The sequence below is a fragment of the Coturnix japonica genome, unplaced genomic scaffold (assembly GCF_054131305.1).
Source record: "Coturnix japonica strain WE unplaced genomic scaffold, WE-NBRP24 Scf044, whole genome shotgun sequence".
NCBI classification, from domain to species: Eukaryota; Metazoa; Chordata; class Aves; order Galliformes; family Phasianidae; genus Coturnix; species Coturnix japonica.
In genome coordinates this window covers 1,439,701-1,510,822 of record NW_028188947.1, presented here as the reverse complement: position 1 = coordinate 1,510,822, position 71,122 = coordinate 1,439,701, and the positions used below count along the sequence as shown (strand labels likewise).

At 49.0% G+C, this 71,122-nt stretch overlaps 4 protein-coding genes across 4 annotated transcripts; 3 read left to right on the top strand and 1 right to left on the bottom strand.

Annotated features, from left to right (window-relative positions):
* Positions 1-8,761: 8,761 nt before the first annotated feature.
* Positions 8,762-9,727, top strand: LOC146752557 (olfactory receptor 14C36-like). Its single transcript, XM_085531765.1, has one exon. It carries the CDS (start codon positions 8,762-8,764, stop codon positions 9,725-9,727), a length of 966 nt encoding a protein of 321 aa, XP_085387891.1.
* Positions 9,728-13,799: 4,072 nt separating this feature from the next.
* On the top strand, positions 13,800-14,765 carry LOC146752556 (olfactory receptor 14C36-like). The gene has a single exon (XM_085531764.1). The coding sequence runs from the start codon at positions 13,800-13,802 to the stop codon at positions 14,763-14,765; it is 966 nt and encodes a 321-aa protein (XP_085387890.1).
* Positions 14,766-19,984: 5,219 nt separating this feature from the next.
* Positions 19,985-23,815, bottom strand: LOC146752555 (olfactory receptor 14J1-like). The gene is made up of 4 exons (XM_085531763.1): positions 22,874-23,815; positions 20,468-20,570; positions 20,070-20,158; positions 19,985-19,990 (listed from the first exon to the last, which is right to left on the bottom strand). Exons 1-4 carry the CDS (start codon positions 23,801-23,803, stop codon positions 19,985-19,987), a joined length of 1,128 nt encoding a protein of 375 aa, XP_085387889.1. The 5' UTR covers positions 23,804-23,815.
* A 15,990-nt stretch (positions 23,816-39,805) lies between these two features.
* On the top strand, positions 39,806-40,426 carry LOC146752554 (olfactory receptor 14J1-like). Its single transcript, XM_085531762.1, has one exon. The coding sequence runs from the start codon at positions 39,806-39,808 to the stop codon at positions 40,424-40,426; it is 621 nt and encodes a 206-aa protein (XP_085387888.1).
* Positions 40,427-71,122: the final 30,696 nt, after the last annotated feature.

Sequence of the window (71,122 nt, the reverse complement as noted above, 5' to 3'; positions counted from 1 at the left end):
TCCATGCTCAGAGGGCATCCTCAGCACGGCCATGAAGATCTGCGCATAGGACACAACAATGAAAACAAAACACCCAAAGGCTAAACTGACACTAAGAATGAGAAGCACAACTTCCCTGTGGTAGGAGGCTGAGCAAGAGAGCTTGAGAATCTGTGGGATTTCACAGAAAATCTGGTTCAAAACATTCCCTTGGCAGAGAGGCAGTGAAAATGTGTTGGTAGTGTGCAGCAGGGAATAGAGAGCCCCAGTGCCCCAGGCAGCTGCTGCCATGGTGGCACAAGCTCTGCTGTCCATCAAGGTCCTGTAGTGCAGGGGCTTGCAGATGGCAACATAGCGGTCATAGGACACGATGGTGAGAAGGGAATACTCTGCTGAGCTGAGGAAGACAAGGAAAAAGATCTGTGCAGCACATCCTGTGTAGGAGATGGCCCTGGTGTCCCTGAGAGCATTGGCCATGGCCTTGGGGAGAGTGGTGGAGATGCAGCCCAGGTCAAGGAGGGCCAGGTTGAGGAGGAAGAAGTACATGGGGGTGTGCAGGCACTGGTCGCATGCAACGGCTGTGCTGATGAGGCCGTTGCCCAGGAGGGCAGCCAGGTAGATGCCCAGGAAGAGCCAGAAGTGCAGGAGCTGCAGCTGCCACGTGTCTGCCAGCGGCAGGAGGAGGAACTCACTGATGGAGCTGCTGTTGGACATCTGCTGTTCCTGGGCTTGGAGTCAGGTTCAGAGAACAGAAGATAATGACAAGTTCAGATGGTTCTCAGAGACACTCCTTCTGCTATGCTACAAAATTTTCCGTTCCCTCTGGAAAACGATCATTTAACACCATAACTTGAATTTCTTTCCATGAACTTCACCATCCCTTAAGGAGAAGAAGATTAGGGATCTCTTTCTCTCTTCTCATTTCCTAATCATACCCCAGCCTTCTGGATATTTTCCTCTTTAATCCAGCTGCTCTTCGAGACCCCAGCCGCAGCATGTATGCACTTCAATTTGTCATAGAGAAATCTGCCTGTTTGCAGGACAAGGGAACTCTTAATGTCTGCAGAAAACAAAGTAATTATAACATAGCTCATTATATCTTTTACGTAGATGAGGCTGAAAGCACAACTTGTGTGACTGTTCACAAAACAGCTGACTGATTGGGGAAATACTGGGGAGTCTCCAAGCTGTGTTTTTAGATTTCTACCTTTCCCTCAGAAAAAAAATGGAAAATCTCTGCCTTGGCTCTCCTCTTACAAAGTACCCTTACAGACACTCAGTTCTGCAGTGGAGCTGTGATCCCCCTGCCCCAGGCAGCAGCTGTGGCAGCACAAGCCCTGCCGGGAGGCTCCTTCACCCCACACGTCTCCCCATAACACCCTGGGCAGCTCCCCGGGCAGGCTGAGTGCTGAGCCTGGCAGGCAGCAGAGTCCCATACCCGGCACACAGCCCCTGGGGCACAGCAGGGACCCTGCTCTACAGGACAGCCCTGGGCACCCGCCTGCAGCCCCGGCTGCACAGCCTGCAGCTGTGCTGGGACATGCAACCATTAGGGCTGGGCTCTGATGCTGCATGAACAGAAGCCCTCAGCTGGAGCAGAATTCCTTTTCCAGTGTAAAGAAACATGCAGTGCCTGAAGACAGATCTGCTATGGGATGTGTCAGACTTATTTATCCCTGTATTAAATGTAGCTGTATGGCCTGATGTGAGACTTACCATGTCATGGCATGCGATCAATGCTCCTCCAGTAAGCTCTCAGCTTGCTCACATTTTATACATCCCATAAGCTGCTTCTCCCTTCACTTCTATCCTCATATCACCTGCAGATCATGCTCCAGCCCTGCTATGCTGTGCACAAGAGTTGCTCCTGGGCACAGCTGTCTCCCTGCAGCACTACCCACTATTATGAGCTCTGTGTTTCCCAGGAGGCAAGCTCAGCTCATCCGCAGAGGATGTCAAGTTTGTCCTTCCCACTCATCTCCCCTGTGATGTCCCTGGGTTTTCATGGCCAACAGCTTCTGAAAGAGAATGGCATCATGACTGTTCTTGAAATTCCAGACATATGGTGAGTCCTACCTGAGGTTGTTTAAAGAAACTAAAAGAGCACACAGACAAGGACAGGGAGGGTTGGACTTTCCCTGTGAAGGGCAGTGATCCAGCTGAGGCTGGATCCCTCTCATCTGTAGAGGGAAACCCTGGGGCTGAAATGGGATTCAGCTCCCCATGGACCCACAGGAGCTGGGATCCCTCTGGTTCAGTTCAGATGTGCACAAGGAGTTGCCTGCGTGTGAGCTCCTGCTCTGAGTCCTCAGACCTTCAGCAGGGAAGCAGTTGCTCACACACACGGACACTGGGTGATGCCCAAGGTGCCTGGGGTGCTCCTGGATGTCTGCCAGTGTTTGTAAATCGTGTGGGAAATCCCTGAGATAGACACCTCCTTTCTGAGCACCATCTGAGGTCCAGAGGGGGGCAAGAGGTATTCTTGGCCATCCTAATTACAACAGATCCCAGCAATTAGGGCATCTCAAATTGCTTTTTTTACATCTCCATGGAGCAAGCAGAGTTACTCAGGTGACTAAATGGATGAGCTTTGTGTTGTGGGTTTGTGATTTTTGCCAGCAGTATTCCACATAACAACATCATGCAGAACAGTGGGAGTTATAGAGTTCACATTTTGCTTCCATGTTACCACCGTTTTGGGCATTTAGGGTTCCCAGAGGGTAGAGGAGGGGCAGCATCTCCGGAGGACTTGGTGCAAAGAGGAAGTGAGGTCAGACTTAGGACTAGATTCCAATGGCTTTTTGCCTTTGGCCATCTCAGCTAACAGCAGAGGAAAACACGAGCCTCCATTGCACTATTTGGTGTACTCTTGTCTCTCTCATTTTATCTGATTTGCATACATTTAATAATGTAACATCAGATTGTTGCCAGTGTGTTTTCTCTTTGTTAAAATGTTCTGTTTGCTCTCTGTCCTTCTCCCTTTCCTGGAGTGCTAGGCCCAGGTCTTGACGGGTCACGGGGCAAATTCTTTCCTTTCTTTCCATTCATTCCTTTGTCTCTCCTTTTTTTTTTTTTTCCGGGTGTCTTTGCCCCCCTGTTCCAGACTGGCATCAAGGGAAAAATCCCTAGACAAATCTCAACGAGGCAAAGTTTACATTGGATGTCAACGGGAAGTTCTTTACGAGTGGTGGAAATGCTGGGACAGGCTGCCCAGAGAGGTTGTGGATACTCCGTCCCCAGAGGTGTTCAACACCATCTTGGATAGGGTCCTGGGCAACCTGTTCTAGAGCCAAATCTCGAGGTTGGTGTCCCTGCCTATGGCAAAGGGATTGGAACTTGATGATCTTTGGGGTCCCTTCCAGCCCAAGCCATCCTATCATTCTGTCATCCTATCATTCAGAACAGGGACAGACATTATCGTGACCAAGAACAGCATCCACAACTGTTATCTTTTTCACGGCAAATAACACATTTTGAATCGACTGTTTTTACCTTAAGACAAAGTTACAGCAGGCAATGGTCAGAGAACAGCATACTTCAAGCATCAGGATCTCTTCCTCTTACACGTACAGCCCTTATTACAGTGAGGATGCCTAGAGTCTTGGCCACTAGATTCATGCAGCATGGCAAGTGGTACAATGAAATAACTGCTAAAAGAAGCCTTGCTGAACTCCTGTCCAACACAAGCATTAAATGCACCATTTATGCACTTTGTTTCCCCGTGTACTGATGTCCCTGTCACCCATCTGCTTCCATGTGTCCCATATCCCTACGTCCTCATATCACCATGATGTCTTCATCATCATATCGTCATAGTATCGTAGTCTTGTGCGGGTTGGAAGGGACCTTAGAGATCATCGAGTCCAACCCCCCGGGATTCGAGCCTCCTGTGTAGCAGAGTGGCACTTCTACCACTTGCGCCACAGGGGCACACTTCATGTTCCCATATTGCCACTGTCTTCATTTCTCCATATCTTGCTGTCCCCATGATGTACCTGTAGCACCACGATGTTGCCACAATCTTTTTCTCCATTGGCCTCTCACCTCTCAGTGTCCCCACAAGCCATGTTCCTAGGGCCACAAGAGATTAGCTTTTCACCTTGGTGCCTCACAGGACTCGAGAGGACTCAGCCTCCAGTCACAGAACCATTGTGTGAGGGGTTGGAGGTGGGGAAGGTGTGGGCACGACAGGGTCACGAGCCGGTGGGAGCTTGCTGAAGCGGCTGCTTCCAAAGCCAGTACACCCGTGTACATAGTGGGAACCCAAAACAGACTTTGAGGGTCTGCATGTCACGGCCCGGCAAGCAGACTGCAGCGCGGCCTGGTGAGGCTCAGACCTGACAGGCCTCTCCCTCTGGCCCTGAGGGTTTGTACAGCAGAGCTTCTGCCCAAAGGGACCACATCCATACAGCACAGCAGGCTTTGGTTGGTGAGGATGCGAGGCCGGGAAAGCTCCCAGGCTGTGGCCCCGGGGCAGGCAGAGGAAGTCCCAGTGCAGGTGACATCACTGGGGCTGCTTGAACATGTGTGTTGTCACACTGCGTTTCCATGCTGACAGCAGGCCCGACCCAAGGGAATCTTTGCTGCTATGTTTGTTACCTGACGTGATCCACTACAAAGACTTGCCAATCTTGGTGACATGCTGAGGTATCGTGGTCATGCGGAGTTGCCGGGATGCACGAAGGCGTCCGAGTGCACGACGAGGCACGGCCACATCGCTCTGATGATGGAGCGGGTGGTGAGTAGCCTTAAGGGCTTGGGGCAGCAAGTGGAGTGCCCGATCCAGAAGAAGGAGTTGGTCCCACTATTCCACTGGATGATGCGGACTGGCTCGGGCGATAGCCCTGCACACTGTGTGAGCAAGCAGGCCCTGAAGCGGGCTGGGGAGGAACTTATCCAGTGCATGTTTCAGGGGAATAAGGAGGCACTGGCTTTGCTGCCGGCCTTGAGGTCCCTTAGGAATCTTCTTGAGAATGCTAGGGAGACTCAGAACGTTTGGGAGACAACTTATGCTCTCCTGAGGTCAGAAGACTCTGTAATAGAGCCTGGACCTCCAAAGCAGGGGGAAGTGACTGACCAGCTGGGACAACAGGACAGGCCTCCGGAGATCAGGTAGATGGGGCAGTTGTTTCTGAGGTGGAGGAAGGGGGAGAAGTGAAGCACTCGGGGGTAGCCCTTGTCGCACTTCCTGCCTTCCCCTTCACAGCCCTCTGCCCCCTCTGTCCTGGGTTGCGTGGGGCAAAGTCCCGATGGGTCATTTTGGAGCATGGGAATACACAGTCTTATTCACTTCCCAATAGCCCCACAGGGGTCAGTGGCGATGTCAGGTGGCGAAGAGAGTGCCCCACCCTTTATCACTCCCCCACCATATGGAGCGGCAGAGGTTTTGAAGGAGGCAGCACGGGTAGAGAAGTTAAGTAAGTAAGGTAAGTTCCTTAGTTAAGTAAGCAGGTAAGTTCCCTTGCTGCCACAGATAGTAGATTTGCATGCAGCCGCTGTCCATTCTCACGAGCAGTTCCACCAGTCGGCGCTTGCCTTCCCACTAACAGCATGGGTCAGGCTATCGTAGAACATGCCCGTCAAACACTGAAAACCAGGCTTGATGCTTTTAGAGGGGGGAGAGATTACTGGGCTGGTCTTGTGCATGTTAATCATCAGGAGTGCATTTTTTACTGCCAGCAACACTGGTCTTCCCGCCTGCACAGTGGGTATCCTCTGAGATTCCCTGAGAAGAGGCGCAAATTGCTGTTTGGCAATTCTTGTTTTCATCCAGGCTCTGACAGACGATGGACTTGCATATGGCTTTGGGTAGCCTCAGTGGTCTGAAGGACAAGTCTACATCCGCAGCAAAGGGAGCAGGCCAAGGGGCACTGAACCACTCCCTCTGTCAATCATGGGGCGTGGGCATGCCTGCATCGCTACGCGTGAAGGGCCATGGTGGTTGCAGTAAGCTCAGCCTTGATGGATCCTGAGCCCTGTGTGGCACTGGGTTTTGATGGGACTGTCCAGCACTACATTAAGGAGAGCTGTGATCTGTCCAAGACCTCCCCACATCCTGGCCTGAATGGAAGGGTACATCAATTGCGACTGGTGGGGCAGAAAGCTGGGTATCCCTGACTTCTGGTACCAGTTGTGGTTCAGCGATATTCTTGGAACCATCCTCGCGTGGATTGTGATTATTCTACTGATCATCTGCTTCGCCCTTATGCTGCTCCAGATGGCTTCATGGACGGGGCAAAGAAAGCCACCCCCTCCCTTCTCAGAATGAGATCTCCCCCCCCAAGGAAGGGTGCCGGCTGGGACATGGCTGCAAGTATCAGTTCTAGGGAAGCACCTGTGGAAAACTGAATGTAGGATCAACTCCGATCCTCCTATTTTTCAGCCCTTAAGGAGGTGGAGCCCCTGAAATACTGCAAGGTGGCTGCTGTTGTCTCTGTGAGCTGGCAGAGAGGGAAGGCCTGCGTCCAAAAAACTGTGGCCCTCCTTTCCAGCTGCCTGCGGGACGAGGAGAACAATGCCTTTGTCCCGAAGGACACTGGAGTGCTCCTCTGTCAAGGAATGAACTTTGAACTGAAATACTACTACAACATCCTTGAGAAGCTCTGTGGGAAGGAGACGTTCAGAAAAGTTGAATTCAAGGTGAGCCATAGGTTTCTCCCTGGTCTGGGCAGCCCTGTCAGCCTTGCTCAGGACACACGTGGCCCACCAGGACCTGGCCAGCTGCTCAGTGCAGGTGCTGTGGTGCTGTCAGCTCCCCCTGCCGTGTTCTCCTCCAGTTCCCAGTGCCTCAGCCATGAACAGGCCATCCCACAACCTCCCCATTCCCCCTGCACAAGCCCCTTAGCTGCTGGACATTTTGGTGTCCCAGGTAGCACTGGTAGCCTCCCTGACTCTCCCTGGCCGGCTTGTGGTCCTTCCTATGTGAGTGTGGGCACCTTGAGCCCAGTTCCCATCTCCCAACCCCTTTCCCTTTTGACCTTCCCATTTGTCAGGGGTGGGGGGCCCAAAGGCCTACTGCCTCCCCTTGTCATGGACATAGATTGATCTAGATAACTCCATGAAAACTGTTTACAAGCCCTGGTACACTTCCAAGAGCACCCCAGGCACCTTGGGCATCACCCAGTGTACGTGTGTGTGAGCAACTGCCTCCCTGCTGAAGGACTGAAGACTCAGAGCAGGAGCTCACACACAGGCAACTCCTTGTGCACATCTGAACTGAATCAGAGGAATCCCAGCTCCTGTGGGTCCATGGGGAGCTGAATCCCATTTCAGCCCCAGGGTTTCCCTCTACAGATGAGAGGGATCCAGCCTCAGCTGGATCACTGCCCTTCACAGGGAAAGTCCAACCCTCCCTGTCCTTGTCTGTGTGCCCTTTTAGTTTCTTTAAACAACATCTGGAAGGACTCACCGTATGTCTGGAATTTCAAGTACAGTCATGATGCCGTTGTCTTTCAGGAGCTGTTGTCCATGAAGACCCAGAGACATCTCTTTGGAGACGAGTGGGAAGGATAACAATGACATCCTCTGCTGATGAGCTGAGCTTGCCTCTTGGGAAACACAGAGCTCATAAAAGTGGGGAGCGCTGCAGCGAGACAGCTGTGCCCGGGAGCCACTCTTGTGCAAAGCACAGCAGGGCTCGGATATGATCTGCAGGTGATATGAAGATAGAAGTGAAGGGAGAGACAGCTTACAGGATGCTTTAGGAGGGAGCAAGCTAAGAGCTTACTGGAGGAGCATTGATCGCATGCCATGACATGGTAAGTCTCACATCAGGCCATGCAGCTACATTTAATACAGGGATAAATAAGTCTGACACATCCCATAGCATATCTGTCTTCAGGCACTGCATGTTTCTTTACACTGGAAAAAGCCTTCTGCTCCAGCTGAGGGCTTCTGTGCTGCAACATCAGAGCACAGCCCTGAGAGCTGCATTTCCCAGCACAGCTGCAGGCTGTGCAGCCGGGGCTGCAGGCGGGTGCCCAGGGCTGTCCTGCAGAGCAGGGTCCCTGCTGTGCCCCAGGGGCTGTGTGCCGGGTATGGGACTCTGCTGCCTGCCAGGCTCAGCACTCAGCCTGCCCGGGGAGCTGCCCAGGGCGCTGCAGGGAGATGTGTGGGGAGAAGGAGCCTCCCAGCAGGGCTTGTGCTGCCACAGCTGCTGCCTGGGGCAGGGGGATCACAACTCCACTGCAGAACTGTGTGTCTGTAAGGGTACTTTGCAAGAGGAGAGCCAAGGCAAGGAATTTTAATTTCCTTTTCAGAGGGAAGGGAAGATTGGAGGCAGAAATATAAAAGGGGCTGTCAACTCTGAACACAGCTTGGAGACTCCCCAATATTTTTACAGTCAATTAGCTGTTTTGTAAACAGTCACACAAGTTGTGCTTTCAGCCTCATCTAGTTAAAAGGATATAATCAGCTTAAATTAGAGTTTCTTTTTTTTCTGCAAACATTAATAGTTCACTTTTCCTGCAAACAGGCAGATTTCTCAAAGACAAATTGAAGTGCAGAGGGTCTGGGGTCTCGAAGAGTAGCTGGAGTAAAGAGGAAAATATCCAGAAGGCTGGGATATGATTAGGAAATGAGAAGAGAGAAAGAGTTCCCTAATCTTCTTCTCCTTAAGGGATGGTGAAGTTCATGGAAATAAATTCAAGTTATGGTGTTAAATGATCATTTTTGAGAGGGAATGGAAAATTTAGTAGCATAGCAGAAGGAGTGTCTCTGAGAATCGTCTGAACTTGTCATTATCTTCTGCACCCTGAACAGGACTCCAAGCCCAGAACAGCAGATGTCCAACAGCAGCTCCCTCAGTGAGTTCCTCCTCCTGCCACTGGGAAACACACGGCAGCTGCAGCTCCTGCACTTCTGGCTCTTGCTGGGCATCTACCTCGCTGCCCTCCTGGGCAACGGCCTCATCAGCACAGCCGTAGCCTGTGACCAGAACCTGCACACACCCATGTACTTCTTCCTCCTCAACCTGGCCCTCCTCGACCTGGGCTACATCTCCACCACTCTCCCCAAAGCCATGGCCAACGCCCTCTGGGACACCAGGGCCATCTCCTACACAGGATGTGCTGCACAGCTCTTTTCCTTTGTCTTCTTCATCTCAGCAGAGTATTTCCATCTCACCATCATGTCCTATGACCGCTACGTTGCCATCTGCAAGCCCCTGCACTACGGGACCTTGATGGACAGCAGAGCTTGTGCCACCATGGCAGCAGCTGCCTGGGGAACTGGGGTTCTCAATTCCCTACTGCACACTGCCAGCACATTCTCACTGCCTCTCTGCCAAGGGAATGTTGTGAACCAGTTTTTCTGTGAAATCCCCCAGATCCTCAATCTCTCCTGCTCAGGCTCCAACCACAGGGAAGTTGTGCTTCTCATCTTTAGTGTCAGTTTATTCTTTGGGTGCTTTGTTTTCATTGTGGTTTCCTATGTGCAGATCTTCATGGCCGTGCTGAGGATGCCCTCTGAGCAGGGACGGTACAAAGCCTTCTCCACATGCCTCCCTCACCTGGCCGTGGTCTCCGTCTTTCTCAGCACTGCCTTTTTTGCCTACCTGAAGCCTTCCTCTGTCTCCTCCCCATCCATGGACCTGGTGTTGGCAATTCTGTACTCAGTGTTGCCTCCAGCAGTGAACCCCCTCATCTACAGCATGAGGAACAGGGAGGTCAAGGATGCAGTGAGGAAAGTGATGACTAAATGTGTTTCAAAAGCAGTGAACTGCCCATCTTTTGGAATTCATGGCTTGTAATGCAGCCCTTTACTGAATCATGCTGTCTTTTATTGTTTGTTCTGTGCCATTTTATCTGTGTAATTTATTCTTATTATATTATTATTATTCTCGATGATCTCTAGAGGTCCCTTCCAACCCCTACAATTCTGTGATTCTGTGATTCTGTGATTCTGTGCTCAACAAGACAGAGTCAGAGGTAACAGTGACGTTTCTTGGAGTATTAATGGCCCACTGAGGGCCTTTACAAACTAAGCTTCCCAAGGGACTTGTTAGAGAAGATAATTGGAAGCTATGACTACAGGCTGGCAAAGGCACTGGCATGGTGGCTCTGATTTTGAAAAACCCCTCCTTAGCCTTACGAAGCAGGCAGGCTAAGTCCTGATTTACAGACTCGTGGCAGGGAGATCCTGTCCTTCATGTTGGCTCAGGACCCTTCCTGGGCAGTGGATGGAGGTCTGTATGATGTCAAATGAAAGACATGGGGACAGAAGATCCCCAAGCTCTGCATGGGGTGCAAGGACACTGTAAGGTTCATGTTCCATGTGTGACCTGTGTTTCATCACAGGATGTGGAATGTAAGAAGGACCCTGTCTGAACAAGCAGTCAATCCCAATGAAACTCTGAACTTGAGATCTCTCAGTCCCTGTGACCTCCTTCCCACACACTGCCATAGTCTGATGTCCTTCATGTTCTGAGGTGCCCAGAAGTGCAGCCAGTGCTCCACGTGAGGCTGCAGCAGTGCAGAGCAGATAGGGATGATCCTTTCCCTCACCCAGCTGGCAATACCTTGCTTGATGCGCTACAGGGGACCGCTGGCCTTCCTGGCTGCCTGGGCACCCTGCTGACTCACGTTCAATTTGATGTTGACCAGGACCCCCAATCCTATTCAGTCAGATGGCTCACCGGTGTCCCATATCGAGTCTGTGTTTATGTCCAGGGTTGCCTCTACCTAGGTGCACAATCAGGCACTTGTTCTTGTTAAGCTTTATGCACTTGGTGCTTAGTGCCAACAGGTACCCAGTTCTCTGACTTGTCCACATCTCTCTGCAAGTCCTCTCCAGCCACAGTGGAGGCAGCAGCACCTGCTCATCTGGTATCATAAGCAAACTTGCTCAGAACATCTTCTAGTCCTGCATGCAAGTCATCCGCAAAAACATGAAAGAGAACTGGAGTGAGACTGACAGGTCCATAATTGCCCCTGTCATCTTTCTTGCTCTTCCTTACAATGAGACAACATTTGCCAGCTTCCCATCAACTGGTATGACCCTAGATTTACTTAGATGCAATTGAAATGCAAGCCCAGATCATACCAAAGTGTCATCATTACAAGAACGTAGATGTGCCACAGCTTTGCAATGCCTTGAACTCTGGAGTATGCCACAGAAGGAAGATAAAGACTGGCCTCTTCTGTTGGCAAGCAGAATAACACTACATGATACACGAGGACTGTGTCTCTGCTCTGCTCTGCTCTGCTCTGCTGGCAGGGGAAAGGTGCAGGGGGTTGCTCTCATGTCAGTGCTCATATCTGAGGTGTGGGGCCAAAGTGGGGTGACCAGGCTCTTTTCAGCAGTGTGTGAAGACAAGACAAGGGGAAAAACAGAAAGTGGAGCATAGGAATTTCTGCGCAAATGTGTGCAAGAACTTCTTTCCAGTGAGGGTGATAGAGCACAGGAACAGGCTGCCCTAGGGCATGGGAAGTCTCCTTCTCTGGAGATATTCAAGACCTGCCTGGACGCCTACCTGTGTGCCTACCTGGTGTTCCCCAGGGGTTTGTGCTGGGGCCTGTCCTCTACAATATCTTTATTGATGACCTGGATGAGGACATTGAGTGCATCCTTTGTAAGTTTGCAGTCTGCACCAAATTGACTGGGAGTGTGGATGTGCCTGGAGTTAGCAAGGTGCTACTGAGGGATCTGGACAGGCTGGAGAGCTGGGCTGAAGCCACTTCAATGAGGTTAACTGAGACCAAATGCCGCGTCCTGCTTTTCAGCTACAACAACTCCAGGTGACGCTATGCAGGCTTGGAGTGAAGTGGCTGGAAGACTGTGTAGAGGAAACGGACCTGTGGGTATTGATTGATGCTCGGCTGAACATGAGCCAACAGTGTGCCCAGGTGGCCAAGAAGGTCAACGGCATCCTGCCTTGCATCAGAAACAGGGTTGCCAGCAGGAGCAGAGAGGTGATTGTTCCCCTGTACTCAGCACTGGTGAGGCTGCACCTCAAGACCTGTGTCAAATTTTGGGCCCCTCACTGCAAGAAAGACACTGAGGCCCTTGAACATGTTCAAAGGAGGGCAACAAAGTTGGTGAGGGGTCATATGAGGAGAGGCTGAAGGGGCTGGGAATGTACAGCCTGGAGAATAAGAGGCTCAGAGGAGACGTTATTGCTCTCTGTAACTTCCCGAAGGGAGGTTGTAGTGAGCTGGGGGTCGGACTCTCATGTCATTTACGATAGGATTAGAGGGAATGACTTAAAGCTGCAGCAGGGGAGATTCTGGCTGGACAGTAGGAAATATTACTTCTCAGAATGGGTGGTCAGGCACTGGAATGGACTACCCAGGGAGGTGGTGGAGTCACCGACCCTGGGGGTGCTCAAGAAAGGATTGGATTTTGTGTTGAGGGACATGGTTTAGTGGAAGCTGTAGGTAACAGGTGAACGGTTGGACTGGGTGATCTTACAGGTCTTTTACAACCTTAGTGATTCTATGATTCCCTTGCCCTTTTTCCTTCAGCAAACACTCCCTGGGAGGTCTCAACACATATCTGGAATTGAAATCTGGTGTTTAATTCAACAGGTTTCAAAGTACAGTCATGATGCCGTTGTCTTTCAGGAGCTGTTGGCCACGAGGACCCAGGGACATCTCAGGGGAGGCGAGTGGGAAGGATAACAATGACATCCTCTGCTGCTGAGCTGGGCAAGGCTCATGGGACACAGGGAGCTCATACAAGTGGGCAGCCCTGCAGAGAGACAGCTGTGCCCAGGAGCAGCTCTTGTGCACAGCACATCCTGCAGCTAACAGAAGGAGAAGAGAGACAGGGGGGAGAGGATGAGTACAGTGTGAGCAGACTGTGAGCTCGCAACAGGAGCATTGCTCCCATGCCATGACATGGTAAGTCTCACTGCAGACCATGCAGCTGTTGTTCCTATAGGGTTAACTAAAACTGAGACATCCAATAGCAGATCCGGCTGCAGGCACTGCATGTTTCTTTCTTGTGGAAAAAGATTTCTGCTCCAGCTGAGGGCTTCCATGCTGCAGCACCAGAGCCCAGCCCTGAGGCTTGTGATACCCAGCACGGCTGCAGGCTGTGCAGCTGGGGCTGCAGGCAGGTGCCCATGGCTGTCCTGCAGAGCAGGGTCCCTGCTGTGCCCCAGGGGCTGTGAGCCGGGTATGGGACTCTGCTGCCTGCCAGGCTCAGCACTCAGCCTGCCCGGGGAGCTGCCCAGCATGTTATGGGGAGACATGTGGGGGGAAGAAGCCCCCCAGCAGTGCTTGTGCTGCCACAACTGCTGCCTGGGGCAGGGGGATCACAGCTCCACTGCAGAACTGAGTGTTTTTACGAGTACTTTGCAAGAGGAGAGCCAAGGCAAGGATTTTCCACTTCCTGTTCTGAGTGAAGGGAAGAGGATTAGGCGCAGAAATCTAATAGGGGTTCTCAACTTTGAACACAGCTCTGAGACTCCCCAGTTTCGGGAGCTCCCCATGCATTGTTTATTTTGTGGACAGTCACTCAGTTAGATTTTTTCTACAGACATTAGTAGTTCATATGTCCTGCAAACTGGCAGATTTGTCTTAGACGATTTCAAGTGCAGAGATGCTTGGGATGTGGTCTCTAAGAGCAGCTGCAATAAAGAGGAAAATATCCAGTATGGGGTATGATTAGGAAATGAGAAGAAAGTAAGACTTTCCTAATATTCTACTCTTGAAGGTATGGTTCATATTCATGAATATAAATTCAAGTTCTGGAGTTAAATGATCATTTTCCAAAGGAAAGGAAAGTTACAGTATAGCAGAAGGAGTGTCTCTGAGAATTGTCTGGACTTGTCATTATCTTCTGCACTCTGAGCAGGACTCCAAGCCCAGAACTAGAAGATGTCCAACAGCAGCTCCATCAGTGAGTTCCTCCTCCTGGTGTTGGGAGACACGCGGCAGCTGCAGCTCCTGCACTTCTGTTTCTTGCTGGGTATCTACTTGGCTGCCCTCCTGGTCAACGGCCTCATCAGCACAGTCGTAGCCTGCGACCAGTGCCTGCACACCCCCATGTACTTCTTCCTCTTCAACCTGGCCCTCCTTGACCTGGGATGCATCTCCACCACTCTCCCCAAAGCCATGGCCAACGCCTTCTGGGACACCAGGGCCATCTCCTACGCAGGATGTGTTGCACAGCTCTTTTTCTTTGTCTTCTTCCTCTCAGCAGAGTGTTCCCTTCTCACCATCATGTCCTATGACTGCTATGTTGCCATCTGCAAGCCCCTGCACTATGGGACCCTCCTGGACAGCAGAGCTTGTGCCACCATGGCAGCAGCTGCCTGGGGCACTGGAGTACTCTATTCCCTGCTGCACACTGTCAGTACGTTTTCACTGCCTCTCTGCAAAGGGAATGTTTTGAACCAGTTTTTCTGTGAAATCCCCCAGATCCTCAAGCTCTCCTGCTCAGCCTCCTACATCAGGGAAGTTGTTTTTCTCATTTTTAGTGTCAGTTTAGGCTTTGGGTGCTTTGTTTTCATAGTTGTGTCTTATGTGCAGATCTTCATGGCCGTGCTGAGGATGCCCTCTGAGCAAGGACGGCACAAAGCCTTCTCCACATGCCTCCCTCACTTGGCCGTCATCACCCTATTTGTCAGCACTGCCATTTTTGCCTACATGAAGCCCCACTCCATCTCCTCCCCATCCATGGACCTGATGTTGGCACTTCTGTACTCGGTGGTGTCTCCAGTAGTGAACCCGCTCATCTACAGCATGAGGAACAGGGAGGTGAAGGATGCAGTGAGGAAAGTGATGACCAAATTTCTTTCCAAAGCAGTGAACTGCCCATCTTTTGGAATTCATGGCTTGTAATGCAGCTCTTTACTGAATCAAGCACTCCTTTATTGTTTGTTTTGTGCCATTTTACCTGTGTAATTTATTCTTATTCTTCTTTAAAAATACTGTAATCTTTTCACTACTAAGTCATTATTGAAAGCAATTCCTGTTCACCTTGTACCATTGTAGTGTAGCCTAGACACACTGTACATAATGTACAAGGCTCTCTGTGAACCTTACCAGAATAAATGAAATGCCGTCACTCTCTCTGTTCTTCTTGTGAGACGTTTCAGGACCTGTACTGGTCAGACGTTCTCAGAAACCCACAGTCCAGCAGGAAGCACACGGATGTTCATCAAACTCTGCAATGGCTTCAGGCTGCAACAGCTGATGGGCCATCCCTGGGCTCCTGGACGGGGTCTGTGTTTTCAGGATCACGTGTCAGTGCCTCTGAGAGTCCAGCAGAAGCAGCTGGTTTGCACGTTGGTTGTCAGGTCCCTTCTCCTCATTTCCTGTGAGGAAATTCATTTCCCTGCACACAACAAGTTCTTGGATGTGTGTTATCATGTCAGAAGTTTCCAAGCTTCTTCCAGGGCTTCTTCCATTTTGTACACAGACATGATCACTGCCTCCAGGATGGTCTGTGGAGAGGGAAAGAAGTCACGGAAGGGATGCTCGCTCTCTCACTGACTGGATGTGGTTTTGGTGTTCTTCCAAGCCATGGCGCCTTCCATTTCAAAGTAGGCTTCTCAGGCTTCAGAAACCTATCTCTCTTATTTTTCTTGATTTATTAGCCTCAGTTTCAGTTAGATTGTATTATATTGTGTTATCTTGCATTCTGATATCATAGTTAGTAATATAAGTTTTTTCTCCTTAGATTGTTGCAGCTTCTCTGTTTGTCCCCTTGAGCCCAGTTCCCATCTCCCTACCCCCTTTCCCTTTTCCTTTCCCATTTTTCTGGTCAGGGGTCCCATGGGCCTACAGCCCCCCCTGTCATGGACACACATTGATCTAGAGAACGCCATGACACAGAGGCAGGTCATTGCTAGGAGAGATTGTTCTTTAAAGCATCATGTCATGTACAGAAGGTAATTCTAAAAGCAAGCTTGCCAGTTCTTTATTACCTAAGTGTTTTCTGAGCAAGGAAAGATTTGAGATGCTGATTTGAGTCTACTGCCATTGAGGCCATCCATCCTTCAGGCTGAGGAGTGAGAGTGCCAGGCCCCTATGGACTGAAGGCAGGCAAAGAAGTGGGGCTTGCTGGAGGAAAAGCCAAGAGCCAGCCCCGAGGACTCTGAGAGCAGCCTGGGGAAGGGTTTCAGGGTGGAGGTTCCTGCACAGAAGTGACTTAGTTCAGGGCAGAGGTGCCAGCCAGGAGAGGTGGGCTGTGCAGATGGTAATGACCATGACAAGCAGCCTTTAGAGGAGGAGCCAGAAAAGGAGATTTTAGGAGGGGGATGTCAAGGACAGAAAGTTGCCTGTCCTGTGACTGATTGTCACAGGTTTCCTAGATTTGTCTATGCCCGTGACAGGTGGAGCCACCCCATAGTGCCCCCCTAGACCCAGAAAGGAAGGGAAAAAGGGGGAATGGGATAAAAACAGCAGCAATCTAAGGAGGAAAACTTATTTTCTAAATATGATATTGGAATACAAGATAACACAATATAATAAAATATAATTGAGACTAATAAATCAAACGAAACAGAGAGTGTCCCCGAAAACCAAGAGGCCTACTCTGAACTCTAGGCGACACAGCTGGAACGCTTCCCACTCCCAGAGAAGTTCAAGAGAGAGAGAACTCCAGCTGGGAACAATATTATATAGTGTCCTGGTCCCGTGACTTATCCCTGACCGTGATGTTCTCTGGGATACGTAGTCTTCTTCTGTGAACTGCACATTCAGCAAAATCGTCCATGCTTTACATGATGTTATGATGTGGAATACTGATAGCGAAATTACAAAATTACAAAACAATGACAAACATGTTCATTGTTTTTCCTGGAACTCATTTCCATGCTGTCCCTCCTACTGCCGCGTGCGCAGTCCGTAGTGGGGGTCTCACTCCAGTGGTCATTGCGATGAATTCAGAAGTCTTCCTCAGGTTGCTTTGACCCAGCTCCTACAATCAATTCGTCAAAGCCATTTTCTTTGGCTACCTTTCCCTTCCAGCTGTATTGTCTTAAGTATAGACCCAGCTGTGTTATCCCAGCTGTACTGTAACTACAGCAACGTCTACATGTCCAACTAGTCCTATTCTTCTGACATTCCCCAAAGCCTAGGATACTTAATCTTCATGAAGGGCCTCTATTTTCTTGATTCTTATTTTCTGCTGTGACCAAAGACCCGTTGTGAATGAAGTTATCCCAGCTGGAGGCCATTCAGGACTGGTATTCCCCAGGTTTCAGTGCTGGGGCCACTTCTCTTTGCTATTTTCATCAGTGTTCCTCTGGGGTTGGTATTGGAGCCTGTAATGTTCAATATCTTTTTGATGACCTGGATGTATTGGAGTCTGTCCTGTTTAATACCTTTCTTGATGACCTGAATGAGGGGATTGAGTGCATGCTCAGTGAGTTTGCAGATGGCAGCAAACTGGGAGAAAGTTTTGGTCTGCCTGGGGGAAGGAACATCCTGCACAGGGATCTGGATTGCTGGGCTGAAGCCAATGGGATAAAGATCAGTAAGACCAAATGATGAGTCCTGCACTTTGGCCACAACAACTCCAGGCAGCGCTGCAGGCCTGTGGCAGAATGGGTAGAAGACTGCATGAAAGGAAAGGACTGGGGGTGTTGGCTGATACACAGCTGAATGTGAGTGTAGCCACGAAGACCAATGGCATTCTGGCTTGGATCAGAAATTGTGTAGTCAACTGGGCTATACAGCAACCCCAAACAAACCTACTGGCTTGGGGAGGTGTGGCTGGAAAGCTTCCAGATGGAAAGGGACCATGGTGTATGTGCTGATGGACAGTTGGCTGAATATGAGCCAGCAGTGTGCCCAGGTGGCCAAGAAGGCCAATGGCATCCTGGCTTGTATCAGAAATGGTGTGGTGAGCAGGACTAGGGAAGTCATCCTGCCCCTGTACTCGACATTGGTGAGGCCTCACATCAAGAGCTGAGTTCAGTTTTGGGCACCTCAGCACAGGAAAGACATGGAGGTGCTGCAGCAGGTCCAGAGAAGGGCAACGAGGCTTGTGAAGGGCTTGGAGAATCAGCCCTATGAGGAGAGGCTGAGGGAGCTGGGGCTGTTTAGTCTGGGGAAGAGGAGGCTGAGGGGAGACCTTATAGCCCTCTTCCAGTACCTGAAAGGTTCTTACAGTGAGAGTGGGGCAGGTCTCTTCTCACTGGTGACTGGTGACAAGTGACAGGACGAGGGGAAATGGCCTCAAGTTTCACCATGGCAAGTTTAGGTTGGATATTAGGAAGAACTTCTTTACAGAAAGGGTAGTTAGGTACTGGAATAGGCTCCCCAGGGAGGTGGTTGAATCGCCATCCCTGGTTGTGTTTAAGAGCTGTTTGGATGTGGTGCTCAAGGATATGATTTAGTGTAGGGTTTTTAGAGTTAGGGTACTATGGTTATAGTGTACTATGGGTATAGGATACTATGGTTATAGGGTACTACAGTTTATAGGGTTCTATGGTTATAGTGTTCTGGTTAGGCTGCGGTTGGACTTGATGATCTTCAAGGTCTTTTCCAACCTGGGTAATTCTATGATTCTATGGAGAAGATGATTCCCTTGTTCTTGGCACTGGTGAGGCCACACCTTGAGTACCGTGTTCAGTTTTGGGCTCCTCACTATAAGAAAGAGACTGAGGCTCTGGAGCGTGTTCAGAGGACAACAGAGCTGGTGAGGGGTCTGGAGCACAAGTCTTATGAGGAGCAGATCAGGTAATGGGTTGATTTGTCTGGAAAATGGGTGGCTCGTGGGATGTGGTTGTAGATGTAACTGTGAGCAAGTCATAGAATTTATAGAATTACCCAGGTTGGAAAAGACCTTGAAGATCATCAAGTCCAACCACAGCCTAACCAGAACCCTAACTCTAAAAACCCTACACAAAATCATATCCCTCACTGAGGAAACACTGCGAAATATAGCGACCCATAGAGACCAGTAGCGACACGTGGAGACCCATAGTGACCCCACAGAGATCCATAGTGGCCCATAGCGTCCCATAGAGACACATAGAGACCCATAGTGACCGATAGAGACCCATAGAATGAGAGAGAGCAGAGGGAGGGTATTGTGGCTGCTTGGCAGCAAGAGGAGCTCGATCATTTAGGGCTTCGGAGTAGATGGTGAGAAAGGGTGGGGAAGCCCACAGGGGGGCAGGACATGGTGCACATGGCACGGAGCTGGGGAAGCTTCCCAGCACTTTGAGGTGACCACTTCCAGGCAGGGACAAATCCCAGCAGTCCATGCTGAGCATGAGAACAAGGACACACAACAGACACACAGTGTGTAGCTTTGCTGAGGGATTTATTGATCATCAGGGGGAGTCATTCATCATCAGGGTCTTCATTATCAGAGGGCAAAGCTGGTCATCAGAGGGCAGCACTGGTCATCCGAGGGCAGCAGTGGTCATCAGAGGATGTCAGAGGGCATCACTGGCAAGGAGGAGCCTTGTCCCTGCAGGGTTTGTCCCCAAGGACTTAGGTCAGGAGAAAGACTGGCAGCAGCCAAGAGACCCAGGGCAGGATGTGGGTCCCATGGGGACAGAAGCCACAGCCCCTGTCCCAGCTGCATGGTGACTCTGGGCCATCCATAGGGCACCCTGAGCCTGCCCCCTCCAGATCCGTTCCTCTGCACAGCCCCATAGAGCGCAAGGGAAGGGCTGGAGGTGACAGTGCCCAGGTCCCCCTTGAACAGGCCACAGACAGTCCCCTCCATACCATCAGTTTCCACCACTGATGCCCAGTCCTCAGTGCTCCAGGTACACACAGGGTCCACCAAGTTCCATTTGGGTTTGTAAGCATTCCCATGCCACTCACCTAGACATGTAGATCCAGGGCCACACGTCTCACATGTGGGGGATTCTCCTCTGTCCTGCTGAGCACGTCCTGGGGAAAAAGGGGCTGTAAGGGACACACCGAGGCTATAGAGAAAGTGGAACGTGTTGGGGCAATAAGACACAGTGGGACACCATAAAGGTGCAGGGACCCATTGTGGGCACTAGAACAGAATGCCCAAGGCATGGTCCTGTAGCCAGCTCATCCCTCCTAACTAACCCCATTGCCTCCTTCCCCTGCCCATTGCCCTTTCACATCTGGAGGGAGCCCAACAGAGGCCTTGGGGCTGCAGGAGTGTCCCCAAATCCCAGGGAATGGGTGGGTCCCAGGGGTTACCCCCAACCTCATGGCTGCCAAGGACTGTGTGCGCCTCTGCCCATGGAGGTGCCCAGGGCTGGGGTTGGGTATAGATACCGGGTAGGGGTCTGGGGGGACCAAAGGAGGGGAATAGGGGTGCCAAGAGTCTTGGGGGTGCTAAACAGAGAGGAACGGAGAACAAGGGAAAATGAAACAAAAGGCATTGGGGACCTAAAGTGATAAGAATCAGGTTGCCAATTAAAGGAGATCTGTTGGTGCAAAAAGGATGGGATGTGGGGACCCGAAGAGAGGGCATTTGGAGCCAACAAGAGAAGGGATTTGGGGAACCCATAGAAAAGATGATGAGAATGCAAATGGAAGAAATTTGGATGTGCCAAATAGAGGGGCAGCCTCTGCCAGGCAGGGACAGACCCCACCTGCTCCTGCAGAGCTCCATGCAGGGCCACCCTTGGGCACAATCAATGTGTTTGCCCGGACACTCACCACAGTAACTTCCAAGTCCAGCACTTGCAAAAGTGGCTGTGGGGAGAGGAGTAGGAGAGAGCGTGAGAGAGATGCTCGCATCGGGGATCCCCAATGGCCCATCACCTCCAGCCCCAGTCCACATCCCCCACAGATGCTTCACCTGAGATTCCACTGTGCAGCACAGGGCAGTGAGGAGCATCACGAGGCTGAGCACAGCTGCCTTCATCTTCCTCTGTGCTCTGGGCACTGGGTGAGGCTGCAGGAGGCAAGGTCTGCATTTATCCTCCAGAGCCCCTCCCACTCCCCAGATGCCCCTGGGCTTGGCAGACTCCCCTGACATGGACTGAGCCCTGCATGCAGCCATCCCTTTCCTTGGCCCCAGGAAACATGAGGAAGCCTGGGATCAGAGGAAGAAGACTGAGTGCTGGGATCCCAATGTCACCGAGCCCAAATCCCCCAGGTCCCAGCACTCAGCACACACGGCATTTCTGTCCCCGAGGACCACCCAGAGATGACGCTGTCCCCATATCAAGGCTTTGTCCAAGGACTCATCACTGAGTCCTGTCCAGTCCTGTGAAGCTACAAGGTTTGAGGCTGATTTTATCAGGAACTAGGACACAGCATTTGGGGACACTGGGAGGTGTGAGGATATCAGGGACATGGGGAGTGTGGAACTTACGAAGATATTTCTAAGGCAAGGGTTCACAGGGAGATGGGGACATGAGGATATGGGAACATCATGGGGACATGAGTGTATCATGGCAGTATGGAGACATAATGGAAATATGGGGGAAAGGGGACATGCAGCCAAATGGGAACTTCTTGGTGACAGGGACACAGGAAGTTGTAGGTGGGGCCATCAAGGCCAGGCTGGATGTAGCTCTGGGCCACCTGCTCTGGTGCTTGGCAACCCTGCACTAATCAGGGGGATTAAACTAGATGATCATTGTAATACGATTCAACTCAGGCCATTCTATGATTCTGTGTGGGCAGTGGGGACAGTTGGGTGATGGGGACACATAGACACAGGGAGGTTGGCAGTGTTCACTCAGTGCCTTTGTCATCATGCTGGAGATCAAGAGTGAATAACAAAACTTGGCTGTGGCTGATGGGTTTCCTCCTCATTTATTGCTGAAAACTCCAAAGACCACAACTTTTAGAATTGTGGAATCTCAATATCATGGAATATCTGAACCACGAATTCACAGACTCATAGAACCAGTGAGTCATGGAATCACAGAAGCACAAAATCACAGCACCATAGAACTATAGAATCATGGCATCATTGAAACAGGACAAGACCTCTTCAGTCACATCAGGAGATGTGCCATATATATTCTGCTGTCTTTACACAGCCAAGAGCAGAAGTCCCCATGTGACATCCAGAAATCTGCATTGCATGTCTGAGATGGCAGTAGTATGGCCTCTGTCCATGAGGACAGTTTGCCATTAGGACACGCAGGCATGGAATCCAAGGTTTGGGGTGAAAATTGGCTGAAGGTACCTGATTCGGTTCTGAAGTCACTGGGCTGTCTGCCTGAGCTTCAGCAGAACAAAGGTGTCCTATGGGTTTTGTTCCCATGATGATCCAGCCTCCTGTCATGGCTTAAAGAAGGTGAGTCTTGTTTTATCCGGATGAAAGGAAAGAAATAATAGAGAGCTGATAAATGGCAGTGAGAGAGAGAGCGAGCATCCCTTCCGTGACTTCTTTCCCTCTCCACAGAGCATCCTGGAGGCAGTGACCACCTCTGTGTACAAAATGGAAGAAGCCCTAGAGGAAGCTTGGAAACTTCTGACATGATAACACACATCCAAGAACTTGTTGTGTGCAGGGTCTCACAGGGAATGAGGAAGAGGGGATCTGACAACCAACGTGCAAACCAGCTGCTGCTGCTGGACTCTCAGAGGCAATGACAGATGTGAACCTGAAAGCACAGACAACAGACAGGAGCCCAGGGTTGGCCTGTCAGCTGCTGAAGGGTGAAGCCATTGCACAGTTTGATGAACAGCCATGTGCTTCCTGCTGGACTGTGGGTTTCTGAGAACATCTGACCAGTACAGGTCCTGAAACGTCTCATAAGAGGGAGGGCAGAGAGAGTGACTGCATTTCCTTTATTCTGTTAAGGTTCACAGAGAGCCTGGTACATTATGTACAGTGTGTATGGGCTACACTACAAAGGTACAAGCTCAACAGGAATTGGTTTCAATAATGACTCAGTAATGAAAACAATACAGTATTTATTTATAGAAGAAAAAGAATAAATTACACAGATAAAATGGCACAAAACAAACAGTAAAGGACAGCATGATTCAGCAAAGGGCTGCATTAATAGCCATGAATTCCAAAAGCAGTTCACTGCTTTTAAAACACATTTAGTAATCACTTTCCTCACTGCATCCCTTACTTCCCTGTTCCTCATACTGTAGATGACGGGGTTCACTGCTGGAGGAACCACTGTGTACAGAAGTGCCAGCATCAGGTCCATATATGGGGAGGAAATGGAGGGGGGCTTCAGGTAGGCATAAAGGACCGTGATGAGAAACAGGGAGACCACAGCCAGGTGAGGGAGGCATGTGGAGAAGGCTTTGTGCCGTCCCTGCTCAGAGGGCATTCTCAGCACAGCAGTGAAGATCTGCACATAGGAAACCACAATGAAAACAAAGCACCCAAAGACTATATTCATACTCAAAATGAGAAAGACAACTTCCCTGAGGTAGGAGACTGAGCAGGAGAGCTTGAGGATCTGGGGGATTTCACAGAAAAACTGGTTCACAACATTCCCTTGGCAAAGAGGCAATGAAAACGTACTGACAGTGTGCAGCAGGGAATTGATAACTCCCGTGCCCCAGTCAGCTGTTGCCATGTTGGCACAAGCTCTGCTGTCCATCAAGGTCGCATAGTGCAGGGGCTTGCAGATGGCAACGTAGCGGTCATAGGACATGATGGTGAGAAGGGAACACTCTGTTGAGGCGAAGAAGACAAAGAAAAAGAACTGTGCAACACATCCTGTGTAGGAGATGGCCCTGGTGTCCCAGAGGGCGTTGGCCAAGGCTTTGGGGAGAGTGGTAGAGATGCTGCCCAGGTCAAGGAGGGCCAGGTTGAGGAGGAAGAAGTACATGGGGTTGTGCAGGCGGTGGTCACAAGCAATGGCTGTGCTGATGAGGCCATTGCCCAGGAGGGCAGCCAGGTAGATACTCAGCAAGAGCCAGAAGTGCAGGAGCTGCAGCTGCCGCGTGTCTGCCAATGGCAGGAGGAGGAACTCGCTCAGGGAGCTGCTGTTGGACATCTGCTGTTCCTGGGCTTGGAGTCCTGCTCAGAATGCAGAAGATAATGACAAGTCTAGACCATTCTCAGACACACTCCTCCTGCTATAGTATAGAATTTTTCCTTTCCCTTTGGAAAATGATCACTTAACTCCAGAACTTGACATTACATTCATGAGCTTCACCATCCCTTAAGGAGTAGGAGATTGGGAAGCTCTTACTTTCTTCTCATTTCCTAATCATATCCCAGCCTCCTGGATATTTTCCTCTTTACTCCAGCTTCTCCTCGAGACCCAAGACCCAGTTTATGTGCACTTCAGGTTGTCTTAGAGAAATCAGCCAGTCTTCAAGACAAGTGAACTATTAATGCCTGCAGAAAATGATGAAAACAGAAATTAATTGAATCATTTTAGGAAGGAGAGGATGATAGCACATTCTGCGTCACTGTTCACAAAATAACCGATGAAGTGAAGAAATACTGGGGAGCCTCAGAGATTTCTTCAAAGTTGGCAGTCCTTTTTAGAACTCTGCTTCAAATTTTCTTCCCACCCCTTAAAACAGGAAATGGAAAATCTCTGCCTTTGCTCTTCTCTTGCAAAGCACCCTTACAAACTTTCTGTTGTGCAGTGGAGCTGTGATCCCCCTGCCCCAGGCAGCAGCTGTGGCAGCACAAGCCCTGCCGGGGGGCTCCTTCCCACCACACGTCTCCCTGCAGCGCCCTGGGCAGCTCCCCGGGCAGGCTGAGTGCTGAGCCTGGCAGGTGGCAGAGTCCCATACCCGGCACACAGCCCCTGGGGCACAGCAGGGACCCTGCTCTGCAGGACAGCCCTGGGCACCTGCCTGCAGCCCCGGCTGCACAGCCTGCAGCCGTACTGGGACACGAAGCCCGCAGGGCTGTGCTTTCATAGTGCAGCATGGAAACCTTCAGGTAAAGCAGAAATCTTTTTCCACAAGAAAGAAACATGCAGTGCCTGCAGCCAGATCTACTATAGGATGTCCCTGATTTGGTTAATCCTCTATGAAAAGCAGCTGCATAGGCTGCAGTGAGACTTACCTTGTCATGGTCTGTGAGCAGCGCTCCTTCTGTGTGTTCACTGCTCGCACACACTGTACACATCCTGTAAGCTCTCTTTCCACTTTCCCTCCTCTCCTTTAGTCAACTGCAGGCTGTGCTGTGCACAAGAGTGGCTCCTGGGCACAGCTTTCTCTCTGCAGCGCTTCCCACTTTTATGAGTTCCCTGTGTCCCATGAGCCCAGCCCAGCTCAGCAGCAGAGGATGTCATTGTTATCCTTCCCACACATCTCCCATGAGATGTCCCTGAGTCTTCATGGACAACAGCTCCTGAAAGACAACGGCATCATGACTGTACTTGAAATTCCAGACATATGGTGAGTCCTTCCAGAGGTTGTTTGAAGAAACTAAAAGGGCACACAGACAAGGACAGGGAGGGTTGGACTTTCCCTGTGAAGGGCAGTGATCCAGCTGAGGCTGGATCCCTCTCATCTGTAGAGGGAAACCCTGGGGCTGAAATGGGATTCAGCTCCCCATGGACCCACAAGAGCTGGGATTCCTCTGGTTCAATTCAGATGAGCACAAGGATTTGCCTGTGTGTGAGCTCCTGCTCTGAGTCCTCAGACCTTCAGCAGGGAAGCAGTTGCTCACACACACGTACACTGGGTGATGCCCAAGGTGCCTGGGGTGCTCCTGGATGTCTGCCAGTGCTTGTAAACCGTGTGGGAAATCCCTGAGATAGACACCTCCTTTCTGAGCACCAGCTGAGGTCCAGACTGGGGCAAGAGGTATTCTTCGCCATCCTTATGACAACAGATCCCAGAAATTGGGGCATCTCAAATTGTTTTTTTTCACATCTCCATGGAGCAAGCAGAGTTACTCAGGTGACTAAATGGATGAGCTTTGTGTTGTGGGTTTGTGATTTTTGCCAGCAGTATTCCACATAACAACATCATGCAGAACAGTGGGAGTTATAGAGTTCACATTTTGCTTCCATGTTACCGCCGTTTTGGGCATTTGGGGTTCCCAGAGCGTAGAGGAGGGGCAGCATCTCCGGAGGACTTGGTGCAAAGAGGAAGTGAGGTCAGACTTAGGGCTAGATTCCAATGGCTCTTTGCCTTTGGCCATCTCAGCTCTCAGCAGAGGAAAACATGAGCCTCCATTGCACTATTTGGTGTACTCCTGTCTCCCTCATTTTATCTGATTTGCTTACACTTAATAATGTAACATCGGATTGTTGCCATTGTGTTTTCTCTTTGTTAAAATGTTCTGTTTGCTCTCTGTCCTTCTCCCTTTCCTGGAGCATGGGGTCCACGGCTGGACGGGTCACGGGGCAAATTCTTTCCTTTCTTTTCCTTCATTCCTTTGTCTCTCCTTTTTTTTTTTCTTTTCCGGGTGTCTTTGCCCCCCTGTTCCAGACTGACATCCAGGGATAACCCCTAGACAAAGCTCAAGGAGGCAAAGTTTACATTGGACGTCAGGAGGAAGTTCTTTACAAGTAGAGTGGTGGAGATGCTGGGACAGGCTGCCCAGAGAGGTTGTGGATACTCCATCCCCAGAGGTGTTCAGCACAATCTTGGATAGGGTCCTGGGCAACCTGGTCTAGAGCCAAATCTCGAGGTTGGTGTCCCTGCCTATGGCAAAGGGATTGGAACTTGATGATCCTTGGCTTCCCTTCCAGCCCAAGCCATCCTATCATTCTGTCATCCTATCATTCAGAACAGGGACAGACATTATCGTGACCAAGAACAGCATCCACAACTGTTATATTTTTCACGGCAAATAACATATTTTGCATCGACTGTTTTACCTTAAGACAAAGTTATAGCAGGCAATGGTCAGAGAACAGCATACTTCAAGCATCAGGATCTCTTCCTCTTACACGTACAGCCCTTATTATAGTGAGGATGCCTAGAGTCTTGGCCACTAGATTCATGCAGCATGGCAAGTGGTACAATGAAATAACTGCTAAAAGAAGCCTTGCTGAACTCCTGTCCAACACAAGCATTAAATGCACCATTTATGCACTTTGTTCTGATGTCCATGTCACCCATCCGCTTCCATGTGTCCCATATCCCTACGTCCTCATATCACCATGATGTCTTCATCATCATATCATCATAGTATCATAGTCTTGTGCAGGTTGGAAGGGACCTTAGAGATCATCAAGTCCAACCCCCCAGGATTCGAGCCTCCTGTGTAGCAGAGCGGCACTTCTACCACTTGCGCCACAGGGGCACACTTCATGTTCCCATATTGCCACTGTCTTCATTTCTCCATATCTTCGTGTCCCCATGATGTACCTGTAGCACCACGATGTCGCCACAGTGTTTTTCGCCATTGGCCTCTCACCTCTCAGTGTCCCCACAAGCCATGTTCCTAGGGCCACAAGGGATTAGCTTTTCACCTTGGTGCCTCACAGGACTCGAGAGGACTCCGCCTCCAGTCATAGCACCATTGTGTGAGGGGTTGGAGGTGGGGGAGGTGTGGGCAAGACAGGGTCACAAGCCGGTGGGAGCTTGCTGAAGCGGCTGCTTCCAAAGCCAGTACACCCGTGTGCATAGTGGGAACCCAAAACAGACTTTGAGGGTCTGCATGTCACGGCCCGGCAAGCAGACTGCAGCGCGGCCTGGTGAGGCTCAGACCTGACAGGCCTCTCCCTCTGGCCCTGAGGGTTTGTACAGCAGAGCTTCTGCCCAAAGGGACCACATCCATACAGCACAGCAGGCTTCGGCTGGTGAGGATGCAAGGCCGGGAAAGCTCCCAGGCTGTGGCCCCGGGGCAGGCAGAGGAAGTCCCAGTGCAGGTGACATCACTGGGGCTGCTTGAACATGTGAGTTGTCACGCTGCGTTTCCATGCTGACAGCAGGCCCGACCCAAGGGAATCTTTGCTGCTATGTTTGTTACCTGACGTGATCCACTACAAAGACTTGCCAATCTTGGCGACACGCTGAGGTATCGTGGTCATGCGGAGTTGCCGGGATGCACGAAGGCGTCCAAGTGCATGACGAGGCTCGGCCACATTGCTCTGATGATGGAGCGGGTGGTGAGTAGCCTTAAGGGCTTGGGGCAGCAAGTGGAGTGCCCGGTCCAGAAGAAGGAGTTGGTCCCACTATTCCACTGGATGATGCGGACTGGCTCGGGCGATAGCCCTGCACACTGTGTGAGCAAGCAGGCCCTGAGCGGGCTGGGGAGGAACTTATCCAGTGCATGTTTCAGGGGAATAAGGAGGCACTGGCTTTGCTGCCGGCCTTGAGGTCCCTTAGGAATCTTCTTGAGAAGGCTAGGGAGTCTCAGGAAGTTTGGGAGACAGCTTATGCTCTCCTCAGGTCAGAAGACTCTGTAATAGAGCCTGGACCTCCAAAGCAGGGGGAAGTGACTGACCAGCTGGGACAACAGGACAGGCCTCCAAAGGGTGAAATCAAGGATCAGGTAGATGGGGCAGTTGTTTCTGAGGCGGAGGAAGGGGGAGAAGTGAAGCACTCGGGGGTAGCCCTTGTCGCACTTCCTGCCTTCCCCTTCACAGCCCTCTGCCCCCTCTGTCCTGGGTTGCGTGGGGCAAAGTCCTGATGGGTCATTTTGGAGCATGGGAACACACAGTCTTATTCACTTCCCAATAGCCCCACAGGGGTCAGTGGCGATGTCAGGTGGCGAAGAGAGTGCCCCACCCTTTATCACTCCCCCACCATATGGAGCGGCAGAGGTTTTGAAGGAGGCAGCACGGGTAGAGAAGTTAAAGACGCAGGTAAGTTCCCTTGCTGCCACAGATAGTAGATTTGCATGCAGCCGCTGTCCATTCTCACGAGCAGTTCCACCAGTCGGTGCTTGCCTTCCCACTAACAGCATGGGTCAGGCTATCGTAGAACATGCCCGTCAAACACTGAAAACCAGCCTTGATGCTTTTAGAGGGGGGAGAGATTACTGGGCCGGTCTTGTGCATGTTAATCATCAGGAGTGCATTTTTTACTGCCAGCAACACTGGTCTTCCCGCCTGCACAGTGGGTATCCTCTGAGATTCCCTGAGAAGAGGTGCAAATTGCTGTTTGACAATTCTTGTTTTCATCCAGGCTCTGACAGACGATGGACTTGCATACGGCTTTGGGTAGCCTCAGTGGTCTGAAGGACAAGTCTACATCCGCAGCTAAGGGAGCAGGCCAAGGGGCACTGAACCACTCCCTCTGTCAACCATGGGGCGTGGGCATGCCTGCATCGCTACGCGTGAAGGGCCATGGTGGTTGCAGTAACCTCAGCCTTGATGGATCCTGAGCCCTGTGTGGCACTGGGTTTTGATGGGACTGTCCAGCACTACATTAAGGAGAGCTGTGATCTGTCCAAGACCTCCCCACATCTTGGCCTGAATAGAAGGGTACATCAATTGCGACTGGTGGGGCAGAAAGCTGGGTATCTCTCACTTCTGGTACCAGTTGTGGTTCAGCGATATTCTTGGAACCATCCTCGCGTGGATTGTGATTATTCTACTGATCATCTGCTTCGCCCTTATGCTGCTCCAGATGCTAAATGAGGTAATTATATGAAATTTGGTCAGTGCTCATTACCTGCTGTTGCCCGCCATGTCCAGCCAAAGAGTGTAGACATCTGCTTCACATTTATTGTCATTGTTATAAGCTTATCAAGCATTGAGGCCTTGTGTTTGCTCCACTGAACTGGCACTGGTGGCCAGAGAGACGTACTCCAGACAAAGGTGCTTCAGTTCAGTGCTTGAACTGCTTTATACGGGTTACGGGGGAAACTGTGTTTAACAGCAGTTGGAGTAAAGATATGAGACATGACACAGATGAAAATATTGAGGGAGATGGGATGTGATTAGAAAATGAGAAGAAGGATAGAGCTCCATACGCTTCTTCTGCTTATGGAATGCTGAATTCCAGGAAATTAAATGCAAGTAACGGTACTAAATGAACACTGTCATAACAGAATGAAAACATTTCATATTACTGCAGAAGGAATGTCTCTGAGAATGGTCTGGACTTGTCATTATCTTCTGCACTCTGAGCAGGACTCCAAGCTCAGGAACAGCAGATGCCCAACAGCAGTTCCGTCACTGAGTTCCTCCTCCTGTCATTGGGAAACACACAGCAGCTGCAGCTCCTGCACTTCTGGATCTTGCTGGACATCTACCTGGCTGCCCTCCTGGGCAACGGCCTCGTCAGCACAGCCGTAGCCTGTGACCAGCACCTGCATACCTCCATGTACTTCTTCCTCCTCAACCTGGCCCTCCTTGACCTGGGCTGCATCTCCACCACTCTCCCCAAAGCCATGGCCAACGCCCTCTGGGACACCAGGGCCATCACCTATGCAGGATGTGCTGCACAGCTCTTTTTCTTAGTCTTCTTCCTCTCAGCAGAGTATTCCCTTCTCGCCATCATGTCCTATGACAGATACGTTGCCATCTGCAAGCCCCTGCACTACGGGACCTTGATGGACAGCAGAGCTTGTGCCACCACTGCAGCAGCTGCCTGGGGTACTGGTGTTCTCCATTCCCTGCTGCATACTGCAAGAATATTTTTCTGCCATGGCAATGATGTGAACCAGTTTTTCTGTGAAATCCCTCAAATCCTCAAGCTCTCCTGCTCAGGAGGGGAAGTTGTGCTTATCATTTTTAGTGTTGGTGTTTGCCTGGTGTTGGCACTTCTGTATTCAGTGGTGCCTCCAGCACTGAACCCCCTCATCTACAGCATGAGGAACAAGGAGGTCAAGGATGCAGTGAGGAAAGTGATGACCAAATGTGTTTCAAAAGCAGTGAACTGCCCATCTTTTGGAATTCATGGCTTGTAAGGCAGCTTTTTACTGAATCAAGCTCTTGTTAATTTTCTGCCATTTTACATGTGTAATTTATTCGTATTCTTCTTTTAAAAATATTGTATTGTTTTTTCACTACAATGTCATTACAGAAATCAATTCCTGTTCACCTTGTACCTTTGTAGTTTAGCACAGACGTGCTGTATATAGTTGGTTGTCAGGTCCCCTCTTCCTCATTCCCTGTGAGACCGTGCACACAACAAGTTCTTGGATGTGTGTTATCATGTCAGAAGTTCACAAGCTTCCTCCAGGGCTTCTTCCATTTTCTACACAGACGTGGTCACTGCCTCCAGGATGGTCTGTGGAGAGAGAAATCTCCACAGATCTCTCATTGGCCAGTGGTAGCTCAGCCCCGCCCCCAGCCTCGCATTGGCAAGTGGCAGCTCTGCCCCGTCCTCAGCTGCTCATTGGTCAGAGGCAGTTCCAGCCCCATGTCGCCATCTCATTGGTCAGGGGCAGCGCCACCAACTCCGATTGGCTGAGCCTCCGCACGTGCGAGCGGCTGCCATCTTCCTTCTCGGGGCTGCCCGGCTCTCCCCTCATTCTGCTGAAGCCGCACGGCAGCTGTAGGGAGGGAATAGGGTAGTATGGGGCTGTGGGTGGCAGTGGGATGAATCTAGGGCTGAATAGTGGGGGATATGGGGTTGTAGTGGGCTGAGGGGGGATACCAAGGGATATAAGGAATTGGTGGCTGTGAGGGGAATGTGAGGGCTGTAGGGGGATATGGGTTGTAGATAGCTGTTGTGGCAATGTAGAGGGATGTGGAGGTGTGGAGGGGCTATCGGGAGAGATGTGGGGCTATAAGGAGCATTTGGGGGGCTATAGAGGTATATTAGGCTGTGCGGGGTTTCTAAGAGGATATGGGGCTGTAGGGTGCTAGGGGGACTGCAGGGGTAGATGTAGGTGTATGTGAGGCTATGGGGAGCTTCCTAGTGGCCATAGGAGGGGTATGGAGTTATAGAAAGTTGTCAGGGACTTTGATGTGGTATAGGGGTATATGGGACAGTGGGGACTCTGGGGAGAATAGAGATGACTGCGGGGGGGATACAGGGCTCATGCTGGGCTGAGGGGACTACAGGGGATCATAGAGCTCTAGGGAGCTTAGGGGCTGCAGTGTTATGTAGGGCGGTGGTGGAGGTTCTACAAGAGTCCCATAGGGTGCTCTGGGTGGGCTATAGCAGGATTCTGGGGGACATGTGTCTCTAGGGGGCTGTGGGTGGGCAGTAGGAGGATTCTAGTGGGATACAAGGCTATTTGGGATGTATAAGGCTATAGGGTGATACGGGGCTATAGAATGGGTTATAGGGGCATGTGTGGCTAGAAGGCTCTCCCTTGCTTTCCCCTCTCCTTTCCCCTCCCTGTTCCCCTTCCATAGCAGGGTGGGTGAAATGCTAGTCCTGAAATTTAAATCAGAACTTGAATTGTACTGGACTAGAATATGACTGTTTTGTGGTCTGGGATCTGAACTGTGTTTTCTCCTGGGGCTTCAGGTCCAGGTGCTGTTTAATACTGACTTATGAGAAGGTTTCAGCATCCAGTCTGCTGCTCAGGAAGAAAGAAGGAGGTTTCTGGAGGACTTGCTGATGAGTGGAGCAGCTGCTGAACCTCCCCTTCTAAGAAGGCTGCAGGTGAGGATGTGATGCATCTCAGCCTTTCCTCAGTACAAGGTATTGTCATAGGATTATGGGGTCAATGGGGGCATTGGGGTTATGAGGTCAGTGCTTTCTATGGGGCTATGGGATCTATGGGATCTATTCAGGCTGTGCTTTGCTCTGATTCTCCACCAGCACTTGTATCTGACCAGTAGCGGCCGCTAACATTCTGTGCTGGCTTTAGGCTGGGCAAGCATAGGAAGCACTGCCTGCAGCAGAACCAGCTGAGTCGAGGTACCAATGGGCTGGACTGGAAGCCCTGAGGTTTTGAGGGCCTGACGCACAGAGAAAGGCCAAAAAAGAGACCATAAGTCCCTGAGTATTTAAGGCACAAAGGAAGGCTTAGAGGTGTGATGGAGAGCACGCCTGGAGGCACAGGTATCCTAGAGGCATAGAAGGAAGCCTAAAGGCCTAGAAGTTGCCCAGAAGGCTATGAGACCTTGTCATGGTTTTGTAATTTTGTAATTTTGCTATCAGTATTCCACATCATAACATCATGTCAAGTATGGATACTTCTGTTGAATGTGCAGTCCACAGAAGAAGACTACATATTCCAGAGAACAACAGGAGGAACAATAAGTCACGGGACCAGGACTCTATATAATCTCGTTCCCAGGCTGGAGTGCCCTCCTTCTTCTCTCGAACTTCTTGGAGAGTGGGAAGCGTTCCAGCCGTGTCGCCTAGAGTTCACAGTAGGCCTCTCGGTTTTCGGAGACCCTCTCTCTCTCTGTTTCGTTCGATTTGTTAGCCTTAATTATATTATATTGTGTTATCTTGTATTTCGGTATCATATTTAGTAAAATAAGTTTTTCCTCCTTAGATTGTCGCTGTTTTATCCCACTCCCCTTTTCCCCCTCCTTTCCGGGCCCCGGGGGGGGGGCCGTGGGGTGGCTTCCCCTGTCACGGGCATAGGTAAATCTAAGTAACCCGTGACAGACCTTCAGGTAAAACAGCGTGGAGGGAGGCCGAAAGCCTGGCCAAGAGGCCTTGCAGCTTTAGTAGTCCTGAGGCCAAGCTAAGGCATGGAGGCCAAGAAAGAGGGAGTCTAGAAGAGCAGAGGCCAAGAAGACCTAGGAGTCGTCCTTGAACCTAGTGGTCTGGACACCTACAGCCCAAGAAGCCTGAAGGCCTTGAAGCTGGACTGGAGGTCTTGAGACGGTCTTTGCTTCCCCTCCAGCCAGTTGGGAAGAGCTCTTCCATTGTGGAGATGGCTGTGGGTTGAGTTCAGCATCTCCTGATGTGTCACAAAAATCCAGGGCTTTCAAGAGGTCATTTATTGAAGTGCTTCAGATGGTGAATGTTCCTAGACAGAGCGCTTGTCTCCTCCAAGCTCTGAAGCCCAAGGTTTGTTCTGCAGGTCCTGATGATGGTCCAGGCATCAAACAGCCTAGAGCTGTGGATTACATAGTGAAGGGAGAGCTGGAGGAGGGCTTTGAGCAGCACTGCACAGGAATGCAAGCATCTGGTAAGAGAAGAGGTGTGTGCTGAGAGCACGGGCTGTACGGCTCATCTCTGTGTTCTTACAGGGAATGCAAGCAAAGATCTTTGCTCTCTGTTCTTTCCTGTAAGGCTGCAGCCTGTCAAAGCATACTGCGGATGGGCAGCATGACGACAAGTTAAGGGTGGCAGCAAGAGATGCAGCGCAGCCCTCTCCAGCAGCCAGGTGCATTATTCCTCTTTCTGCTTCTTAACCTAGAAGATGTGTTGAGCTTCCATAGTTGGTGCCTTGGTCACCTGTTTTGACGGCTTTTAAGCTCTTCCTCTTTTTCTCACATCCTAAGACAGCCAAGGACTTCCCTGTTTTGATAGGAACAGTTCATGAGCAACGGCATGGCTGTCTGTGTCTGTTCCAGATGGTGAAGGGGATGGTTATGTGAGTGCAATGATGGAGCTGACTTTTTAATGGCACTAGCACCCCGCTGATGTGCAGCCTTCAGGTACAGGGAGACAGAGAGTGGTGCCAGTCCCAATGCCCTGTGACTACAGCCTGGCATCTAACTCATTCCTTGTACAAATATTGCCTCTGAAAGAGAAAACCCATGAGATGCAGCCTGGACATGGCAAGCAGTTGATCACTGTATTTTACTGTTCATTCAATTGCATCTACTTTCCTTCAATTTGTTGGCCAAAAAAAAAGAGAATTCTTTCCTTGCCCACGTGCAGCTGTTTCTCTGAGGAATGCCTGTGGGAGTTGGTGCAAAGCAGGTTTAAAACTGAGCTGGTGACTGCAGAGGAGAAGAGTGATGTGAGGAAAAGTGATGTGAGACCCATGGGGGCAATGTGAGTAGAAATGTGGTGGGGAGTCTGAGAAGAACGTTTGTCCGTGCAGTAACAGAATAGAACTTATTGGGTACATTCTGGTTTGATATCAGTTGCACAGTGCTGATTTGATGTCTTCTTTAAACCCAAGTATAAATAAATAGACAATAATTGTCTGCTGGACTCTGGCTCTTTAAGCTCTCTTCAGATACCTCTCCATTTTGATGAACAAGTTCTGAAAACCTGAAGAAGATTACAGGAAGGCACAAGACACAGGAGGCTCTTTAGATTACAATGGCCCCAGGGTGCATTTGCGGCTGAGACCATCAACATCCAGTGCAGAGAGAAGTTTGCCCAAAGTGCTCAACAAGACAAAGTCAGAAGTAACAGTGAAGTTTCTAGGAGTATTAATGGGTCCACTGAGGGCTGTTACCAAGTGAGCTTCCCAGGGGACTTGTTAGAGAAGACAACTGGAAGGTATGACTACAGGCAGGCAAAGGCACTGGCATGGTGGCTCTGATTTTGAAAAACCCCTCCTTTGCCTTACAAAGCAGACAGGCTAAGTCCTGATTCCCAGACCCTTGGCAAGGAGATCCTGTCCTTCATGTTGGCTCAGGACCCTTCCTGGGCAGTGGATGGAGGTCTGTATGATGTCAAATAAAAGACACAAGGAGAGAAGATCCCAGGCTCTGCATGGGGTGCAAGGACACTGTGAGGTTCATGTCCCATGTGTGCCCTGAGTCTCATTGCAGAATGTGGGATGTGAGAATGGCCCAGTCTGAAAAAGCAGTCAATCCCAATGAAACTCTGAACTTGAGAACTCTCAGTTCCAGTGCCCTCCTTTGCACACACTGCCATAGTTTGTTGTCCTTTCTGCTCTGCAATGCTCAGAAGTGCAGCCAGTGCTCCACGTGAGGCTGCAGCAGTGCAGAGCAGAGAAGGACGATCCTTACTTTCACCCAGCTGGCAATACCTTGCTTGATGTGCTACAGGGGACCACTGGCCTTCCTGGCTGCCTGGGCACCCTGCTGACTCACGTTCAATTTGATGTTGACCAGGACCCCCAATCCTATTCAGTCAGATGGCTCTCCAGTGTCCCATATCGAGTCTGTGTTTATGTCCAGGGTTGCCTCTACCCAGGTGCACAATCAGGCACTTGTTCTTGTTATGCTTTATGCACTTGGTGCTTAGTGCCAACAGGTACCCAGTTCTCTGACTTGTCCACATCTCTCTGCAAGTCCTCTCCACCCTCAGTGGAGGCAACAGTACCTGTTCTTCTGGTTTCATAAGCAAACTTGCTGAAAACATCTTCTAGTCCTGCATGCAAGTCATCCGCAAAAACATGAAAGACAACTGGCCCTAAAATGGAGCCCTGGGGAGCCCTGACAGTGACCATCTATCAGCACGATGAAACCCATTGACTGTAATCCTTTGGGCTTCACCTACTGGCCAACTGCTCACCCACCGCAATCTGTTTCTGTCGAGCCGGATGCAGGACATTCTGTCCAGAAGGGCGCTGTGAGAAACAGTATCAAAAGCTCTAAAGAAATCCTCAATGATTAGTGTGCCCTGGTGGCGCAACTGGTAGGAATGCCGCCTTGCAACATCAGGGCCCGGGGTTTGAATCCCCCCTGTGGCGCAAGTGGTAGAAGTGCCGCTCTGCTACACAGAGGCTCGAATCCCGAGGATTGGACTCGATCGATGATCTCTAAGGTCCCTTCCAACCCGCATGAGACTATTACTATTACTATTACTATTACTATTACTATTACTATTACTATTACTATTACTATTACTATTACTATTACTATTACTATTACTATTACTATTACTATTACTATAACATCAGCTGGCTTCCCTTGTTCAGCTAAATTGATATAGGTGTCATAAAAGGACCTGAAATTGAATAGGACATTCCCCTGGGAATATTGTGCTGGCTGTGACCAATGACAGAATTGTCTTTCAGCTGTTTTTCCATAACTGCCACCATCATTTTCTCCATAATTTTACCAGGCACTGGAGTGAGACTGACAGGTCCATAATTGCCCCTGTCATCTTTCTTGCTCTTCCTTACAATGAGACAACATTTGCCAGCTTCCCATCAACTGGTATGACCCTAGATTTACTTAGATGCAATTGAAATGCAAGCCCAGATCATACCAAAGTGTCATCATTACAAGAACGTAGATGTGCCATAGCTTTGCAACGCCTTGAACTCTGGAGTATGCCACAGATGGAAGATAAAGACTGGCCTCTTCTGTTGGCAAGCAGAATAACACTACATGATACACAAGGACTGTGTCTCTGCTCTGCTCTGCTCTGCTGGCAGGGGAAAGGTGCAGGGGGTTGCTCTCATGTCAGTGCTCATATCTGAGGTGTGGGGCCAAAGTGGGGAGACCAGGCTCTTTTCAGCAGTGTGTGAAGACAAGACAAGGGGAAAAAACAGAAAGTGGAGCATAGGAAGTTCTGCGCAAATGTGTGCAAGAACTTCTTTCCAGTGAGGGTGATAGAGCACAGGAACAGGCTGCCCTAGGGCTTGGGAAGTCTCCTTCTCTGGAGATATTCAAGACCCGCCTGGCCGCCTACCTGTATGCCTACCTGGTGTTCCCCAGGGGTCTGTGCTGGGGCCTGTCCTCTACAATATCTTTATTGATGACCTGGATGAGGACATTGAGTGCATCCTTTGTAAGTTTGCAGACTACACCAAATTGGCTGGGAGTGTGGATGTGCCTGGAGTTAGCAAGGCACTACTGAGGGATCTGGACAGGCTGGAGAGCTGGGCTGAAGCCACTTCAATGAGGTTAACTGAGACCAAATGCCGCGTCCTGCTTTTCAGCTACAACAACTCCAGGTGACGCTATGCAGGCTTGGAGTGAAGTGGCTGGAAGACTGTGTAGAGGAAACGGACCTGTGGGTATTGATTGATGCTCGGCTGAACATGAGCCAACAGTGTGCCCAGGTGGCCAAGAAGGTCAACGGCATCCTGCCTTGCATCAGAAACAGGGGTGCCAGCAGGAGCAGAGAGGTGATTGTTCCCCTGTACTCAGCACTGGTGAGGCTGCACCTCAAGTCCTGTGTCAAATTTTGGGCCCCTCACTGCAAGAAAGACACTGAGGCCCTTGAACATGTTCAAAGGAGGGCAACAAAGTTGGTGAGGGGTCATATGAGGAGAGGCTGAAGGGGCTGGGAATGTTCAGCCTGGAGAAGAGGAGGCTCAGGGGAGACGTTATTGCTCTCTGTAACTTCCTGAAGGGAGGTTGTAGTGAGCTGGGGGTCGGACTCTCATGTCATTTACGATAGGATTAGAGGGAATGATTTCAATCTGCAGCACGGGAGATTCTGGCTGGACAGTAGGAAATATTACTTCTCAGAATGGGTGGTCAGGCACTGGAATGGACTGCCCAGGGAGGTGGTGGAGTCACCGACCCTGGGGGTGCTCAAGAAAGGATTGGATTTTGTGTTGAGGGACATGGTTTAGTGGAAGCTGTAGGTAACAGGTGAACGGTTGGACTGGGTGATCTTACAGGTCTTTTAAAACCTTAGTGATTCTATGATTCTATGATTCCCTTGCCCTTTTCCCTTCAGCAAACACTCCCTGGGAGGTCTCAACACATATCTGGAATTGAAATCTGGTGTTTAATTCAACAGGTTTCAAAGTACAGTCATGATGCCGTTGTCTTTCAGGAGCTGTTGGCCACGAGGACCCAGGGACATCTCAGGGGAGGCGAGTGGGAAGGATAACAATGACATCCTCTGCTGCTGAGCTGGGCAAGGCTCATGGGACACAGGGAGCTCATACAAGTGGGCAGCCCTGCAGAGAGACAGCTGTGCCCAGGAGCAGCTCTTGTGCACAGCACATCCTGCAGCTAACAGAAGGAGAAGAGAGACAGGGGAGAGAGGATGAGTACAGTGTGAGCAGACTGTGAGCTCGCAACAGGAGCATTGCTCCCATGCCATGACATGGTAAGTCTCACTGCAGACCATGCAGCTGTTGTTCCTATAGGGTTAACTAAAACTGAGACATCCAATAGCAGATCCGGCTGCAGGCACTGCATGTTTCTTTCTTGTGGAAAAAGATTTCTGCTCCAGCTGAGGGCTTCCATGCTGCAGCACCAGAGCCCAGCCCTGAGGCTTGTGATACCCAGCACGGCTGCAGGCTGTGCAGCTGGGGCTGCAGGCGGGTGCCCATGGCTGTCCTGCAGAGCAGGGTCCCTACTGTGCCTCAGGGGCTGTGGGCCGGGTATGGGACTCTGCTGCCTGCCAGGCTCAGCACTCAGCTTGCCCGGGGAGCTGCCCAGCATGTTATGGGGAGACATGTGGGGGGAAGAAGCCCCCCAGCAGTGCTTGTGCTGCCACAACTGCTACCTGGGGCAGGGGGATCACAGCTCCACTGCAGAACTGAGTGTTTTTACGAGTACTTTGCAAGAGGAGAGCCAAGGCAAGGATTTTCCACTTCCTGTTCTGACTGAAGGGAAGAGGATTAGGCGCAGAAATCTAATAGGGGCTCTCAACTTTGAACACAGCTCTGAGACTCCCCAGTTTCGGGAGCTCCCCATGCATTGGTTATTTTGTGGACAGTCACTCAGTTAGATTTTTTCTACAGGCATTAGTAGTTCATATGTCCTGCAAACTGGCAGATTTGTCTTAGACAATTTCAAGTGCAGAGATGCTTGGGCTGTGGTCTCTAAGAGCAGCTGCAATAAAGAGGAAAATATCCAGGAGTATGGGATATGATTAGGAAATGAGAAGAAAGTAAGACTTTCCTAATATTCTACTCTTTAAGGTATGGTTCATATTCATGAATATAAATTCAAGTTCTGGCGTTAAATGATCATTTTCCAAAGGAAAGTTACAGTATAGCAGAAGGAGTGTCTCTGAGAATTGTCTGGACTTGTCATTATCTTCTGCACTCTGAGCAGGACTCCAAGCCCAGAACTAGAAGATGTCCAACAGCAGCTCCATCAGTGAATTCCTCCTCCTGGTGTTGGGAGACACACGGCAGCTGCAGCTCCTACAGTTCTGTTTCTTGCTGGGTATCTACTTGGCTGCCCTCCTGGGCAACGGCCTCATCAGCACAGCCGTAGCCTGCGACCAGCGCCTGCACACCCCCATGTACTTCTTCCTCTTCAACCTGGCCCTCCTTGACCTGGGATGCATCTCCACCACTCTCCCCAAAGCCATGGCCAACGCCCTCTGGGACACCACGGCCATCTCCTACATGTGTTGCACAGCTCTTTTTCTTTGTCTTCTTCCTCTCAGCAGAGTGTTCCCTTCTCACCATCATGTCCTATGACCGCTATGTTGCCATCTGCAAGCCCCTGCACTATGGGACCCTCCTGGACAGCAGAGCTTGTGCCACCATGGCAGCAGCTGCCTGGGGCACTGGAGTACTCTATTCCCTGCTGCACACTGTCAGTACGTTTTCACTGCCTCTCTGCAAAGGGAATGTTTTGAACCAGTTTTTCTGTGAAATCCCCCAGATCCTCAAGCTCTCCTGCTCAGCCTCCTACATCAGGGAAGTTGTTTTTCTCATTTTTAGTGTCAGTTTAGGCTTTGGGTGCTTTGTTTTCATAGTTGTGTCTTATGTGCAGATCTTCATGGCCGTGCTGAGGATGCCCTCTGAGCAAGGACGGCACAAAGCCTTCTCCACATGCCTCCCTCACTTGGCCGTCATCACCCTATTTGTCAGCACTGCCATTTTTGCCTACATGAAGCCCCACTCCATCTCCTCCCCATCCATGGACCTGATGTTGGCACTTCTGTACTCGGTGGTGTCTCCAGTAGTGAACCCGCTCATCTACAGCATGAGGAACAGGGAGGTGAAGGATGCAGTGAGGAAAGTGATGACCAAATTTCTTTCCAAAGCAGTGAACTGCCCATCTTTTGGAATTCATGGCTTGTAATGCAGCTCTTTACTGAATCAAGCTGTCCTTTATTGTTTGTTTTGTGCCATTTTACCTGTGTAATTTATTCTTATTCTTCTTTAAAAATACTGTAATCTTTTCACTACTAAGTCATTATTGAAAGCAATTCCTGTTCACCTTGTACCATTGTAGTGTAGCCTAGACACACTGTACATAATGTACAAGGCTCTCTGTGAACCTTACCAGAATAAATGAAATGCCGTCACTCTCTCTGTTCTTCTTGTGAGACGTTTCAGGACCTGTACTGGTCAGACGTTCTCAGAAACCCACAGTCCAGCAGGAAGCACACGGATGTTCATCAAACTGTGCAATGGCTTCAGGCTGCAACAGCTGATGGGCCATCCCTGGGCTCCTGGACGGGGTCTGTGTTTTCAGGATCACGTGTCAGTGCCTCTGAGAGTCCAGCAGCAGCAGCTGGTTTGCACGTTGGTTGTCAGGTCCCTTCTCCTCATTTCCTGTGAGGAAATTCATTTCCCTGCACACAACAAGTTCTTGGATGTGTGTTATCATGTCAGAAGTTTCCAAGCTTCTTCCAGGGCTTCTTCCATTTTGTACACAGACATGATCACTGCCTCCAGGATGGTCTGTGGAGAGGGAAAGAAGTCACGGAAGGGATGCTCGCTCTCTCACTGACTGGATGTGGTTTTGGTGTTCTTCCAAGCCATGGCGCCTTCCATTTCAAAGTAGGCTTCTCAGGCTTCAGAAACCTATCTCTCTTATTTTTCTTGATTTATTAGCCTCAGTTTCAGTTAGATTGTATTATATTGTGTTATCTTGCATTCTGATATCATAGTTAGTAATATAAGTTTTTTCTCCTTAGATTGTTGCAGCTTCTCTGTTTGTCCCCTTGAGCCCAGTTCCCATCTCCCTACCCCCTTTCCCTTTTCCTTTCCCATTTTTCTGGTCAGGGGTCCCATGGGCCTACAGCCCCCCCTGTCATGGACACACATTGATCTAGAGAACGCCATGACACAGAGGCAGGTCATTGCTAGGAGAGATTGTTCTTTAAAGCATCATGTCATGTACAGAAGGTAATTCTAAAAGCAAGCTTGCCAGTTCTTTATTACCTAAGTGTTTTCTGAGCAAGGAAAGATTTGAGATGCTGATTTGAGTCTACTGCCATTGAGGCCATCCATCCTTCAGGCTGAGGAGTGAGAGTGCCAGGCCCCTATGGACTGAAGGCAGGCAAAGAAGTGGGGCTTGCTGGAGGAAAAGCCAAGAGCCAGCCCCGAGGACTCTGAGAGCAGCCTGGGGAAGGGTTTCAGGGTGGAGGTTCCTGCACAGAAGTGACTTAGTTCAGGGCAGAGGTGCCAGCCAGGAGAGGTGGGCTGTGCAGATGGTAATGACCATGACAAGCAGCCTTTAGAGGAGGAGCCAGAAAAGGAGATTTTAGGAGGGGGATGTCAAGGACAGAAAGTTGCCTGTCCTGTGACTGATTGTCACAGGTTTCCTAGATTTGTCTATGCCCGTGACAGGTGGAGCCACCCCATAGTGCCCCCCTAGACCCAGAAAGGAAGGGAAAAAGGGGGAATGGGATAAAAACAGCAGCAATCTAAGGAGGAAAACTTATTTTCTAAATATGATATTGGAATACAAGATAACACAATATAATAAAATATAATTGAGACTAATAAATCAAACGAAACAGAGAGTGTCCCCGAAAACCAAGAGGCCTACTCTGAACTCTAGGCGACACAGCTGGAACGCTTCCCACTCCCAGAGAAGTTCAAGAGAGAGAGAACTCCAGCTGGGAACAATATTATATAGTGTCCTGGTCCCGTGACTTATCCCTGACCGTGATGTTCTCTGGGATACGTAGTCTTCTTCTGTGAACTGCACATTCAGCAAAATCGTCCATGCTTTACATGATGTTATGATGTGGAATACTGATAGCGAAATTACAAAATTACAAAACAATGACAAACATGTTCATTGTTTTTCCTGGAACTCATTTCCATGCTGTCCCTCCTACTGCCGCGTGCGCAGTCCGTAGTGGGGGTCTCACTCCAGTGGTCATTGCGATGAATTCAGAAGTCTTCCTCAGGTTGCTTTGACCCAGCTCCTACAATCAATTCGTCAAAGCCATTTTCTTTGGCTACCTTTCCCTTCCAGCTGTATTGTCTTAAGTATAGACCCAGCTGTGTTATCCCAGCTGTACTGTAACTACAGCAACGTCTACATGTCCAACTAGTCCTATTCTTCTGACATTCCCCAAAGCCTAGGATACTTAATCTTCATGAAGGGCCTCTATTTTCTTGATTCTTATTTTCTGCTGTGACCAAAGACCCGTTGTGAATGAAGTTATCCCAGCTGGAGGCCATTCAGGACTGGTATTCCCCAGGTTTCAGTGCTGGGGCCACTTCTCTTTGCTATTTTCATCAGTGTTCCTCTGGGGTTGGTATTGGAGCCTGTAATGTTCAATATCTTTTTGATGACCTGGATGTATTGGAGTCTGTCCTGTTTAATACCTTTCTTGATGACCTGAATGAGGGGATTGAGTGCATGCTCAGTGAGTTTGCAGATGGCAGCAAACTGGGAGAAAGTTTTGGTCTGCCTGGGGGAAGGAACATCCTGCACAGGGATCTGGATTGCTGGGCTGAAGCCAATGGGATAAAGATCAGTAAGACCAAACGATGAATCCTGCACTTTGGCCACAACAACTCCAGGCAGCGCTGCAGGCCTGTGGCAGAATGGGTAGAAGACTGCATGAAAGAAAAGGACTGGGGGTGTTGGCTGATACACAGCTGAATGTGAGTGTAGCCACGAAGACCAATGGCATTTCGGCTTGGATCAGAAATTGTGTAGTCAACTGGGCTATACTGCCACCCCAAGCAAACCTACAGGCTTGGGGAGGTGTGGCTGGAAAGCTTCCAGATGTAAAGGGACCATGGTGTATGTGCTGATGGACAGTCGGCTGAATATGAGCCAGCAGTGTGCCCAGGTGGCCAAGAAGGCCAATGGCATCCTGGCTTGTATCAGAAATGGTGTGGTGAGCAGGACTAGGGAAGTCATCCTGCCCCTGTACTCGACATTGGTGAGGCCTCACATCAAGAGCTGAGTTCAGTTTTGGGCACCTCAGCACAGGAAAGACATGGAGGTGCTGCAGCAGGTCCAGAGAAGGGCAACGAGGCTTGTGAAGGGCTTGGAGAATCAGCCCTATGAGGAGAGGCTGAGGGAGCTGGGGCTGTTTAGTCTGGGGAAGAGGAGGCTGAGGGGAGACCTTATAGCCCTCTTCCAGTACCTGAAAGGTTCTTACAGTGAGAGTGGGGCAGGTCTCTTCTCACTGGTGACTGGTGACAAGTGACAGGACGAGGGGAAATGGCCTCAAGTTGTACCATGGCAAGTTTAGGTTGGATATTAGGAAGAACTTCTTTACAGAAAGGGTAGTTAGGTACTGGAATAGGCTCCCCAGGGAGGTGGTTGAATCGCCATCCCTGGTTGTGTTTAAGAGCTGTTTGGATGTGGTGCTCAAGGATATGATTTAGTGTAGGGTTTTTAGAGTTAGGGTACTATGGTTATAGTGTACTATGGGTATAGGATACTATGGTTATAGGGTACTACAGTTTATAGTGTACTATGGTTATAGTGTTCTGGTTAGGCTGCGGTTGGACTTGATGATCTTCAAGGTCTTTTCCAACCTGGGTAATTCTATGATTCTATGGAGAAGATGATTCCCTTGTTCTTGGCACTGGTGAGGCCACACCTTGAGTACCGTTTTCAGTTTTGGGCTCTTCACTATAAGAAAGAGACTGAGGCTCTGGAGCGTGTTCAGAGGACAACAGAGCTGGTGAGGGGTCTGGAGCACAAGTCTTATGAGGAGCAGATCAGGAAATGGGTTGATTTGTCTGGAAAATGGGTGGCTCGTGGGATGTGGTGGTAGATGTAACTGTGAGCAAGTCATAGAATTTATAGAATTACCCAGGTTGGAAAAGACCTTGAAGATCATCAAGTCCAACCACAGCCTAACCAGAACCCTAACTCTAAAAACCCTACACAAAATCATATCCCTCACTGAGGAAACACTGCAAAATATAGCGACCCATAGAGACCAGTAGCGACACATGGAGACCCATAGTGACCCCACAGAGATCCATAGTGACCCATAGCATCCCATAGAGACACATAGAGACCCATAGTGACCGATAGAGACCCATAGAATGAGAGAGAGCAGAGGGAGGGTATTGTGGCTGCTTGGCAGCAAGAGGAGCTCGATCATTTAGGGCTTTGGAGTAGATGGTGAGAAAGGGTGGGGAAGCCCACAGGGGGGCAGGACATGGTGCACATGGCATGGAGCTGGGGAAGCTTCCCAGCACTTTGAGGTGACCACTGCCAGGCAGGGACAAATCCCAGCAGTCCATGCTGAGCATGAGAACAAGGACACACAACAGACACACAGTGTGTAGCTTTGCTGAGGGATTTATTGATCATCAGGGGGTGTCATTGATCATCAGGATCTTCATTATCAGAGGGCAAAGCTGGTCATCAGAGGGCAGCACTGGTCATCCGAGGGCAGCAGTGGTCATCAGAGGATGTCAGAGGGCATCACTGGCAAGGAGGAGCCTTGTCCCTGCAGGGTTTGTCCCCAAGGACTTAGGTCAGGAGAAAGACTGGCAGCAGCCAAGAGACCCAGGGCAGGATGTGGGTCCCATGGGGACAGAAGCCACAGCCCCTGTCCCAGCTGCATGGTGACTCTGGGCCATCCATAGGGCACCCTGAGCCTGCCCCCTCCAGATCTGTTCCTCTGCACAGCCCCATAGAGCGCAAGGGAAGGGCTGGAGGTGACAGTGCCCAGGTCCCCCTTGAACAGGCCACAGACAGTCCCCTCCATACCATCATTTCCCAGCACTGATGCCCAGTCCTCAGTGCTCCAGGTACACACAGGGTCCACCAAGTTCCATTTGGGTTTGTAAGCATCCCCATGCCACTCACCTAGACATGTAGATCCAGGGCCACATGTCTCACATGTGGGGGATTTTCCTCTGTCCTGGGGAAAAAGGGGCTGTTAGGGACACACCGAGGCTATAGAGAAAGTAGAACGTGTTGGGGCAATAAGACACAGTGGGACACCCTAAAGGTGCAGGGACCCATTGTGGGCACTAGAACAGAATGCCCAAGGCATGGTCCTGTAGCCAGCTCATCCCTCCTAACTAACCCCATTGCCTCCTTCCCCTGCCCATTGCCCTTTCACATCTGGAGGGAGCCCAACAGAGGCCTTGGGGCTGCAGGAGTGTCCCCAAGTCCCAGGGACTGGGTTGGTCCCAGGGTTACCCCCAACCTCATGGCTGCCAAGGACTGTGTGCGCCTCTGCCCATGGAGGTGCCCAGGGCTGGGGTTGGGTATAGATACCGGGTAGGGGTCTGGGGGGACCAAAGGAGGGGAATAGGGGTGCCAAGAGTCTTGGGGGTGCTAAACAGAGAGTAACGGAGAACGAGGGACCTAAAGAGATAAGAATCAGGTTGCCAATTAAAGGAGATCTGTTGGTGCAAAAAGGATGGGATGTGGGGACCCGAAGAGAGGGCATTTGGAGCCAAGAAGAGAAGGGATTTGGGGAACCCACAAAAAAGATGACGAGAATGCAAATGGAAGAAATTTGGATGTGCCAAATAGAGGGGTAGCCCCTGCCAGGCAGGGACAGACCCCACCTGCTCCTGCAGAGCTCCATGCAGGGCCACCCTTGGGCACAACGAATGTGTTTGCCCGGACACTCACCACAGTAACTTCCAAGTACGGCACTTGCAAAAGTGGCTGTGGGAGGAGGAGTAGGAGAGAGCGTGAGAGAGATGCTTGCATTGGGGATCCCCAATGGCCCATCACCTCCAGCCCCAGCCCACATCCCCCACAGATGCTTCACCTGAGCTTCCACTGTGAAGCACAGGGAAGCGAGGAGCATCACGAGGCTGAGCACAGCTGCCTTCATCTTCCTCTGTGCTCTGGGAGCTGGGTGAGGCTGCAGGAGGCAAGGTCTGCATTTATCCTCCAGAGCCCCTCCCACTCCCCAGATGCCCCTGGGCTTGGCAGACTCCCCTGACATGGACTAAGCCCTGCATGCAGCAATCCCCTTCCTTGGCCCCAGGAAACATGAGGAAGCCAGGGATCAGAGGAAGAAGACTGAGTGCTGGGATCCCAATGTCACTGAGCCCAAATCCCCCAGGTCCCAGCACTCAGCATACACGGCATTTCTGTCCCCGAGGACCACCCAGAGATGACGCTGTCCCCATATCAAGGCTTTGTCCAAGGACTCATCACTGAGTCCTGTCCAGTCCTGTGAGGCTACCAGTTTTGAGGCTGATTTTATCGGGAACTAGGACACAGCATTTGGGGACACTGGGAGGTGTGAGGATATCAGGGACATGGGGAGTGTGGAACTTACGAAGATATTTGTAAGGCAAGGGGTCACAGGGAGATGGTGACATGAGGATATGGGAACAACATGGGGACATGAGTGTATCATGGCAGTATGGAGACATAATGGAAATATGGGGGAAAGGGGACATGCAGCCAAATGGGAACTTCTTGGTGACAGGGACACAGGAAGTTGTAGGTGGGGCCATCAAGGCCAGGCTGGATGTAGCTCTGGGCCACCTGCTCTGGTGCTTGGCAACCCTGCACTAATCAGGGGGATTAAACTAGATGATCATTGTAATACGATTCAACTCAGGCCATTCTATAATTCTGTGTGGGCAGTGGGGACAGTTGGGTGATGGGGACACATAGACACAGGGAGGTTGGCAGTGTTCACTCAGTGCCTTTGTCATCATGCTGGAGATCAAGAGTGAATAACAAAACTTGGCTATGGCTGATGGGTTTCCTCCTTATTTATTGCTGAAAACTCCAAAGACCACAACTTTTAGAATTGTGGAATCTCAATATCATGGAATATCTGAACCACGATTTCACAGACTCATAGAACCAGTGATTCATGGAATCACAGAAGCACGAAATCACAGCACCATACAACTATAGAATCATGGCATCATTGAAACGGGACAAGACGACTTCAGTCACATCAGGAGATGTGCCATATATTTTCTGCTGTCTTTACACAGCCAAGAGCAGAAGTCCCCATGTTACATCCAGAAATCTGCATTGCATGTCTGAGATGGCAGTAGTACGACCTCTGTCAATGAGGACAGTTTGCCATTAGGACACGCAGGCATGGAATCCAAGGTTTGGGTTGAAAACTGGCTGAAGGTACCTGAATATGTTCTGAATTCACTGGGCTGTGTGCCTGAGCTTCAGCAGAACAAAGGGGGAGGAAATGGAGGGGGGCTTCAGGTAGGCATAAAGCACCGTGATGAGAAACAGGGAGACCACAGCCAGGTGAGGGAGGCATGTGGAGAAGGCTTTGTGCCGTCCCTGCTCAGAGGGCATCCTCAGCACAGCAGTGAAGATCTGCACATAGGAAACCACTATGAAAACAAAGCACCCAAAGACTATATTCATACTCAAAATGAGAAAAACAACTTCCCTGAGGTAGGAGGCTGAGCAGGAGAGCTTGAGGATCTGGGGGATTTCACAGAAAAACTAGTTCACAACATTCCCTTTGCAGAGAGGCAGTGAAAACGTACTGACAGTGTGCAGCAGGGAATAGAGTACTCCAGTGCCCCAGGCAGCTGCTGCCATGGTGGCACAAGCTCTGATGTCCATCAGGGTCGCATAGTGCAGGGGCTTGCAGATGGCAACGTAGCGGTCATAGGACATGATGGTGAGAAGGGAACACTCTGTTGAGGCGAAAAAGACAAAGAAAAAGAACTGTGCAGCACATCCTGTGTAGGAGATGGCCCTGGTGTCCCAGAGGGCGTTGGCCAAGGCTTTGGGGAGAGTGGTGGAGATGCTGCCCAGGTCGAGGAGGGCAAGGTTGAGAAGGAAGAAGTACATGGGGTTGTGCAGGCGGTGGTCACAAGCAATGGCTGTGCTGATGAGGCCATTGCCCAGGAGGGCAGCCAGGTAGATACTCAGCAAGAGCCAGAAGTGCAGGAGCTGCAGCTGCCGCGTGTCTGCCAACGGCAGGAGGAGGAACTCGCTCAGGGAGCTGCTGTTGGACATCTGCTGTTCCTGGGCTTGGAGTCCTGTTCAGAATGCAGAAGATAATGACAAGTCTAGACCATTCTCAGACACACTCTTCCTGCTATACTATAGAATTTTTCCTTTCCCTTTGGAAAATGATCACTTAACTCCAGAACTTGAAATTATTTTCATGAGCTTCACCATCCCTTAAGGAGTAGGAGATTGGGAAGCTCTTATTTTCTTCTCATTTCCTAATCATATCCCAGCCTCCTGGATATTTTCCTCTTTACTCCAGCTTCTCCTCGAGACCCAAGACCCAGTTTATGTGCACTTCAGGTTGTCTTAGAGAAATCAGACAGTCTGCAGGACAAGTGAACTATTAATGCCTTCAGAAAATGATGAAAACAGAAATAAATTGTATCATTTTAGGAAGGAGAGGATGATAGCACATTCTGCGTCACTGTTCACAAAATAACCGATGAAGTGAAGAAATACTGGGGAGCCTCAGAGATTTCTTCAAAGTTGGCAGTCCTTTTTAGAACTCTGCTTCAAATTTTCTTCCCACCCCTTAAAACAGGAAATGGAAAATCTCTGCCTTTGCTCTTCTCTTGCAAAGCACCCTTACAAACGTTCTGTTGTGCAGTGGAGCTGTGATCCCCCTGCCCCAGGCAGCAGCTGTGGCAGCACAAGGCAGCAGAGGGCTGTGCTTTCATAGTGCAGCATGGAAACCTTCAGGTAAAGCAGAAATCTTTTTCCACAAGAAAGAAACATGCAGTGCCTGCAGCCAGATCTACTATAGGATGTCCCTGATTTGGTTAATCCTCTATGAAATGCAGCTGCATAGGCTGCAGTGAGACTTACCTTGTCATGGTCTGTGAGCAGCGCTCATTCTGTGTGTTCACAGCTCGCTCACACTGTACACATCCTGTAAGCTCCCTTTCCACTTTCCCTCCTCTCCTTTAGTCAACTGCAGGCTGTGCTGTGCACAAGAGTGGCTCCTGGGCACAGCTGTCTCTCTGCAGCGCTCCCCACTTTTATGAGTTCCCTGTGTCCCATAAGCCCAGCCCAGCTCAGCAGCAGAGGATGTCATTGTTATCCTTCCCACACATCTCCCATGAGATGTCCCTGAGTCTTCATGGACAACAGCTCCTGAAAGATAACGGCATCATGACTGTACTTGAAATTCCAGACATATGGTGAGTCCTTCCAGAGGTTGTTTGAAGAAACTAAAAGGGCACACAGACAAGGACAGGGAGGGTTGGACTTCCCCTGTGAAGGGCAGTGATCCAGCTGAGGCTGGATCCCTCTCATCTGTAGAGGGAAACCCTGGGGCTGAAATGGGATTCAGCTCCCCATGGACCCACAAGAGCTGGGATTCCTCTGATTCAGTTCAGATGTGCACAAGGAGTTGCCTGCATTTGAACTCCTGCTCTGAGTCCTCAGTCCTTCTGCAGGGAGGCAGTTGCTCACAGACACGTTGTCACGGAGTTCTCTCTAGAGCTCACTCCGGGACAGGGGCACAAAACCCGGGGCAGCAGGAACAAAAGCCCCCTCCCCCCCCTTTTCTCTAGCGGCAGGGTACGGCAGAGTGCGGCGCGGCCCGGCCCGGCCACGTGCGTTTCAGAAGAGGGGAAGGGAAGGGAGATTGCGATTAGGTCTAACAAAAAATAAGGGAGGAAAAAGGTGATCTGAGAACGAATGGCAGTTTAATAACCTAATAACACTAAACAACAACAAGAGAGTTTCAACAAAGAGAATACCAAGTCCCAAATCTCACCGATGGAGCTGTGGAAGGCAGGAAGCTCTGACCATGTTGTCTCCTCGCAGGGAGCCGGTCCAGCAACACCGTCCCCTTCCTCACTTCCCTTCCGGTGCCCCTCCCCACATGCTCATTAAGGCAGTTCACAGAAAAAAAAAAAAAACTTGTCCCCTTTACTCCCATTATGAAGCATGGTGTTCTGATGTGGAATACCAACACCAACCAAATTGCAAAACCATAACATTCCACCCCTTATTACACATCATCACATCATGCCTAACTTTTATCAACATATAAAACAGAACATTAGTTAACATGCATTACATATGTACATACAGATATATATATATATATATATTATATATATACACACACATGGAATCACAGGCTGCACTCCCCCAGCATCAAATTTCCCTGTGGCACACACTGAACATCCCCATCCTTCTGCATCACCCACCAGGTGCACCCAGGTCCCTGTGCAAAGACAGTTCCACGGAGGAGCCTCCCCTTTCCAGAGGCTGGAAGGACCCAAACCGCTTTTCCCAGCATATTCTTTACATGCACCACAGGAACCTTGTCTCCCTCCACGGTACGCAGGGTGTTGGACTGTGTAGGGCCGTCTCGGTTGGCTGATCCTCGGGTGTTTACCAGCCAGGTGGCTTCTGCTAGATGTTTCTCCCAGTTCTTAAATGTTCCACCACCCATCGCTTTCAGCGTGGTTTTCAGCAAACCGTTGTGGCGCTCGATCTTACCAGCGGCTGGTGTGTGATAGGGGATGTGATAGATCCACTCTATGGCGACGCCCATCTTGCCATTTCACCCCTAGAAACTGGATTTCTTGGGCAGGGTCCTTCACTTTGTCTCGCTTAATAGCGAAACCAGCAGACAGGAGGATTTGGATTATCCGTTCTCCTTTTTTAAAAACCTCCGTCGCTGTATCACCCCACACAACGATATCATCTATATACTGCAGGTGCTCTGGAGCACCGCCCTGTTCCAACGTGGCTTGGATCAGCCCACGGCAGATGGTCGGGCTGTGTTTCCACCCCTGGGGCAAACGATTCCAAGTGTACTGAAAACCCCTCCAGGTATGCAAGGAGCCCCCTGGCCAGTCACTATACGATGTTTCTGCCAGTCTCTACCAGTGAGGCTTATCTCAGCCTCCAATACAGACAGTTCCTGCGAACCCCCAGTCACCCCATGTATATGTATCCGTTCTGTCCCTTCGAAACCTGAGGGTATCAGAGTGCACTGTGCACCGGTATCCACCAGTGCTTTATATTTTTGTGGTTCTGATGTGCCAGGCCACCGAATCCACACAGTCCAATACACTCTATTATCCCTTTCCCCCCCCTGGCTGAGGGCAGGGCCCCTCTATTGGTTGTCTGCAGCGGTAGAGGCAACCTCAGTAGTGGCTGACCTCTTTTGTAATTTTCTTACCCGTGCTCGCAGTACAAAGTTGGGTTCGTCATGCCACTTCTTCATATCCTCTCCATGGTCACGCAGGTAGTTCCACATGGCACCACGTGACATAGGCTCACTGCGGTCCTTCACTCGGACAGGTGTGCGTTTGCGTCTGACAGCTGAGACTGCCACAGGTTCACTGTGGTTCCTTGCCGCAGACCAGCTCTTCTGCATGTTGTCCTGTCTTCTCTCCATTTGGTCCATTCTATCCACCATTTTACAGATGGCTGCGATGGTGGTACGGTGTGGCAGTAGTGAGTATTCGATATTTTGCAGTGAAAGGATGAGCTCAAAAATTTCAGGTCTCCTATCCAGCTCATCATACCTGTTAGAGTTCGTTAATAGTACACTGGAATACTTCCCTGGTGCTGACCGTATGAGTTTCTTGCATATTTCTGGAGTACCGCTCACCTTTTCTGGGTCATGGTGATCCTCTGGGTCCCCAGGGACAAACGTGGGATCGAACAGCATTTCTGCCACAGCCATTTCTCTCAGGTACTGGATACCTTCCTCAGCTGTACTCCATTTTTCCAGTACAGGCTCCAAATCACTTTTGAGAAGACCAGTTGCCTTTACAGCTGATAGAATCTTCTCCCAGAGATTGGCGACTCCATCGAGACATCTGCTGATCCCTCTATCAATAGATGAGTCTCGAGCAATGTTTCCTAATTGACGAGCCTCATCGCAGCTTAGGGACATGCAGGAGGCCCCATTGTCCCAACACCGGAGCAGCCAAGTGACAAGGCGTTCACCTGGGAGTTGGGCAAACTCCTTTCTAGCACTTTGGATTTCAGTAATTTTCAGAGGTTTACGAGTAGAGGAAGCAGTGACTTTTCCCTCATCATCACTATCTTCTCCGCGTCTGTTAGTCTTCTGGGTTGCCTTTCTCGGTGGTTTTGGGGAGGGTCCCTCGCCCGGATCTTCCTCTACTTCCTCCATCCATTCCAGACGTGAGGGCACACGTTCCCATCTCTGGCCTTCATCGTCACTATCTTCTCCATGTCTGTTAGTCTTCTGAGTTGCCTTCCTTGGTGGTTTTGGGGAGGGTCCCTCGCCCGGATCTTCCTCTACTTCCTCCATCCGTTCCAGACGTGAGGACACACGTTCCCATCTCTGGCCTTCCACTGGGGCGACTGACACTGATGCTGGTGCTTCCTGTGGTCGGCTGGGATTAACTTGTTGCCTTCCCCTTAGGGTTTGGATCTCATTCTCGAGACTCTCTATCTTTTTCATAAGCCATTCGATCTGAGATCCCCCTGATCTCCCACACTCACTCAGGGGTTCTATTAATTTCCCAAGGTCCCTCTGGTGTTCAGGGGTGAGATTACCTGATACTGGGGGTCCCGATGCTTCTGGCCCTTTTCCTGAGTCTCTCTGCACTATTCTTTGCAAGTCTCTCTGCAATTTATAGTAAACTACTACAATTAGAGAGACTAACAACACAGTATTCCAATTGACACCCCAGTCATACTTAAGGAATTCAGAGCATTCGTGAGCCAGTTCAAGCACGGTGCCTGTGATGTTCGTTAGTCTGGAAGGGAGCCAGGCAGATATCTCTATCCCTGCCAGCCATCGGCTTAATAAATCTACCCCTACCCCCAACATCAGGAAGTCCTTAAGCCAGGACCACAGGAACCTACGGACTATCAGTCCTACATACCGGGCTGCTGAAAAAAACCACCTAATTACTGCCCAAAACATTGCCCTGAGCTCTGCCCGCATCCTCCACCAAAAATGTCACGGAGTTCTCTCTAGAGCTCACTCCGGGACAGGGGCACAAAACCCGGGGCAGCAGGAACAAAAGCCCCCTCCCCCCCTTTTCTCTAGCGGCAGGGTACGGCAGAGTGCGGCGCGGCCCGGCCCGGCCACGTGCGTTTCAGAAGAGGGGAAGGGAAGGGAGATTGCGATTAGGTCTAACAAAAAATAAGGGAGGAAAAAGGTGATCTGAGAACGAATGGCAGTTTAATAACCTAATAACACTAAACAACAACAAGAGAGTTTCAACAAAGAGAATACCAAGTCCCAAATCTCACCGATGGAGCTGTGGAAGGCAGGAAGCTCTGACCACGTTGTCTCCTCGCAGGGAGCCGGTCCAGCAACGCCGTCCCCTTCCTCACTTCCCTTCCGGTGCCCCTCCCCACATGCTTATTAAGGCAGTTCACAGAAAAAAAAAAAAACTTGTCCCCTTTACTCCCATTATGAAGCATGGTGTTCTGATGTGGAATACCAACACCAACCAAATTGCAAAACCATAACACACGTACACTGGGTGATGCCCAAGGTGCCTGGGGTGCTCCTGGATGTGTGTCAGTGCTTGTAAACCGTGTGGGAAATCCCTGAGATAGACACCTCCTTTCTGAGCACAAGCTGAGGTCCAGACTGGGGCAAGAGGTATTCTTCGCCATCCTTATGACAACAGATCCCAGAAATTGGGGCATCTCAAATTGTTTTTTTTCACATCTCCATGGAGCAAGCAGAGTTACTCAGGTGACTAAATGGATGAGCTTTTTGTTGTGGGTTTGTGATTTTTGCCAGCAGTATTCCACATAACAACATCATGCAGAACAGTGGGAGTTATAGAGTTCACATTTTGCTTCCATGTTACCGCCGTTTTGGGCATTTGGGGTTCCCAGAGCGTAGAGGAGGGGCAGCATCTCTGGAGGACTTGGTGCAAAAAGGAAGTGAGGTCAGACTTAGGGCTAGATCCCAATGGCCTTTTGCCTTTGGCCATCTCAGCTCACAGCAGAGGAAAACACGAGCCTCCATTGCACTATTTGGTGTACTCTTGTCTCACTCATTTTATCTGATTTGCTTACATTTAATAATGTAATATCAGATTGTTTCCAGTGTGTTTTCTCTTTGTTAAAATGTTCTGTTTGCTCTCTGTCCTTCTCCCTTTCCTGGAGTGCTAGGCCCAGGTCTTGACGGGTCACGGGGCAAATTCTTTCCTTTCTTTTCCTTCATTCCTTTGTCTCTCCTTTTTTTTCTTTTCCGGGTGTCTTTGCCCCCCTGTTCCAGACTGACATCCAGGGAAAACCCCTACACAAAGCTCAAGGAGGCAAAGTTTACATTGGATGTCAGCGGGAAGTTCTTTACAAGTAGAGTGGTGGAGATGCTGGGACAGGCTGCCCAGAGAGGTTGTGGATACTCTGTCCCCAGAGGTGTTCAACACCATCTTGGATAGGGTCCTGGGCAACCTGTTCTAGAGCCAAATCTTGAGGTTGGTGTCCCTGCCTATGGCAAAGGTATTGGAACTTGATGATCCTTGGCGTCCCTTCCAGCCCAAGCCATCCTATCATTCTGTCATCCTATCATTCAGAACAGGGACAGACATTATCATGAACAAGAACAGTACCCACAACTGTTATCTTTTTCACAGCAAATAACACATTTTGAACTGACTTTTTTACCTTAAGACAAAGTTACAGCAGTCTCTCCTGACAATGGAGCAAATAGAGTTCATCAGCAGCAGTGGCCAGCAGCAGCATCTGGTTTGCACATTGGTTGTCAGGTCCCCTCTTCCACATTCCCTGTGAGACCCTGCACACAACAAGTTCTTGGATGTGTGTTATCATGTCAGAAGTTCCTAAGCTTCCTCCAGGGCTTGTTCAATTTTCGACACAGATGTGTACGTGGTCAGTGCCTCCAGGATGGTCTGTGGAGAGGGAAATCTCCACAGATCTCTCATTGGCAAGTGGCAGCTCTGCCCCGTCCTCAGCCGCTCATTGGTCAGAGGCAGTTCCGGCCCCATGTCGCCATCTCATTGGTTAGCGGCAGCGCCGCCAACTCTGATTGGCTGAGCCTCCGCACGTGCGATCGGCCGCCATCTTCCTTCTCGGGGCTGCCCGGCTCTCCCCTCATTCTGCTGAAGCCACACGGCAGCTGTAGGGAGGGAATAGGGTAGTATGGGTCTGTTGGTGGCAGTGGGATGGATCTAGCGGTGAATAGTGGGGGATATGGGGTTTTAGTGGGCTGAGGGGGGATACCAAGGGATATAAGGAATGGGTGGCTGTGAGAGGAACGTGGGGGCTGTAGGGGGATATGGGTTGTAGATAGCTGTTGTGGGAATGTAGAGGGATGTGGAGGTGTGGAGGGGCTATCGGGAGAGATGTGGTGCTATAGGGAGCATTTGGGGGGCTATAGAGGGATATTAGGCTGTGTGGGGTTTCTAGGAGGATATGGGTCTGTAGGGTGCTAGGGGGACTGAAGGGGTAGATGTAGATGTATGTGAGACTATGGGGAGCTTCCTAGTGGCCATAGGAGGGGTATGGAGTTATAGAAAGTTGTCAGGGACTACTGAAGTGGTATAGGGTAATATGGAACAGTGGGGACTCTGGGGAGAATAGAGATGACTGCGGGGGGGATACAGGGCTCATGCTGGGCTGAGGGGTCTACAGGGGATCATAGAGCTCTAGGGAGCTTAGGGGCTGCAGTGTTATGTAGGGCTGTTGGGGAGGTTCTAAAAGAGTCCCATAGGGTTCTCTGGGTGGGCTATAGGAGGATTATGGGGGATATGTGTCTCTAGGGGGCTGTGGGTGGGCAGTAGGAGGATTCTAGTGGGATACAGGGCTCTATGGGGCTATAGGGTGATATGGGGCTATAGAGTGGGTTATAGGGGCATGTGTGGCTAGAAGGCTCTCCCTTGCTTTCCCCTCTCCTTTCCCCTCCCTGTTCCCCTTCCATAGCAGGGTGGGTGAAATGCTAGTCCTGAAATTTAAATCAGAACTTGAATTGTACTGGACTAGAATATGACTGTTTTGTGGTCTTGGATCTGAACTGTGTTTTCTTCTGGGGCTTCAGGTACAGGTGCTGTTTAATAATGACTTTGGAGAAGGTTTTAGCATCCAGTCTGCTGCTCAGGAAGAAAGAAGGAGGTTTCTGGAGAACTTGCTGAATAGTGGAGCGGCTGCTGAACCTCCCCTTCCAACAAGGCATCGGGTGAGGACGTGGTGCATCTCAGCCTTTTCATAGTGCAAGGTAGCTGCGATTCAGGCTGTGCTATGCTCTGTTTCTTCACCAGCATTTGTGCTTGTATCTGAGTTATAAGATTGGTTCTAAGGGAAGCTATAAGGATATACTGGGCAAACGGACCCTACAAAATACGATCCCAGTACCAGGAACAGGGCACAAGTGGGTCTAATGGGAAAGGGAACCTTCCAGGGCAACAGTGGCAAATTGAGTTCTCAGAACTGCCAAGAAAAGGGGTTGTCGCTGTATGTTGATACCTTTTTATAGTGGCCAGAGGCTTCCCTTGTAGAACTATTAAGGCACTCACGCATCACTAAAGTATTTTGACTGGAGATGATTCCAAGATGCTGAGGAACTACTTGGTCTGTCAAGGAATGTGCTCCATGGAAAGTTAAACTGATAAAGAAATGATGAGTCAGTCACTAATTTGCTTTGCAATGTAATCGGCTGCTTTTCTAAACCATGATACTTCTCTGATTGCTGGGTCTGTACACGATTACCAAAGGCAGGGTCGGAAGCACCGTGATCTGGGATCCTGTCACTAAATTCATCTGCTCAGTACAGATATAAAAGCGGTCAAAGGGAGTCCATTTCCTGAGGGGCAGGTGCCATATGAAACAGTGGCCGCTATGAAGGGAAGTAATAGCACTCTCATTAATGGGCACGAGTATCAAAATGGAAGTCATAGAATGAGCAAGTGCTGTTTGGGTCAAGGTTTTGGGTTGCTGTGGGGAGATGGGAGAGCTCAAAGTCCCACCTGGCATAGTGAGAACTGTGTGGAGCCAGTATCAAAATACCAAAAGAGAACATGAGGTATGGGAGAGGCATGAGCTAAGAGAAAAGGTGGAGAGCGAGGCTTATTTCAGGACACATCAAGAAAGAATCAAATGATCCAGCGGGTGGAAGTCCTGGTAGATGAAAGGAAAGGGGGGTATAGAAGAGTGAGAGAAGGGCCCCACAGTGAGGGAGAGAAAGAAATTGTCATGGAAACTGGGCAGGGGAAGTAAAAAGACTGTTTATGTCAAAGTTGTTGGAAGAATGGGGAGTGCTGACACTGGGTGTGGAATAACAAGGGGGATGAAGGCCATAAAGATAAGGGTAGAACAGCCCAAAAACAGTGGGGTGATGAGATGTCCACAGGGCAGCTGGAACCAGTTTGGGGGTTCCCCTCATGCAGGGTTGAAAGTTTACAGCGACGAAGCCAAAGAGCCTTCGTGAGGAAGATAATGAGCCTTCATCCCAGCCTGTAACGCTTCTGACTTTCCTTTCTCTTCCACTCGCAGGGGGTCTGGATTCCCACTTCAGCTTCTTTGACATCATCTCCAAGGAGATCAGGACAGAGGACATGAGCATGACCCTGTGCTGGCCTGTGTTTCACCTGGCCAGCAACCTCATCGCTATGCACCACCTCAAGTCCCGCAGGGAGTCCCTGCCAGGTAGGAGGGGGGATTCAAGGTCTGCTGGCTTTGTGGACGGGGCAAACAGGGCCACCACCACCCTTCTCAGATGCAGACCTCCCCCTCTGAGTAGCCCGTCCAAACGCGGGGCTGTTCTGGATGATGTCCCTTTGAAACAGTTCTATGGAAGCAGCTGTGGAACAGGAAGTGTATCATCAGCCTCGTCCCTGGTATTTTCTCAGCCCACAGGAAGCTGGAGCCCCTGAAGTGCAGCCTGGTGGCTGCAGCTGCTTCTGTGAGCTGGCAGAGAGCACAGACGTGCATCCAAAGCACCGTATCGCTGCTCTCCGGCTGCCTGCAGAATGAGGAGAAGGTCTCTGTGGTCCAGAGGATGTCGGAGTGCTTCTCATTGATGGTCTGACCTTCGAAAGGAAGTTCAATTACGACTTCCTCGAGAAGCTGTCTTCTGCCTGAACAGCATCCAGCCAAAACCCCTGTCTGTCCCCTGCCGTGTGATGTATGTTGGGTGCGTATTTCAATCATGCTCTCAAGGGGGCGTAGACAAAGTGATTAATGTATATAAGGTGCTGACTACCCCCAGTAAATGCCATTTTGCCATCTATCATTCCGAGTTATGGTGGCTTTGGTCCTGGTGGGAACAACACTAAACTTTAGGGCAGGGGGTGGTTGAACCATGGAAGCACGCGGCAACACACGGCCCAAGGCAGTCTGACCAAAGGGAAGTGGCAGATGCAGTGTGACCTGCTTTTCCTCTGCCCTCCAGAGCCAGTTGCCATCTGGCATGCGGTGGTGTCACGGGTTACTTAGATTTACCTATGCCCGTGACAGGGGAAGCCACCCCGTGGGCACCCCCGGGGCCCGGAAAGGAGGGGGAAAAAAGAGAGTGGGATAAAACAGTGACAATCTAAGGAGGAAAAACTTATTTTAGTAAATATGATACCGAAATACAAGATAACACAATATAATATAATTGAGGCTAACAAATCGAACGAAACAGAGAGAGAGAGTCTCCGAAAACCGAGAGGCCTACTGTGAACTCTAGGCGACACGGCTGGAACGCTTCCCACTCTCCGAGAAGTTTGAGAGAAGAAGGAGGGCACTCCAGCCTGGGAACGAGATTATATAGAGTCCTGGTCCCGTGACTGATTGTTACTCCTGTTGTTCTCTGGAATATGTAGTCTTCTTCTGTGGACTGCACATTCAACAGAAGTATCCATACTTTACATGATGTTATGATGTGGAATACTGAGAGCAAAATTACAAAACTACAAAACCATGACAATGGGATATGGGATATGGGATATGGGATATGGGATATGGGATATGGGATGTGGGATGTGGGATATGGGATATGGGATATGGGATATGGGATATGGGATATGGGATATGGGGGGATATGGGACATGGGGGGATATGGGATATGGGGGATATGGGGACATGGGGTGGCCCTTGGGAGACATTGGGGTCCCTGTGGTGACACTGAGCTGTACCCGTTGTCCCCCATTGTCCCATTGTCCCATTGTCCAATTGTCCCATTGTCCCATTATTGTCCAATTGTCCCATTTTCCCATTATTGTCCCATTGTCCCATTATTGTCCCATTATTGTCCCATTATTGTCCCATTGTCCCATTGTCCCATTGTCCCATTGTCCCATTATTGTCCCATTATTGTCCCATTGTCCAATTGTCCCATTGTCCCATTGTCCCATTATTGTCCCATTGTCCCATTGTACCATTGTTCCATTATTGTCCCATTGTCCCATTATTGTCCCATTATTGTCCCATTGTCCCATTGTCCCATTGTCCCATTGTCCCATTACTGTCCCATTGTCCCATTGTCCCATTGTCCCATTGTCCCATTATTGTCCCATTATTACCCCATTGTCCCATTGTCCCATTGTCCCATTATTGTCCCATTGTCCCAATGTCCCATTGTCCCATTGTCCCATTATTGTCCCATTATTGTCCCATTGTCCCCTTGTCCCATTATTGTCCCATTATCCCATTATTGTCCCATTATTGTCCCATTGTCCCATTGTCCCATTGTCCCATTATTGTCCCATTGTCCAATTGTCCCATTGTCCCATTATTGTCCCATTGTCCCATTGTCCCATTGTCCCATTGTCCCATTATTGTCCAATTATTGTCCCATTGTCCCATTGTCCCATTGTCCCATTATTATCCCATTAATGTCCCATTATTGTCCCATTGTCCCATTGTCCCATTATTGTCCCATTGTCCCATTGTCCCATTGTTCCATTGTCCTATTATTGTTCCATTGTCCCATTGTCCCATTATTGTCCCATTATTGTTCCATTGTCCCATTGTCCCATTATTGTCCCATTATTGTCCCATTGTCCCATTGTCCCATTGTCCCATTGTCCCATTATTGTCCCATTGTCCCATTTTCCCATTATTGTCCCATTATTATCCCATTGTCCCATTGTCCCATTGTCCCATTATTGTACCATTGTCCCATTGTCCCATTGTCCCATTATTGTCCCATTATTGTCCCATTGTCCCATTATTGTCCCATTATTGTCCCATTGTCCCATTGTCCCATTATTGTCCCATTATTGTCCCATTGTACCATTGCCCCATTGTCCCATTGTCCCATTATTGTACCATTATTGTCCCATTATTGTCCTATTGTCCCATTATTGTCCCATTGTCCCATTGTCCCATTGTCCCATTATTGTCCCATTATTGTCCCATTGTCTCATTGTCCCACTGTCCCATTATTGTCCCATTATTGTCCCATTGTCCCATTCTCCAATTATTGTCCCATTATTGTCCCATTGTCCCTTTATTGACCATTGTCCCATTGTCCCCATTATTGTCCCATTGTCCCATTATTGTCCTATTGTCCCATTGTCCCATTGTCCCATTATTGTCCCATTGTCCCATTGTCCCATTATTATCCCATTATTGTCCTATTCTGCCATTGTCCCATTATTGTCCCATTGTCCCATTGTCCCATTGTCCCCATTATTGTCCCATTGTCCCATTGTCCCATTATTGTCCCATTATTGTCCCGTTATGTCCCATTGTACCATTGTCCCATTATTGTCCCATTGTCCCATTGTCCCATTGTCCCATTGTCCCATTATTGTCCCCTTGTCCCATTGTCCCATTATTCTCTTATTGTCCCATTGTCCCATTGTCCCATTGTCCCATTATTGTCCCATTATTGTCCCACTGTCTTATTGTCCCATTGTCCCATTATTGTCCCATTATTGTCCCATTGTCCCATTGTCCAATTATTGTCCCATTATTGTCCCATTGTCCCATTATTGACCATTGTCCCATTGTCCCCATTATTGTCCCACTGTCCCATTATTGTCCTATTGTCCCATTGTCCCATTGTCCCATTATTGTCCCATTTTCCCATTGTCCCATTATTATCCCATTATTGTCCTATTCTGCCATTGTCCCATTATTGTCCCATTGTCCCATTGTCCCATTGTCCCATTGTCCCCATTATTGTCCCATTGTCCCATTGTCCCATTATTGTCCCATTATTGTCCCATTATTGTCCCATTGTCCCATTGTCCCTTTATTGTCCCATTGTCCCATTGTCCCATTATTGTCCCATTGTCCCATTGTCCCATTGTTCCATTGTCCTATTATTGTTCCATTGTCCCATTGTCCCATTATTGTCCCATTATTGTTCCATTGTCCCATTGTCCCATTATTGTCCCATTATTGTCCCATTGTCCCATTGTCCCATTGTCCCATTATTGTCCCATTGTCCCATTTTCCCATTATTGTCCCATTATTATCCCATTGTCCCATTGTCCCATTGTCCCATTATTGTACCATTGTCCCATTGTCCCATTGTCCCATTATTGTCCCATTATTGTCCCATTGTCCCATTATTGTCCCATTATTGTCCCATTGTCCCATTGTCCCATTATTGTCCCATTATTGTCCCATTGTCCCATTGTCCCATTGTCCCATTGTCCCATTATTGTACCATTATTGTCCCATTATTGTCCTATTGTCCCATTATTGTCCCATTGTCCCATTGTCCCATTGTCCCATTATTGTCCCATTATTGTCCCATTGTCTCATTGTCCCACTGTCCCATTATTGTCCCATTATTGTCCCATTGTCCCATTGTCCAATTATTGTCCCATTATTGTCCCATTGTCCCTTTATTGACCATTGTCCCATTGTCCCCATTATTGTCCCATTGTCCCATTATTGTCCTATTGTCCCATTGTCCCATTGTCCCATTATTGTCCCATTGTCCCATTGTCCCATTATTATCCCATTATTGTCCTATTCTGCCATTGTCCCATTATTGTCCCATTGTCCCATTGTCCCATTGTCCCCATTATTGTCCCATTGTCCCATTGTCCCATTATTGTCCCATTATTGTCCCGTTATGTCCCATTGTACCATTGTCCCATTATTGTCCCATTGTCCCATTGTCCCATTGTCCCATTGTCCCATTATTGTCCCCTTGTCCCATTGTCCCATTATTCTCTTATTGTCCCATTGTCCCATTGTCCCATTGTCCCATTATTGTCCCATTATTGTCCCATTGTCTTATTGTCCCATTGTCCCATTATTGTCCCATTATTGTCCCATTGTCCCATTGTCCAATTATTGTCCCATTATTGTCCCATTGTCCCATTATTGACCATTGTCCCATTGTCCCCATTATTGTCCCACTGTCCCATTATTGTCCTATTGTCCCATTGTCCCATTGTCCCATTATTGTCCCATTTTCCCATTGTCCCATTATTATCCCATTATTGTCCTATTCTGCCATTGTCCCATTATTGTCCCATTGTCCCATTGTCCCATTGTCCCATTGTCCCCATTATTGTCCCATTGTCCCATTGTCCCATTATTGTCCCATTATTGTCCCATTATTGTCCCATTGTCCCATTGTCCCTTTATTGTCCCATTGTCCCATTGTCCCATTGTCCCATTGTCCCATTGTCCCATTATTGTCCCATTGTCCCATTTTCCCATTATTGTCCCATTATTATCCCATTGTCCCATTGTCCCATTGTCCCATTATTGTCTCATTGTCCCATTGTCCCATTATTGTCCCATTATTGTCCCATTATTGTCCCATTGTCCCATTATTGTCCCATTATTGTCACATTGTCCCATTACTGTCCCATTGTCCCATTGTCCCATTATTGTCCCATTATTGTCCCCTTATTGTCCCATTGTCCCATTATTGTCCCATTGTCCCATTGTCCCATTATCCCATTATTGTCCCATTATTGTCCCATTATTGTCCCATTGTCCCATTGTCCCATTATTGTCCCATTATTGTCCCATTGTCCCATTGTCCCATTATTGTCCCATTATTGTCCAATTGTCCCATTATAGTCCATTGTCCCATTGTCCCATTATTGTCCCATTATTATCCCATTGTCCCATTGTCCCATTGTCCCATTATTGTCCCATTATTGTCCCATTGTCCCATAGTCCCATTGTCCCATTATTGTCCCATTATTATCCCATTGTCCCATTGTCACATTGTCCCATTCTCCCATTATTGTCCCATTGTCCCATTGTCTCATTGTCCCATTATTGTCCCATTGTCCCATTGTCCCATTATTGTCCCATTAATGTCCCATTGTCCCATTGTCCCATTGTCCCATTATTGTCCCATTATTGTCCCATTGTCCCATTGTCCCATTGTCCCATTGTCCCATTATTGTCTTATTGTCCCTATTCCCGTTATTGTCCTATTGTCCCATTGTCCCATTGTCCCATTATTGTCCCATTGTCCCACTGTCCCATTATTGTCCCATTATTGTCCCATTGTCCCATTGTCTCATTGTCCCACTGTCCCATTATTGTCCCATTGTCCCATTATTGTCCCATTGTCCCATTGTCCCATTGTCCCATTATTGTCCCATTATTGTCCCATTATTGTCTCATTGTCCCATTGTCCCATTATTGTCCCACTGTCCCATTGTCCCACTGTCCCATTGTCCCATTGTGCAATTGTCCCATTATTTTCCCATTTTCCCATTATTGAACCATTGTCCCATTGTCCCGTTATTGTCCCATTGTCCCATTGTCCCATTATTGTCCCATTGTCCCATTGTCCCATTGTCCCATTATTGTCCCCTTGTCCCATTGTCCCATTATTCTCTTATTGTCCCATTGTCCCATTGTCCCATTATTGTCCCATTATTGTCCCATTGTCCCATTGTCCAATTATTGTCCCATTATTGTCCCATTGTCCCATTATTGACCATTGTCCCATTGTCCCCATTATTGTCCCATTGTTTCATTATTGTCCTATTGTCCCATTGTCCCATTGTCCCATTACTGTCCCATTGTCCCATTGTCCCATTATTATCACATTATTGTCCTATTCTTCCATTGTCCCATTATTGTCCCATTGTCCCATTGTCCCATTGTCCCCATTATTGTCCCATTGTCTCATTGTCCCATTATTGTCCCATTGTCCCATTGTCCCATTGTCCCATTATTGTCCCATTGTCCCATTTTCCCATTATTGTCCCATTATTATCCCATTGTCCCATTGTCCCATTATTGTCCCATTGTCCCATTGTCCCATTGTCCCATTATTGTCCCATTATTGTCCCATTATAGTCCCATTGTCCCATTATTGTCCCATTATTGTCACATTGTCCCATTACTGTCCCATTATTGTCCCATTGTCCCATTATTGTCCCATTATTGTCCCATTATTGTCCGATTGTCCCATTATTGTCCCATTGTCCCATTGTCCCATTATCCCATTATTGTCCCATTATTGTCCCATTGTCCCATTGTCCCATTGTCCCATTGTCCCATTATTGTCCCATTATTGTCCCATTGTCCCATTGTCCCATTATTGTCCCATTATTGTCCCATTGTCCCTTTATTGTCCATTGTCCCATTGTCCCCATTTTTGTCCCATTGTCCCATTATTGTCCCATTGTCCCATTGTCCCATTGTCCCATTGTCCCATTATTGTCCCATTGTCCCATTGTCCCATTATTGTCCCATTATTGTCCCATTGTCCCATTGTCCCATTGTCCCATTATTGTCCAATTATTGTCCCATTATTGTCCCATTATTGTCTCATTGTCCCATTATTTCCCATTGTCCCATTGTCCCATTATTGTTCCATTGTCCCATTATTGTCCCATTATTGTCCCATTATTGTCCCATTGTCCCATTATTGTCCCATTGTCCCATTGTCCCATTTTCCCATTCTCCCATTATTGTCCCCTTGTCCCATTGTCCCATTATTCTCTTATTGTCCCATTGTCCCATTGTCCCATTGTCCCATTACTGTCCCATTGTCCCATTGTCCCATTGTCCAATTATGGTCCCATTGTCCCATTGTCCCATTGTCCCATTGTCCCATTATTGTCCCATTATTGTCCCATTGTCCCATTGTCCCATTGTCCCATTGTCCCATTATTGTCCCATTGTCCCATTGTCCCATTATTGTCCCATTATTGTCCCATTGTCCCATTGTCCCATTGTCCCATTATTGTCCCATTATTGTCCCATTGTAACATTGTCCCATTGTCCCATTGTCCCATTATTGTATTATTGTCCCATTGTCCCATTATCGTCCCATTGTCCCATTGTCCCATTATTGTCCCATTATTGTCCCATTATTGTCCCATTATTGTCCCATTGTCCCATTATTGTCCCATTATTGTCCCATTATTGTCCCATTGTCCCATTGTCCCATTATTGTCCCACTGTCCCATTTTCCCACTGTCCCATTGTCCCATTGTCCCATTATTATCCCATTATTGTCCCATTATTGTCCCATTGTCCCATTGTCTAATTGTCCCATTATTGTCCCATTGTCCCATTGTCCCATTGTCCCATTGTCCCATTTTCCCATTATTGTCCCATTGTCTCATTGTCCCATTGTCCCATTGTCCCATTATTGTCCCATTATTATCCCATTGTCCCATTGTCCCTAATTCCCATGGTCCCATTATTGTCCCATTGTCCCATTGTCCCATTGTCCCATTGTCCCATTGTCCCATTGTCCCATTATTGTCCCATTGTCCCATTGTCCCATTATTGTCCCATTATTGTCCCATTATTTTCCCATTGTCCCATTGTCACATTATTGTCCCACTGTCCCATTGTCCCACTGTCCCATTGTCCCATTGTCCAATTGTCCCATTATTTTCCCATTTTCCCATTATTGAACCATTGTCCCATTGTCCCATTATTGTCCCATTTTTGTCCCATTGTCCCATTATTATCCCATTGTCCCATTGTCCCATTGTCCCATTGTCCCATTATTGTCCCATTATTGTCCCATTATTGTCCCATTGTCCCATTATTGTCCCACTGTACCATTGTCCCATTGTCCCATTATTGTCCCATTATTGTCCCATTGTCCCTTTGTCCCACTGTCCCGTTATTGTCCCATTATTGTCCCATTGTCCCATTGTCCCATTGTCCCCATTATTGTCCCATTGTCCCATTTTCCCATTATTGTCCCATTATTGTCCCATTATTGTCCCATTGTCTTATTGTCCCATTGTCCCATTATTGTCCCATTATTGTCCCATTGTACCATTGTCCCCTTGTCCCATTGTCCCATTATTGTCCCATTATTGTCCCATTATTGTCACATTGTCCCATTGTCACATTGTCCCATTGTCCCATTTTCCCATTATTGTCCCATTGTCTCATTGTCCCATTGTCCCATTGTCCCATTATCGTCCCATTATTATCCCATTGTCCCATTGTCCCATATTCCAATTGTCCCATTATTGTCCCATTGTCCCATTGTCCCATTGTCCCATTGTCCCATTATTGTCCCATTATTGTCCCATTGTCCCATTGTCCCATTGTCCCATTGTCCCATTATTGTCCCATTGTCCCATTGTCCCATTGTCCCATTGTCCCATTATTGTTCCATTGTTTCATTGTCCCATTGTCCCATTGTCCCATTGTCCCATTATTGTCCCATTGTACCATTGTCCCATTGTCCCATTATTGTCCCATTATTGTCCCATTATTGTCCCATTGTCCCATTGTCCCATTGTCCTATTATTGTCCCATTATTGTCCCATTATTGTCCCATTATTGTCCCATTATTGTCCCATTGTCCCATTGTCCCATTGTCCAATTGTCCCATTGTCCCATTATTGTCCAATTGTCCCATTTTCCCATTATTGTCCCATTGTCCCATTATTGTCCCATTATTGTCCCATTATTGTCCCATTGTCCCATTGTCCCATTGTCCCATTGTCCCATTATTGTCCCATTATTGTCCCATTGTCCAATTGTCCCATTGTCCCATTGTCCCATTATTGTCCCATTGTCCCATTGTACCATTGTTCCATTATTGTCCCATTGTCCCATTATTGTCCCATTATTGTCCCATTGTCCCATTGTCCCATTGTCCCATTGTCCCATTACTGTCCCATTGTCCCATTGTCCCATTGTCCCATTGTCCCATTATTGTCCCATTATTACCCCATTGTCCCATTGTCCCATTGTCCCATTATTGTCCCATTGTCCCAATGTCCCATTGTCCCATTGTCCCATTATTGTCCCATTATTGTCCCATTGTCCCCTTGTCCCATTATTGTCCCATTATCCCATTATTGTCCCATTATTGTCCCATTGTCCCATTGTCCCATTGTCCCATTATTGTCCCATTGTCCAATTGTCCCATTGTCCCATTATTGTCCCATTGTCCCATTGTCCCATTGTCCCATTGTCCCATTATTGTCCAATTATTGTCCCATTGTCCCATTGTCCCATTGTCCCATTATTATCCCATTAATGTCCCATTATTGTCCCATTGTCCCATTGTCCCATTATTGTCCCATTGTCCCATTGTCCCATTGTTCCATTGTCCTATTATTGTTCCATTGTCCCATTGTCCCATTATTGTCCCATTATTGTTCCATTGTCCCATTGTCCCATTATTGTCCCATTATTGTCCCATTGTCCCATTGTCCCATTGTCCCATTGTCCCATTATTGTCCCATTGTCCCATTTTCCCATTATTGTCCCATTATTATCCCATTGTCCCATTGTCCCATTGTCCCATTATTGTACCATTGTCCCATTGTCCCATTGTCCCATTATTGTCCCATTATTGTCCCATTGTCCCATTATTGTCCCATTATTGTCCCATTGTCCCATTGTCCCATTATTGTCCCATTATTGTCCCATTGTACCATTGCCCCATTGTCCCATTGTCCCATTATTGTACCATTATTGTCCCATTATTGTCCTATTGTCCCATTATTGTCCCATTGTCCCATTGTCCCATTGTCCCATTATTGTCCCATTATTGTCCCATTGTCTCATTGTCCCACTGTCCCATTATTGTCCCATTATTGTCCCATTGTCCCATTCTCCAATTATTGTCCCATTATTGTCCCATTGTCCCTTTATTGACCATTGTCCCATTGTCCCCATTATTGTCCCATTGTCCCATTATTGTCCTATTGTCCCATTGTCCCATTGTCCCATTATTGTCCCATTGTCCCATTGTCCCATTATTATCCCATTATTGTCCTATTCTGCCATTGTCCCATTATTGTCCCATTGTCCCATTGTCCCATTGTCCCCATTATTGTCCCATTGTCCCATTGTCCCATTATTGTCCCATTATTGTCCCGTTATGTCCCATTGTACCATTGTCCCATTATTGTCCCATTGTCCCATTGTCCCATTGTCCCATTGTCCCATTATTGTCCCCTTGTCCCATTGTCCCATTATTCTCTTATTGTCCCATTGTCCCATTGTCCCATTGTCCCATTATTGTCCCATTATTGTCCCACTGTCTTATTGTCCCATTGTCCCATTATTGTCCCATTATTGTCCCATTGTCCCATTGTCCAATTATTGTCCCATTATTGTCCCATTGTCCCATTATTGACCATTGTCCCATTGTCCCCATTATTGTCCCACTGTCCCATTATTGTCCTATTGTCCCATTGTCCCATTGTCCCATTATTGTCCCATTTTCCCATTGTCCCATTATTATCCCATTATTGTCCTATTCTGCCATTGTCCCATTATTGTCCCATTGTCCCATTGTCCCATTGTCCCATTGTCCCCATTATTGTCCCATTGTCCCATTGTCCCATTATTGTCCCATTATTGTCCCATTATTGTCCCATTGTCCCATTGTCCCTTTATTGTCCCATTGTCCCATTGTCCCATTATTGTCCCATTGTCCCATTGTCCCATTGTTCCATTGTCCTATTATTGTTCCATTGTCCCATTGTCCCATTATTGTCCCATTATTGTTCCATTGTCCCATTGTCCCATTATTGTCCCATTATTGTCCCATTGTCCCATTGTCCCATTGTCCCATTATTGTCCCATTGTCCCATTTTCCCATTATTGTCCCATTATTATCCCATTGTCCCATTGTCCCATTGTCCCATTATTGTACCATTGTCCCATTGTCCCATTGTCCCATTATTGTCCCATTATTGTCCCATTGTCCCATTATTGTCCCATTATTGTCCCATTGTCCCATTGTCCCATTATTGTCCCATTATTGTCCCATTGTCCCATTGTCCCATTGTCCCATTGTCCCATTATTGTACCATTATTGTCCCATTATTGTCCTATTGTCCCATTATTGTCCCATTGTCCCATTGTCCCATTGTCCCATTATTGTCCCATTATTGTCCCATTGTCTCATTGTCCCACTGTCCCATTATTGTCCCATTATTGTCCCATTGTCCCATTGTCCAATTATTGTCCCATTATTGTCCCATTGTCCCTTTATTGACCATTGTCCCATTGTCCCCATTATTGTCCCATTGTCCCATTATTGTCCTATTGTCCCATTGTCCCATTGTCCCATTATTGTCCCATTGTCCCATTGTCCCATTATTATCCCATTATTGTCCTATTCTGCCATTGTCCCATTATTGTCCCATTGTCCCATTGTCCCATTGTCCCCATTATTGTCCCATTGTCCCATTGTCCCATTATTGTCCCATTATTGTCCCGTTATGTCCCATTGTACCATTGTCCCATTATTGTCCCATTGTCCCATTGTCCCATTGTCCCATTGTCCCATTATTGTCCCCTTGTCCCATTGTCCCATTATTCTCTTATTGTCCCATTGTCCCATTGTCCCATTGTCCCATTATTGTCCCATTATTGTCCCATTGTCTTATTGTCCCATTGTCCCATTATTGTCCCATTATTGTCCCATTGTCCCATTGTCCAATTATTGTCCCATTATTGTCCCATTGTCCCATTATTGACCATTGTCCCATTGTCCCCATTATTGTCCCACTGTCCCATTATTGTCCTATTGTCCCATTGTCCCATTGTCCCATTATTGTCCCATTTTCCCATTGTCCCATTATTATCCCATTATTGTCCTATTCTGCCATTGTCCCATTATTGTCCCATTGTCCCATTGTCCCATTGTCCCATTGTCCCCATTATTGTCCCATTGTCCCATTGTCCCATTATTGTCCCATTATTGTCCCATTATTGTCCCATTGTCCCATTGTCCCTTTATTGTCCCATTGTCCCATTGTCCCATTGTCCCATTGTCCCATTGTCCCATTATTGTCCCATTGTCCCATTTTCCCATTATTGTCCCATTATTATCCCATTGTCCCATTGTCCCATTGTCCCATTATTGTCTCATTGTCCCATTGTCCCATTATTGTCCCATTATTGTCCCATTATTGTCCCATTGTCCCATTATTGTCCCATTATTGTCACATTGTCCCATTACTGTCCCATTGTCCCATTGTCCCATTATTGTCCCATTATTGTCCCCTTATTGTCCCATTGTCCCATTATTGTCCCATTGTCCCATTGTCCCATTATCCCATTATTGTCCCATTATTGTCCCATTATTGTCCCATTGTCCCATTGTCCCATTATTGTCCCATTATTGTCCCATTGTCCCATTGTCCCATTATTGTCCCATTATTGTCCAATTGTCCCATTATAGTCCATTGTCCCATTGTCCCATTATTGTCCCATTATTATCCCATTGTCCCATTGTCCCATTGTCCCATTATTGTCCCATTATTGTCCCATTGTCCCATAGTCCCATTGTCCCATTATTGTCCCATTATT

Bases quoted from the DNA above. Each gene is read 5' to 3' on its own strand.
- LOC146752556 (XM_085531764.1), top strand. From the start codon at position 13,800: ATGTCCAACAGCAGCTCCATCAGTGAGTTCCTCCTCCTGGTGTTGGGA.
- LOC146752557 (XM_085531765.1), top strand. From the start codon at position 8,762: ATGTCCAACAGCAGCTCCCTCAGTGAGTTCCTCCTCCTGCCACTGGGA.
- LOC146752554 (XM_085531762.1), top strand. From the start codon at position 39,806: ATGTCCTATGACCGCTATGTTGCCATCTGCAAGCCCCTGCACTATGGG.
- LOC146752555 (XM_085531763.1), bottom strand. From the start codon at position 23,803: ATGTCCAACAGCAGCTCCCTGAGCGAGTTCCTCCTCCTGCCATTGGCA. The intron at 20,571-22,873 runs GTGAACTGCTTT...CTCTCCCCACAG, and splicing joins CTAAATGTGTTTTAAAAGCA to CCACTTTTGCAAGTGCTGGA. The intron at 20,159-20,467 runs GTGGGGTCTGTC...TGGTCCCCCCAG, and splicing joins ATGGAGCTCTGCAGGAGCAG to ACCCCTACCCGGTATCTATA.